Here is a 72,089-nt window from a genome sequence, read left to right as displayed (position 1 = left end):
AAAATATCACTGCAAGGAACCGAGCCTGCCATGAAGCGAACACCCGACCCCCCAGTTATACAAACATAACCTGCATTGTCATTAAACAAACATTGGTGCAGTTTGAAAACATTCAGAATTAAAGTTTTGCTAAGGAAAGTCTGCTCTCAGATGTAAACGGCATTTGAAGAATCGAGTCTCCTTGCCCACTTTATTACCGCACTGTGCTAACCTAATCACATTTGCATATTTATCTTGGCTCGAGTGCATGAAGAAAACAAAACAGGTGGTGAATGTGACATAGTGGTTCCAAAACTGTATGCTTGGTGCACGGCGCCCCTGGCAGGTTTTGCCGGCGCACCGGGGTGCCGCGGCGCACAGATTGGGAACCACTGCCCTAATTCCTTTGTTCCTCTGGGGTAGAGGGGCCTTTGCCCAGTCCAAACCAGTTCCTGAGCACTTTGTTGACATGACTCTGACTTTCTATTCAAGGTGCAGGGCAGAGACATCATCCGCTCCACAGAAGGTGGAGCCAGCATTGTGGTGGCAGAGCACATCCCTATTCAGAGTCCAGGTGTACTCCTCCCACCCATCTGGATGTCAATCTCTCTATTCATCACCAGGCTACCTAGCCCTGCCCCTCTGGGTTTCCCCAGCCCTGTCACTCACACAAATCAGACAGGCAGATACACATCATAGCAGAGGCGGGCTGAAATGGTAAGGCAAGCAAATACCAACTTTCTAAAAGTGTTATTTACAAACACAGAATATTAAAATAAACTTTACTAAAATATGTATTTTATTATTCTGAGTTCAGGCATACTAAACTCGAATTTCTACCATGTTCCCTGGGTCTGTTAGGATCATCGGATGTAACAATTCTAACAGCCCATTCTGGCCTATCGGAACAGGTAGCCTTGCAATAGTGAAAAACGAAAATGGCTGTAATTCACTATTAGGACCTGCCACACACATCAGGGCTTGTCCTACCTTATGCTTACAATGCACCCTGCCCTTGGACCTACCATAGGGGTGACTAATATGATGTTAAGGGAAGGTTTAGGGACTGGTAAGTGGGTTCACTTGCCCAGTCAGCATGACAGTACCAGATTGCACGCAGGTTCTGCAATGGCAGACCTTAGACACATTTTACTAGGCCGCTTCTGTGGGTGGCACAACCAGTGCTGCAAGCCCACCGGCAGCATTTGTATTTAAAAGCCCTGGGCACTCCTGGTGCACTTTACTGGGGTCTGACAGTAAACCAAATAAGCCAATCATGGAATCCAACCAACATATATATTTTAAATAGGGAGCACTTGCACTGTGGCACTGGTTGGCAGAGGCACAGTGCTCTGAGCAGCTAACACCAGCAAAACACATGAGGCACAGCGACAAAAAGTGGAAGGGAGACTCACGCCAAGGTGCCAGGTCTAACACCTTGTATCAGTCCAAACAACCCCTTATGGTGATATGTTAAAGACAACCTTTATTGAAAGCTATCCTAGTGGCAGGTATGGAGAGCAGCCTTCAGGCTAAGTCTTGAAGGAATGTAAAGCAGCTTGTTTTACCAGTCTATAATCTCTCGAATGATCAAATGAAAGGACAACCACACAAGGTATATATTTAAAATATATGTATTTAACATCAAACACACCCCTCTAGTCTCTTTATGAGACTGGAGTTTGAAGTACTTAAGTTACAAGTGAGCAATCATCAGTAAAAGCAGTAAAAGCACAAATACACGTTTGGGCCCTGAGGACATCCAAACCATATACCAAAAAAGTGGTATGAGAACCATGACTGAACTAGACACAAGGCCTAGAGCCTGTAGAATCACTGTGACTCCGAGGAACCTCCCAAGGTAGTGACACAGGGGACCCACGGAGACTGTATACAGTGTGTAAATACAACCGCGGTTCCCGTTATCTTCTATGGGCAATGTGACGGTTGGAAATTTAAAGATTAGGGACACTTAGAATCGAGTCGAGACCAAACCTTTTTGGACTTAAGAAGTTCTAGGGCTAGCACCCATGGGAGCACCGGAGAACTCGAGTTACCTCACCCAGAAGCCGGGTGCATAGGTGTCTTTTGGTGTCGGGTCGGGTCGCGTCGTCGATTGCAATGGAAGCCTGCAAAGAACTACTGCTGCCGTGAAGAGGAGAAGTGTACGAAGAGATCCAAGCCTGGATCTAGGATGTAAGGAACCTGAAAGCAGAGGGGACAGAGTCTGGGTCACTAGCCAGTGACCGAGGGCAGGATGGACCAATGCCCACAGATGTCGGGTGCTTCAGGTGAGTTGATAGGTGTCTTGACTCTTCAGCCACGAGGTCCAGGAGGTGTCGATGAAGTCCACGAGCCGGATTCGAGCTGTCCGATGAAGTTTGTCGAGTGCTGCGGTGTTGGCGTCCAGATTGGACCCAACAAGCCTTGGCAACAGCAAGTCACAGGAATTCAGAGAAAGGACTGCAGTGCAGACCAGCAAGGTCTGAGGGACTCACCCAGTGAGGGTAAGTCAGGGCACAACTGGAGCAACCAGGAAAGCCCAAGTAGAAGAGGAGTTGCCTTCGTGGGGACCTGCTAGCCAATGGGCTAGTGATCGCGAAGGAGCCTTGAGCAGTCACACTTGAAACTGGCCCACGGGTCACTCGTGGAGTGGAGGCCAGCAATCTTTGGTGCAGGAGGTGCCCAAGGAGGGGGCTACTAGGAGCCCAAAGCACAACTTCAAGGAGGACCAGGAAGATAGTGTGTCTGCAAAAGTTAACGGTGTCCAGGGGTCACGGTTCCATGTCACCTACGATAGACACAGGCCTCAGCTTTGCTGTGGTCTCAGGGAAGTCTGGAAATCTACTTCTGGTGATGCAAAGACTTTGGCGTCTGGTGGGAGCTTCAGCGATGCAGACCGGTCACTTGCTTCTTTGGTGCCTGCCAAGCAGGGTAGTCACTCCTTGACCCCAAGGGAGATTTCTTCAGTCTTCTAGTCAGGATAGAACATCAAAGGTCCAAGATATATGTTGCAGAGTTTCGCCCAGAGTAATCCAAAGTCCTAGGGACTTATACTAAGTTTAGGGGATGGACTAACTCTAAGGTCCCACCTATGGGTGGGTTTGGAAAGAGGAGTTGTTACACCTATTTCCTTTTTCCAGTTTCACGCCAGAGCAGTGGCAGGTAGCCCCTGCAACCGGTTTGAACTGGACTATGCACAGGGACACCAAGTGTGACCCCAGTGCAGGACTTCAAAGCACCAGAGAGTGCTCCCGCCCAGCCCCAATACACATCTGCCTGTCTGGGGAGGTGGTTACACCTCCCTTCGATAGGAAACCTATCGTCCAGGCCTCCCCTGCCGGAGTTTCGGTCAGCAGCAGGAGGCCAGCCCCATGTCTGTGGCAGAGACATCCATTTTGTGATGCCAGGGCTCAGGAAAGTCCTACCGGGTTTGACCAGTGTGAACATGTCTCTCCCTCTAGAAGGGTGGAATGCTACCCACGCCGCCAGAACTGGTAGGGGGTTAGTATTCCAAAGCGTTTGACACCAAACACAACATGTTTTGATGCAGCCATTCTAAAGTTAGCATTTACCGAAAGGTTATAATGCACATTAGAGTATATGGTATGGCTGTATCACAGAACAGCCATAAGGAAGGATTTCCGAAAGCTGCAGAGGGGCTCAGCTCATGCTTGGGCACCCTCTTACACAAAACCAAGAACTCTGCCTTCAGGGTTATTAAGGCCTGCCATAGAAGTGACTAGGTTTATATGTGTCTGTATATATATGTGGATATAGGTAGCCTATACCCCTGTAAGGGGTGCAAGCACACCTTTACCCAGGCTGCAGTAGCAGACCTGTGGTGCCATTTTGGAGTGCTTCCCAGGGGTGGCATAATACATGCTTCAGCCCCTGGTAGGCCTCTGAGGTACCTATGCCCTAGGTACATAGTATACCTGTAGGAGAGTAGGATCTGCACTTATGTTGCCCCCACTTTTTTTTCTGATGTATACACTGGTTTCTGGCCTAGTCTGGCTGGGTCCCTGCTAATCAGGGCCCCAGTCTCTCTGTTCTCTCTAAACAACTTGGTGTGCATATTAGATGCACTAGTGATTGGATACTGTGGTACCTTATGAGCCCCTAGTATATGGCACCTTAGGTACCTAGGGCATTGGTACTTCACAGGCCTACCAGGGGCTGCAGCATGTATTATGCCACCACTGGGAAGCATTCTCAATCTGACACCACAGGCCTGCTACTGCAGCCTGTGTGAGGTAGTGTTAGCACTCTTCACTGAGATATAGGTTCCTATATCTCACCATACAAACACATATAAACCACCCCTATGGCAGGCCCTATCAATCCTGAGGGTAGGGTGCTTGGTTTACTATGTGAGGGGGTGCCTCTGCATGAGCAGGACCCCTCTGCAGCTACCAGAGTCTATTCTCTATAGCTGTTTGTGGATGCGGTTAAACCATATACTCTTAAGTGCATTATAACCTCCCGGTAAATGCTAACTTTGGAATGACTTCATCAAAACATGTCGTGTTTGGTGTCAAACAACTTGGAATCATACCCCCACACCAGTAGCTGGTGTGGGAGTATGATCCCACCCTTCTTGAGGGGATGACATGTACCCACTGTACTAAACGACAGAAATCCTATAGAGCCCTGGCATCACAAAATGGATGCCACCAGCACAGACACTGGGCTGCCCTCCTGCTGCTGACTGAAACTCGCAGTGGAGGAGGCCCAACAAAAGGCATCCTGGCACAGGGAGGTGTCACCACCTTCCAGACAGGATTTAGTGTATTGCGGCTGGGTGGGTGCACTCCTAGAGTGCTTTGAAGTCCTGCACTGGGGGAGTAGTGGGCTCCTCTGTGCATATGCCAGCTCAAACCGGTTCAGGGGCTACCTGTCCCTGCTCTGGCGTGAAACTGGACAAAGGGAAGTGGGTGTAACCACCCCCTACCCTGACCCTCCTAGAGGAGTGGTCATAGAGCTAGTCCCTCCCCTATCTTCACTATAAGATAGCAAGCATTGCCAATGCAATTCAGATTACCCTGGATGACGCTCTACAAAGAAGATTCCTGGCCCTTCGACGTTCCACTACCTTTGGAAGACAGAAGAATCTCCCTTGGAGTCAAGGAGTGACTCCCCTGCTTGGCAGGCACCAAAAACCTTAATCAACGGTTGCAAACTTTCCTGCTCCCACCGGAGTTCGAAGTCTCTGCTGCCCTGGAAGTAGATTTCCTGACTTCTCAACGGCCATTGTGAGTCCCCAGCAGAGCTGTCGCGAGTGGACCCCACGAGTGATGAGGAACAGCAATACCCAGGGACCGTGCACTATTGTCGAGTGCTAACCCTAAACAATGTTCTACGAACTTGTGCTTTGGACCATTTCTGGCCCAACCCTCCAGCAGGTTGTGCAGCAAAAATCAGTGGCCTACCCCATCCCGAGTGACCGTGGGCTCCTGTGAAGCATTTCCTGAGGAGGCATCTTTGCGATCACTTGCTCATTGGCTAGTGGGTCCCCTGAAGACTTTCTCATCAACAAAAAGTGCTCCCCTGGTTGCTCTAGGCCTGCCATCACTCACCTTCGCTGGGTGAGTCCCTCAAACCTTGCTGGTCTGCACCATCGACTTTCTTTAGTCTACATGAGACTTGCAGTTACTAAGGCTTGTTGCCTCTAATCCGGTTGCTGACACCGCCATCAGCTACAGACATTGTAGGACACTTCAAATCCAGCTGCTGGTCATCGTCGATCCCTCCTGGACCTCGTGAGTGAAGAGTCAAAACACCATCGATGACCTAAATCGACGCAACATCTGTGGTCATCCATCTTGCTGGCCACCGGTCACTGGCAAATGACTTTGAACACTGTCCCTTCAATTTTCAGGCCTTCAGCATCTTGAATCCACCTTCGAATTCCACCGGACACTTCTTCAGCCGACGCAAGCAGCAAGTCTTCTTTGGTCTCCATTGAAAACAGCGACGCGACCCGACACCAAAAGACACCTATGCACCTGGATTCCCTGGGTGAGGTAACTCATGCACTCCGGTGCCCTAGTGTGTGTTGGCCCTGGAAGTACTTACCTTGTAAGTGGCTTGCTTGTAGTCCTCCTCGAAGTACCCTAGAACTTTAAAAATCAAACCGTGACTTGCACCATTATAATCAATAGGGAACCCGCGGCTGTGTTCACACACTGCACGCGTCTCCCGTGGGCCTGTTACTTACCTGCTAACACTGCAGTAGTGAAGCCCCAGCGATTCCCCAGGCCCTAGGCCTTGTCATTTTGCAAGTCGACATTCTTATACCACTTCCTTAGTATATGGTTTGGTACGCCCCTAGGGCTGCAGCCATATTTGTGCTTAATTTATTGTGAAACGTTGACATTTGAAAGTGTACCTGGTTTCTAATCTCATAAAGAGATTAGTAGAGTGTGTCTAGTAATAAATACATATATATTTAACATACATACCTGTGTGGTGCCCTTTCATTTGGTAATTCAAGAGGTTATAAGGTAAAACAAGCTGCTTTACATTCCTCTGAGACTTAGCCTGAAGGCTGCTCTCCACAGCTACCACTAGGATAGCTTTTTTTAAAAGGTTGTCTTAAACCTATCTACCATAAGAGTCGAATTGGACTGGTGCAAGGTGGCCACTATAACTAGTGACCAGCATATGCCAGGCCAACATCTCACAATACCATATACTAGGGGCTTATAAGGCACTCCAGAATCCAATTAGATATGTACCTAATGTACATGCAAACCTTTTTAGAGCGGAAGCAGCAAGGCTGCGGTCCTGATTAGCAAGGCCACAGCCAGACTAAGGTCGAAAAACAGTGAAACACCAGCAAAAAGTGGGGGTACCCATGTGAAGCAGATCCTACTCTCCTACAATGCCACATTATTTCACTACACAGATCCAATCCACACAACACAATTCCACAACTAACAATTCCAATCCAAACCATATATAACTTGCACATATGCAAATGCATATATTGTAAAACCATATATTGCAAATGCTTGTTTACCTTATAATGGGTCCCAGCAGATCCTGGTTCTGGAGCTGCAATCCTGACCTTCACCTGCCCCTGTCAGCTTTGTGCTGGCTACCTCGTCCCTTCTCAGAGGCTGTTTGCCCTGTGGGGAATGCTCTCTCTGGGGACCCCACCCCCATCCTTTTTCTGGGTCTGGCTCGTGGCTCTGACGGAAGAGAAACAATGGGGCATATTAGCAAGGGCTGGCGAAATAATTATCTCCGCTTTAGCATCAGTTTTCGGGCGATAAGCGGCGATAATTATAACGCAATAACATCAAGGACACACTAGCGCGTGTTTTTTTGATGTAGAGCCTGTTTTTTCACTGCCTCGCATCGCTAATGAGATGCAAAGAAGGCGTGGCTGTGAAAACAACACATGAAAATATCGCGACGGCAGCTTTATTTATTTATTATTATTTTATTTTTTCATTTTATAGGGCGCAACAGCTACCCAAAAAGGGTTTCCCGGCGCCTAGACAGAGCAAGTTAGAGGACAGGAGAAAGGGTATTAGGCTATTGTGAATTATTGTTCAAATAGCCAGGTCTTGACATACTTTCTAAACTTGGCATAATTTTCCTCCCTTCGGATGAAGGGAGGGAGCGTGTTCCAGAAGGATGGTCCCAGATGTGCGAAGGATCTGCCACCTACTCTCGCCCGTTTGAATCTTGGCACACAGAAAAAGGCTGCCGACTGCGACCGAAGGTTACGCTTGGGAGTATAGGGGTGGGCTAGGGCTAAAAGATATTTAGGTGCCGTACTCGCTTTAATTCTAAACATAAAGTTCAGAGCTTTAAAGCGGATTCTGTTTTCAACCCTAAGCCAGTGGAGCTCCCGGCGGTGATTCGAAACTCCAGAGTTTTTAGGGATATTGCACAATAGACGAACTGCTGCATTTTGCACCAATTGTAGTCGGCCGACTACTGATTTGTTTGCGCCCAGATACAAAATGTTGCCGTAGTCAAGCCTCGATGTTATGAGAGCATTGACTACGGTCTTCTGCGTAGGAAGAGGCAGTATCCAGAGGATTTTCCTCAACCATTTGACTATGGTGAGGCATAGACCAGTAACTTTACTGGCCTGTAGATTCATGGACAGGGAGTTGTCCAAAATAAATCCCAGATTACGAGCATGGGTCACCGGGGTAGGAAGAGCTCACATCTGATCAGGCCAATGTGAGGGATTCCACAGATCTTGATGTTTTCCCAGAACCAGAATTTCTGTCTTGTCCCCGTTGAGTTTTAATTGGTTTCTCGTCATCCAATTCAGGATGTTTAGGAGTCCTGCTTTGAGTAGAGAGGGGGAGTTAGGACAGGATTCGAATAGGGAGAAGATGATTTGGGAGTCATCGGCATAGCACATAAGAGTGAGACCAGATTGTTCAACAAGGTCGGCCAGGGGTCTAAGGTATAAATTGAAGAACAGAGGATTAAGAATAGACCCCTGAGGCACTCCATGGGGTGCCAACAGGGTATCCGAAGAGGCTCGTGAAGAGGCAATTTGGAAGGTTCGATTTGCCAGGAAGGACCGGATCCAATCCAGTGCCTTTCCGCGTACACCATTTTTGTACAATTCCCTGGCAAGAGTTTCGTGGGAAATGGTGTCGAAGGCCGCGCTCAGATCTAATAACACGAGCGCGACCGTCTGACCTTGATCAAGGAGCTTACGAATGTGCTCAGTGACTCCAAGCAGGGCGGTTTCTGTAGAGAAGCCAGCCCTGAAACCCGACTGTGAGGGGTGCAGAAGAGAATTTTCTTCAACAAAAGTAGAAAGAACAGAATGCACATGCCTTTCCAAACATTTGGAGAACGCAGGGAGCAGGGATATGGGTCTGTAATTGGCAAGGATTTCCGGGTTTGCAGTAGGTTTTTTAGGTCGAGCCTACAGCAGCGCATGCGCTGTTGCTCGACTTTTGTAAGTGGGATTTAAAAGTGCTTCCCACCGGCATTTGCTGGCCTAATCCTTGCGTTCACGCTCGCGTGAACGTGCAATTACTTTCACTTTGGGCTCTGCTGCGTGCGCACGACTTGCGTGTTTGCCGGCGCGCGCGCGCCTCTCTCTCCCATTGCAGCCGTCTGCAGGAGACAGCCATTCTTACTTGCGGGATGAAAGCCTCGCTAGAATCAGGTTTTGCCAACATTTTACAAAAAGAAAAAAAAAACAGTTCTCTGTGATCGCTGGGCCAATCGCTTTCATCACTTGTTTCATGTGGCATTTTAATTCGAATTTCCAGTTATTGATGACTCTACCCCTCGGACAGGTAGCCAACTTTATTTTTCATCCCTTTTATTTCCTCTGCTTGACGTGTTTCCTTGACAGCAGCAGTGCGAGACTTGGCCTTCGGGGTTCGTCTGTGGTTTGGATTTTGGAAGTTATTAAACCCAACGTTCAATGCTCCTTCGGTTCAGGGTGTCATTTTTTAAACTCGTTCGAAGAGCGGGAATTGTCAAAGAAAATCAAAGAAAATGAATATCTTCGTACTGCACAAAGTTCATGTTTTTTTCGGTTTTCACTCGCCGTACGGTTGAAGTATTTTAACATGAGCGCTTCGTCAATCACAGAGCATGTCAGCTGTAACATGCTTCTCTGAGCCCCAAACAGTTCAAAAGGAGTCTCTGATTGTTGCATGCCTTTGAGTCACCCGTCTTTGACAAAGTCATGTCGAAAGTGGCGATGCCCTCAAAGAATTACACTTTTCTGAAACTTTTGCTTTGACTCTGAAGCTAAAAAAAAGTGTTTCAAAGGGGAAACTTAAATGCACGTAGGTTTCGGGGTTTGTCAAACCTTACCTAAACTCTGAAAATGGGTCTAGTCAGTGCTTGAAATGAAAAATAGAAGTGCAGGCACTCTTGCAGAGTACCTGCTTGTTTCTGTAATGTGCTGGTACTCTCCAATTAAAAGTATTACGATTCGCTTGAGAAGTGCCAGTACTCTCACTCGCAAAATAAACAAGCATTGGCATAGCAAATTGGTCTCACTTTTGGGACCTTATAAGTATTTAGTTATGCAGCACAATATCCTTGGTGCAACAACATCAACTGTTGCATGGCTAAGCACTTATAAGGTCCCAAAGGCGAGACCTATTGGCTATGCCAATGCTTGTTTAAAAGAGGCATGACCATGGCATGTTTCCATAGGGCTGGAACAACGGCAAGGTCAACAGAAGAATTAAGGAGGTTTGTAATAATTTCCAAGGAACTGTCACCAAGTTATTTAATGATTTTGATTGGAATAGGGTCCCTAGGGGAACCGGATTTGATGGTCTTAAGAATCACTTTCAATTTGTCTACTGAGAGAGTAGGCCAGGATTCCAGTATGTTGGCACAAAGGGGAGTTAATTCTGAGTCAGAGGAGGAGGATGGTTCTTTATTGTTAGCATTGATATCTAGGATGATTTTATCAATTTTTTCAGTGAAAAAACATGCTAACGCCTGGCATTGTTGAGTGTTTAGTGGAGGTGCTACAGCTGTAGTGTGAGCACCAGCCAATTCTTTAACTTTGTTGAATAGGGTTTTAGGCATATTAGTGGCTTCCATGATGGTTTTTTAAATGAATGCAGCTCTTGCTTTTGCGCAGGCCGTGTGATAGAGATTTCTGGCTCCATTGTAGCTTTTCTTAGCGTCAGGGGCGTAGTTTTTGCGCCATTTGCGTTCAAGCGCTTTACATTTAGATTTTTCGGTTTTTAGGCTATCATTAAACCATGGAGCCGGATGGCGATGTCTGCTCCCTTTAATGCAAGAGGAAGGCAAGCATTTGTTAGCGGCATCGCTAAGCCACTTTTGTGCTGCGGCCGCTAGGCTGTCCATGTTAGGGCTGTTACTCGGAGGGTTATCTTGCAATGTTGAATTTAACAATTCTAAATTCACTAATTTCCAATTTTTCCTAGATGTGTCTGGGAAATCATATTGCAAATTGAGGGAAGATGGAAGAGTAATGCTGAATTTTATTAGGTGATGGTCTGACCAACATATAGGCATAGTGGCGAGACATTTTAGTTCTCTGATGTTGGAGATTATGGAGTCCAGCAAGTGGCCAGCTATGTGAGTAGGGCTAGAGTTGATCAGGGACAGATTAAGAGCCTTCAAGTCATCAAGTAGGTTAGAGCAGGAGGGGATAGTAGGGTCCTCTAGATGCAAGTTAAAATCGCCCAGCAGAGAAAAATTACTTGAGGTAATATAATGAGGGGTGATAAGATTGGCTAAATTTGATACCCATTGAGAAGGGTTTCCTGGGGGACGATAAATCAAAAGGCCTGACATCGTGAAATTCGGGTTCAAGGAAATTTTAAAAAGGCCCGCTTCACAGTCCGGAATACCTATTGGTTCAAGAGTACATTTAATATCTCTATTAAAAATAATTGCTATTCCGCCACCTAACTGTTTGTACTTGTCTATTCTGGCAATGGCATAGTTGTCAGGGAGGGCGGTAGCAACATCCGGTCCGGCGCTATCGTGCAGCCAAGTCTCAGTTAGAAAGAGGGCACTGGGATTGTTTTCAGCTAATAGGTTAAAGATGTCGTATTTATGTTTCGGTAGTGACAGACAGTTAATATTATAAAACACATAATTTAAAGGCTCGTTTTTGCGCAGTAATTTGCGTTTTCTGTGTCTTCTGGAAGTGTCTGGATGGGGTTGACATATAGAGGTGGTCAGTTTGCAGTTAGCGCAAGAACGTATTCCAGTTTTATGGAGGTTACCTACTGTGCACCTGGGATTGGGAATAGGGCGAAGCGCTTTCAATTCCGACGACGATCTTACCCACCTGGATTGTGCAGGGGGAGCGGAGGCCTCTGCCCCGTGCCCCGTCCTGACACGGACGGGCACGGACGGGCTAGTCTTTGGCGTGTCTTCAGCGTGCCGAGGGAGTGCCCACTGCGCTCGTCCGCTGCGCTTCCGAGAGGTGAGCATGATAATAAGGAAGAGGAGGGGGCGTGGCTACTTGGGAGGGGCGTGGCCCCGAGTCACGTGGGTGGTGACGTTCACAGGGAAATTGATCTTCCCACAAAACAGCGCTCGAGAAAGTGCAGCAAGCTTAACACAGTAAACGTTATAAAAACAACAGAAGACAGTGCAAGTAAGTACAATTTTAAAAAGTTGAGGAACAACACCCCCGGCTTCCGCCTCAGGGGTAACTAGCAGGTCAACACCGGCTGCAGCTCAGCGCGGCGTTTTTAAGCCTCCGGGAGGGGGCGTGGCTACTTGGGAGGGGCGTGGCCCCGAGTCACATGGGTGGTGACGTTCACAGGGAAATTGATCTTCCCACAAAACAGCGCTCGAGAAAGTGCAGCAAGCTTAACACAGTAAACGTTATAAAAACAAAAGAAGACAGTGCAAGTAAGTACAATTTTAAAAAGTTGAGGAACAACACCCCCGGCTTCCGCCTCAGGGGTCACTAGCAGGTTGCGATATTAACAAGGAGGTGCAGCGATAAAAAAAATCGCTCTACCTCGGCCTTAACGTTGGAATTTAACGTCTGTTAAATTGCAGACTAAGGCATACTAATAATGGTAGGTGGATTATGCTGATACGACCACAGGGTCGTATCAGCAATGTTATTGCAGTTTTGCATGGAACATCGCTGGAAAACCAGTGATGTTCCATGGTAAACACCGCTATTGCTGAAATATTATCGCCATAGCGCTATGTATTGTTAATATAACATTATCATGGCGATACTTTTCAGCGATAGCCAATGATAATATTTCTACCGCTATGTGAGGCCAGCGATAATTTTTGCTGGCCCTTGTTAATATGCCCCATTGTAACTTTTTACTTTGTTTCACTTCAGCCCTTGGTCAACTCGGCACGAGGAGCTCAGAGCAGACTGCAGCTACTTAAGAGCAAACCTCTCACAGCTTTCTCCCGAAGAGCTGAGGGGGCCCCCTTTACCTACTGAAGACTGGGGGCCCCCAGCACTGTGGGTGCTGCGGGGGCGTTTGTTACGCCCCTAGTGAGAGGCTGAAATGTCGCTGGGGAGACGCAATTTACCATACATGCCAATAGACCCGAATTAGGCGGGAGGCAACCGATTTTTCAAGCCAAAAATGGCTTTATTTTAGCTGTCTCTTGCCTGAAATTGCAGTTTTTTACAGTAGAAGTCAATGGGGAATTTTCCTTCTCCCGATTTTTTACTTGAAATCTCCCACGTCCCTGTCCTAAAATGTTGGCACGTGTGCAATTCACACACACTTACTTTGCTTTCTGACGGAAATTTTATCTATACTAAGGCACCTCCAGATACCCAGACCTCAGACTGTCCCGATGTATAAGCCGTAGGACAGGACGTCAGAGTAATGGACAGGTCGTCAGAGTCACGGACCGAGAGCCGCCATTTTGTTTTGCTCGAGGCGGGAGTTTAAGCAGATAAATGACGGTAATCCGAAGCTGGACAGTAGCATCCCGTCCCACCTCCAAAATTTTATGGTGTTCCCCTACCTGCAGGTATCTTCCTACCGCATGGCAGAGGTCCCGGACGATGTTCTGTGTCGGAGGTGCTTTGGAGCTTATAAGTAAGCAGCCATCTTAGTATACTCGTAGCTGTTCCTTCCAACTGATATCTGTAAGCTCTGGAAGGATAATAGCGGAGTGTGCTAATTGTCACTCAAAGGATAGGGACTCCAAGGCAACCCTAAAATGCTCAAAACATTCGCCACCAATTTCAGACTCTCAGATCAAGGGTAGCCCAGACTCCGCCTCTACTTTAGAGGCCATTTTACTCAAACTAAATACTGTACATGACATCACCCAAGGCACAAAAACTAACACAGACCTACTTCAGGTAGAAGTGGCGGGAATTCTCAAAGATGTTAGAGAGCGCACAATAAGAGTTTCAAATGCAGAAAGAAGAATAAGCACAGTGGAAGATCTCACAAACTCCCAAGCTAAGCATATTCAGAACCTAGAACGTTCCATTTCCTCCTTAAGAAGAGACCTCACGGAACGGAGGACCACAACAGAAGAAGTAACCTGCGTATATTTGAGTTACCAGAGAACTTCAAAAATTCTGCCCCTTCGGTTGCTGACTTTTTGCTATCCTAGATCTCAGAAGTGCTACAATTATCCATCAAAAATGACTTTGAAATTGAAATAGCCCATAGGTTTCCTACCTTTCGACCTAAAGGAATGTCTAATGCACACCCCCTGATCATTAAACCACTGTACCATCAACCCACGGGGCACATTTTTGCTCACATGAAGAAGATTCGGTTGATTCAGTGGCAGGCTAACAGAATAAGCATCTCGCAGGACTATGCTAGAGACACTATTATCAGTTGTGAAGGTTTTTTTAACCTAAGGAGACATCTTCTAGACATGGGAATCCCTTTTTCCTTTTCAGGTCTGTCGAAATTCCGGATGACTTTCAGGGGCCAAAGCAAGATTTTTGTGGAACCATCAGACCTAGCAACATTCCTAGATAATCAATCCGAATCAGCAATGGACTGTGAGGTGCAGTCTGACATCTCTAGCTCATAACGATGGTTACAATCTGTTGGTTTTGGCCTTGAGAGCATAGGTCTCTCTAAGGAGCATATCCTCTTACTGCATTCTGGAGTTTCAGCTCATAGTTGCCTCTATGTAGTTCCCAGTTTCTGCTATTGTTATTTGTTCAATGTATGACCTTTCTTCCAGGGAAAATATTTTATGTTGAACATCACATACAACTTTAGATCTTGGGTTCTAATTATTGTTATAAGGACCGTCGCAATCGTCTTGCTCCCTGTTTCGCTGATAGCAAGTGTTGTTCTGTATTGGGAAATGCTGTATGTTGTACATCACATATGTATTTAGATCTTTGGTCCTAATTATTGTTACACGGGTTGTCATGTTCCCTATTACTTTGGTTTTCTTCACCTTTTTTCACTCATTGCATGTTTCAACCTCAGCACTACTCCTTAACATGTATGTTCGCATGGGTTACATAACCAGGCCTCGGAGCTCTTTCTGAGATAGATCCCTTACTAAACCTATTCACATAGTTAGGGGGGTAGCTATACTAACCCTAATTCTGAATTTTGTATTACTTATTCCCAAAGATGTTTGAATATCATTGGCAATGCGGGCGAGTACAGATGGTTTCATGCTTTTGTCCCAAATATGTTTGCTGTTTATTGCTTACTATTTATCCTTGTTTTTGCATAGAGATGATCATACTTATACAGTATGTTATATGGAAAATGCCCGGTTCCTCTCAAGGTCGGGCAATTTACTAATAGGCTTATTATTGACTTTTTACTGATTGTCTCTACTGTTGTATTAGATATGATCATGTCTGCATGGAATGGCGCACTCCTTTCTTCAAAATGACTATTTGCGTTTAAGATATAATTAGGTTCTGGGCTATTCGTGGCTACTGGATGTTGCATATAGTGTCCTAACCACATTTATATCTATTAGACCTGGCACCATTGGCGTGGGTCTCCCTTCCATTTTTTGCTGTTGCCTCTGATGTTTTTGCTGGTTTTAGTTGCTTTGGGCACTGTGCCACTGCTATTCAGTGCCACAGTACAAGTGCTCCCTATGTTAAATTGATGTATGGATTACTGACTCCATGATTGGCTTGTTTGGTTTACTTCTCAAACCCTAGTACAGTGCACTGGGTGTGCCCAGGGCTTGTAAATCAAATGCTGCTGGTGGGCTTGCAGCACTGATTGTGCCACCCACCGGAGCAGCTTCTAAAGTGTGTCTCAGGCCTGCCATTGCAGAGCCTGTGTGCAGTCTGATACTGCCTGTTGACTTGTCAAATGCACCCACTTGCCAGTCCCCAAATCTTCCCTTTTCTGCGTATCAGACACCGCTAAAGTAGGCCCAAGGGCAGTGTGCATTGTAGGTTGAAGGTAGGACATAGCCTGGTGTGTGTGACATGTCCTAATAGTGAATTACAGCCATTTTCGTTTCTCCCTATTGCAAGGCTACCAGTTCCCATAGGCCAGAATGGGCAGTTTGATTATAACACCTTATAATCCAAGCTGACCCAGGGAACATGATAGAAATTCGAGTTTAGTATGCCTGAACTCAGAATGATAAAAAACATATTTTAGTAAAGTTGGTTTTAACATTCTGTGTTTGAAAATACCACTTTTAGAAAGTAGGTATTTTCTTGCCTAACCATCCAAGCCTGCCTCTGCTAGGTCGTGTATTCCATGTCTGGTTTATGAGTGACGGGGCTGGGGGGATTCCAGGAGACAGGGTGAGTCAGCACAGGGATGAATAGACCCATCCACATGTAGAGTGGTGGGAGGAGTAACACCTGGGCATGAATAGGACTGTGCCTGCCTTCCACAATGCTGGCTCCACCTCCTGTGGTGTGTCTCAGGACCCTGGCCCACCCTGACAAAGAAGAGAAGAAGCCTTGTAAACAAAGTGCTCCAGGACTGAACAGAACTGGTTTGGACTAGGCACAGACACTCTCTGCCTTCAGAGACAAAGGATTTTGGTGTATAAAGAAGGGGGACCCAGACCCCAGAACTTTAGATCACTTCTGGGAATCAAGACGACCCTTTGCTAAGAAGAAGAACCAGGAAGAGGAGACTACCCCTGTGCTGTATGTTTGGGGGTTGGCCTGCGGTGGTTGCTTCATTGCCAAAGAAAGGAGAAGAGGACTGAGTGTGCTTTTCATCCCCCCTGAATTTCCTTACTGGGAATTGAAGTGCCTGCTGTTGTGCTGGGCCTTCTGAGAGACTACTTGCCACTGGGAGCTGGAAGTGTGACTCAATGACGAGAAGCGTGTCGCCGCCGCAGCAGTTGCCGTTGCATCACCAAGGAAGCGTGCCGCCGCTGCCGCTGTCGCCATCGCATCGCCAAAGCGCGGCGCATCACCGGAGAAGCGTGCCGCCGCCGAAGAGGTCGCCGTCGCATCACCGGAGAAGCGTGTCACAGGGCCTGTCGCGGCTCCAAAGATCATTGAGTCGCCGCACGGCCGTCGGGCATTCACGCATCGCATCAACATTGTCGCACCGTGAGCAAGATGCCATTTGGTGCATCGCACCGGAGAAGAGTTTTGCATCGAGGCACCATCTTGTTGCATCATACCGGAGAGCAGTAAGAAACCGACGCATCACCTCCCCACACATTAAGGAAGTGAGCATCAACTCCCCTGTGCAGCAGTAAGGAACCAACTCAGCCACTCCCCTGAGTGTAAGGAACCGACGCATCACCTTCCCTGTGACCTGCTTGTTTGCATTGCGTTACGGATCCAAGGTACTTTGAGAGTAAAGTGTTGCATTTACAACTTGAGAGAACTGAGTTATTTTCTACTATTTTAGAATCTATTTTTGAGTACAGTAGTCTGGATTTTTGTTGTTTGGTCATGTGATAAGTCTATATAAAAATACCTATTTTATAATAAAACCTGTGTGGTGCTCATTTGTAGTGTTGTCACTGTATTACTGTATGTGTTCACAAATGCTTTACACACTTCCTCTGAGATAAGCCCGCCTGCTCGTGCCAAGTTACCAAGGGGTTGAACAGGGGTTATTTTAGGAGTGTACCCCCTTACCCTGACTAGACGCAGGGACCCTATTTGGTCAAAGGTACCTACCTCTGCCAATTAGAGACCCCCAAATCTAACAATAGTCATCTTGGGTGCCAGTTGCCTACTGCACTTCCATTATTCATACATAGCTTAGTGTTTGGATATCATTCCTGTTGAATGTTTTTCTCATTAAGTGAACATTCATGGTAGGCTCCCGCTATACTCTCTCGTGTGTTTGCCTACAAACTGAGTATGTTAATTCCTTGAGATATGTTGTTTGCCTTTCTCCTGCATGGATATGATCATATCTGTTTGGCATGTTGTCCGATTAAATACATTTGAGATATTCTTCGGTTTGAACCATATTTGGTAAATTGGCTGAGGTATGCAAAGTATGTAACATTCTAACCAAAGTGTAAGATCAGCATTGTGGTTTTGTGTTCATGTTATTTTTCTCTGCTTTTTGATGACTTGTAAGTGATTTAAAGTTTGGATACCACTTTCGTTGAGTGTTATTTGTCTGGAAATCAGACTTATGGACAACTTTCATTATAGTTTATGTTTTCCCTCCTCCCTATGACAACACAAGTTAAACTGGAAGGTGTTTCTGTGCTGATCATGGTTGCCCTTACTGTGCTCCAGCCATGTTTTTTTCCATGCAATTTGTCTTTTATAGACATCCCCTGGTGGGAAGAGGCCCTAATGCCTCTTTGGAATGGCCTAGAATAAGTATGCTTTTACACACCTCTTTTCATCCCCCTAGCCCCCTTCTACTTCCTTTTTGTTTGTTGGGAGATCTATTTTACCACAACTGACCCTTTATCCTTTCCATCTCATACTCAGCCTAATACACTGACCCGCATATCTGTTACTCACATGGTACCCCAATGCCGTACAGGAAAGTTGTTTCTCTAAATTCTGAGGGGCTGAACCACCCAGTCAAAAGAGCCAAGATTTTAGACTGTTGTAAGGAACTATCTGACGGCTTGGTTCTTCTCCATGAAACCAGGATAGGCTTCAAGGAGGCCTTGCTGTTGAGTAGGGTGTGGGTTTCAGATGTAGCATGCGCTGAAGCTTGTCTGAAAAAAATGGGGTTCTTACACACATATGTAGGAATTCAGGTCTAACCATAGTCGCAGCAGAACATGACACTAGTGGTAGATGGCTGCTTACCCAGCTTCCTACTAGAGCTCAGGACCTTTATGTTATGAATGTCTATGATCCCAATACTGATGATCCGAACCTTTGGTGTTCTATTAACAAACAATTAGCTAATATTCCGCAAAGATCTAAAGTAATAGTTGGCGGAGACTTTAATCTTCCTTTGGACCCTGTCTTAGATCGAAACTCAGCATTTAGGTATTGAACCCCTAAAGCGCATAAACAACTACTTAACCTTTGCGCTTCCCGTCACCTGGTGGATGCCTGGACACTCCACAATCCTAAGGGTAGTGATTTCACTTTCTTCTCCTCCCCTCAGTCGAGCTTCTCCCGTATTGACTATCTACTTGTAGACGCCTCTTTGCTTAAAGACACGGCGGACACAATAATCCATCCGACAGTTAATTTCTGACCATGTTACAGTTTCGATGTCCATTTGTACCATTATTGATAAAGGTGGGAGACGATCTTGGCGGCTTAACACAGAGGTCTTACAAAATGAAGAAGATATCGCTGAGCCTAATAAGGAAATACGTCTCTTTCTTAATGAGAGTGAATACTCGGTTAATTCTCCTTTAGTTCTTTAGGATGCGTTCAAATGCGCAATGAGGGGGCAGGTCATTCAGAAAATGTCCAGGAAAAATAGGGAAATCAAGGCTGCTCTTCAGGCTCTTGGAGACGACATCAAGAAGAAAGAGGCCTTGTTCCGACACTCTAATGATAAATCCCTCTTACAGGACATAAAACAGTTAAAACTCTCCTTTAATTCTATTGTCAGTAAAAGAGCCTATCTTGGTGTTCATGCTAAAAAAATCGCGACAGCTCTTTCTCCGCAATAGAGCTAGTAAACTACTGGCTTCCACCCTTAAACATAACAATCTCAGTACCCAAATCTCCCACATCAAAAGCAAAGACGGGTCACAAAAAACCAACAGCCGAGACATTCTTGAGGTCTTTAGAGATTTTTATCAACAGTTATACACCCTTCAATCGACATGTGATAATTTTAAGGGTCTGGAATTCCTTAACTCACTTCTTATGTCTACAATTTCGGATGAAGACAGATTGTTCTTGGACAACCCTATAGAATTAGACGAGATCACCAAAGCAATCAAGGCCATTTGCTCAGGTAAAGCACCTGGACCTGATGGCTTCCCAATTATCTTTTATAAGACTGTCACTTCCTCTATTATTAACCACCTTAAAAATGGCTGCTCCGGCCACTATTGTGGTCATACCAAAAGAGGGCAAGTATCATTTTGATCCCAAAAATTTCCGCCCCATCTCCCTTTTAAATATGGAAGCCATAATCTTAGCGAAAATCCTTGCCAATAGACTGGAGAGCCACATTCCCCAACGTATCCATAATATTCAAACGGGATTTGTTAAGGGACGCCTGGCCAGAGACAACAGCCGTACTTTGCCATATTCTAGAAGAAGCTCAACTGTCTTCGCTGCCAACTGCAGCGATTGCCCTCGACGCGGAAAAGCTGTTTGACTAGCTTTCGACAAGGTGTCTTGGGTCTTTTCTTCATGCAGTACTTGAGTCACACAAACTGGGGGTCTCCTTCATTAAAATGATCTTGGCTCTATATGCAGATCCCATAGCAAACATTAGGGTCAATGGCTCTACCTCCTCTTATTTCCAACTTCACCAAGGAACAAGAATGGGGTGTCCCCTCTCTCCCCTACTCTTTTTGCTGACTATTGACCCTCTACTTAGGTTACTTAATGCAGATCCAAGTATCAAAGGCCTTCAGTTTGGACAACACATTTTTAAAACAGCTACATATGCGGACGATATTCTTATCTTCTCGAAAGATATTGAAGCAGCTATTCTTGCTGTAATTATTATTATTCATGCTTTCCCGAAAGTATCTGCTACACTTTAAATAAGGCCAAAACTGAAGTATTTCCCTTGAATCCTCTCTGTCTTTCTTCCCACCTGGGAGTCTCAGGTCTCACGTGGTAATCTACCATTCTCAAATACCTGGGGATATGGTTTTGTAGAGACGTCACGGACACAATACTTTTTAACGTATCTCACACCATAACCAAGTTCAGTGACCTCTTAAATGGCTGGTCACCCAAATTCATCACCTAGTGGGGCAGACTACAAATACTTAAAATGATGATCATTCCGATAGGTAATTTCCTATCTTCCATGCTTCCTGTGAAACTTTCTCCCTCCTTCTTCCATGAATTGGATAAGATCACCTCAATGTTCCTTTGGAATGATAGGAGAGCTAGGATCTCCTACAAATCACTGCAGACGACTGCACCAGGAGGGGGGTGTCATTTTCCAAACTGGAACCTTTATCATATGGCATTTCTTGCAGCTCAGTGGTCTTCCTGGTTTCTCTCAGAATTACATAACACTCCTCCATGGCTACACATTGAACGTGACCTCTGCTCTCCCTTTGAGGTATCTCTTTTCTCACGATGTCGAAATTTGTCATACCCCACTCTCATCGCATTCTTGCTGATATGGCATATGCTTTACGAGTACTAGACAAACGAGTCCAAGTACCCATTAATACCTCCAGATGGGCCTCCCTGTGGTTCAACTGTAAACTTAATACTAATATTGACCATAAGACTGCACATATGGTGGCCACTAAGGGAATCAGATTAATAAAAGACCTATATGATTCCAACCATGACCCGCTTTGAGGAACTTCGATTTGCGATCACGATCGAATCGACCCGCCATTTTGTGCTCCGCCGCCATTTTGTGTTGCCTTCACTCAGGCAGCATGGCGAACAAAGTCTATTCTGCTTTTTCTGCAGCTTCGTGCCAAAATCAGCCTTCTGCCTCTATTTGCAAAGCTGGTGTTAGGACTGGCCGAATACACTAATCCCTGTCTGGCTTTTCTAATCCCCGTCTCAACTATCTATTGGTTCACACTATTCTCTTCTGACTTTATCTTATCGTCTGGCCTTCACTGTCCTCTGCTAGCATTCTTTCGTTTCACAACTGTCCTCCAAAATACACACACGTATCTCGTCACCTGCGAGTCGGTCACAAACCTGTTAATTAATTAGTTCTTGGGGAGGGGTGACAAACACAGTTGGAGGAGCGGTCTCTTCGAGTTACCTGATACTTTGTTTTCAAACCTTTTCTATTGATTCTGTCCTGTTTTCCAACTTTTCTTATTGGCTCTTTCTTATATGTTCTGGGTGTGTATTTGGTTAATGTATATGTCACCTATGTAGTATAAAAGATTGTGCGCCACAGAGTGAAGTGGCAGTCTCCTGAGAACATACCGTGTGTACTTCTAGGACAACTATACTAGCTGCAGCTAATAAAATCCGATCTTTTACGCCGACAGAGTGTCCCCGTGTCTCTGTGTAGCTGAGCAGGAGAACCTAGGAGATTAAGGCGTACCCTGCGCCGCCAGACCCATAAGGTTCTGGTTCTTCGGCTTCCCTTTTCAACCCTAGCAATGAAACATAATCTCACAAGCCTTGACTTTTACAGTTTTCTTCAAATTAAGGTCAAATTATCTAAACTTGTGTTGTCCAGTAAGTCGGCCATGGTTATGGTACTTAACTTCTGGCAAAGCTCTGGACATATTGCTTCTAAAGTTTACACATTTCTGTCTGATCCCCCTTTATCAGAAGAGTCACTTATTTTCACATAGTGGGCAAAACATTTTGGTAAAGGGGTTTTTGAGCATATTACGACTGACTCATGGCACACAATTGGTAAACTTTACCTGCATAACAAAATTGCTCCATCACTTATTCAGTCAACATTTTTCACAATTAATCTTTTAAACCGGACTCCTGATCGGTTATACAAACTGAAACTAAGAGATAATGACAAGTGCTGGAACTTCAAACTTGGGGACGGCACTCATCAACACATGTTTTTTGGATGCCACCTATTAAGCTCATACTGGACAGAGATACAAATGCAGGTATCAGCTATTCTCAACACTCTCATTTCTCTGACCTCCACTATGGTAAAACTAGGCCCTTGGGCTTCCCCGACTGCACTGGCCTTAGACTCTACAGATATGGCCTTGTTAGACTTGATCTTAACCTTTGCCGTTTGTTATAACCGAGTTGGCGGAGGTATGCACCCTAGTCCAAATAGGGACCACCGTTTCTGACAGGGTAGCTTGACGCAGAGCAGAAAGGTGTAACTTCAGAGGCAAAGTGTAAAGTATTTGTGCAACACAGGACACCAGTGACACAGTAAAGACACCCACAAAGGGACACTACGCCAGTGATTTATAAAAATATGAAATCTTTATCTACGTTTTAGGCGAGATCACAAATACAAATTCCACATTGCATGAGCTCTTCTCTGTAACGTCTCTAAGTGTTCTCTTATGGCGAAACGTTCACTTTAGTAATCTTCTTATGGCCAAGGATCACTTTAGGATGTTCTTACGGCAGAAGTTCACTTTAGGAATGTTCTTATGCCAAAAGTTCCCTTGTAGTTTAATAAATGTGCCTCTCGTAGAAATGACGCTCCCAGCGTAGGGAGTATAGCTGCCCAGACGCTGCTTTTCTTGCTAACATGCCCCCGCTGTAGCACGAAGGGTGCTGTACTTAGGTGCTCGGAAGAAAAGGAATTCAACCCTTTACAATAGCGCGGGCGTGCATCAGTCACCAACAGAACACTGCCTTCAACTATTGCCCACACTGTATTTCACGAGACCACAAAGGACGCAGACCCCAATTGTTGCCGTTCACTCAGTCAGTCAATTCCCTGGTAGTGCGGGGATGTCAGTATAATCAAAGAGAGGGACGGCCTCCGATGCCGCAGCTCCCCTCTGAGCCGGTTCAGGCCGTAGTGGTCTTAAATCAGGATTACCGGCACAACTCCCCCCCATGCTCGCTCTCAACCCGCTCCCAGAAGTGCAGCAAAGCGGGTTGGTGCGTTACCTTGCTCGATCCGGGCTGGCGTCCTGTTGTGGATTCCACAGTCGGCTACGAGGCTTCGTCACAGCCCGGTGCGAGCACGGCTCCTGGCAGGCGAGCCCCCACCATTGCTAGGCGACAGTCCAACATTTCCCTCAGCACGGCTCTTCTTCCTGCCTCGGGCCGCGCTGTGTAATTGACACAGGGCCTCCGGGCCGCCCCCAGAGCGTGCTCACTCTCCCGGGCTGGCAATAGTGAAATTGACGGCAGGACTGGTTGGCTAACAGGCCAGCGGCGGTGAGAATTAACACGAGGCACATGCGGCTCACGGGCCGGCGGCAGTGACTTCACGGGCACACAGCGCCTCAGATTATAAGGAGGTACAGCACCTAGCGCTTCAGTGCCTTCTCAGCGCTACACAGCACGGTCAGGTCCCGGGCAGGGCAATGATTCAGGAGTGGTAAAATACCTTTGCATATCCAGCACTGCATAGGCAGCTTGTAGAGCCAGTATAATGTGGTAGTCTTGAGGAATCAAGGCAGTTCCTCACACACTGGGTCAAAGGGTCAATCTTGGGAGTTGTTATGGCCCCGGTGATCCCAGTGCACAGGGGACCAGTTAGTCTTCTTTGTGGAGACACTCTGGAGATGTTTCGCCAGTCTCCCTGGCATGGCAAGATCAGCAGGCAGTAGGGCAGCTCAGTAAGGTGGGGCAGCAGTTCCTGGGAGCAGTCAGCGTCAGCAGTGTGGCAATCCTACTGGCGCAGCAGTCTTCACTCCAGCAGAGATTCTTACTGGTCCAGTAGTGTAACAGAGATGTGTGGCCAGGACCCTCCCTTGTATACCCTACAGTCTAGTTACTAGAAGGGGGTAGAAGTTTCTGGAAGGGTATGGGGGCAGGGGCTTCTGGAAGAGTCCAGGGAGTTCTGGGATGTTCCCTGCCTTCCCTGACCTGGCTGTCACAGTGACGAAAGGCAGGGCCGTTAAGGCTACAGTGGGCAGCCCATTCAAGGGGAGAAGGGGTGAATCACCACTCCCACCTCCCAACCCAGGCAGCTATCAGTGTGTAGATGGGAGGGGGGAGTCTGCAGTGCCCAGACTAAGTGTAGGCAGGAAAATGTCCACTTTCTAAAAGTGGGATTTCTAAAGTAATAGCGCCCAAACCACATATAAGATTGGAAAGGGTTCCCCGCCCCGATTGCAACAAGACCAAACATGACATACTTATTAGGTCCCTGTCAGAAATTATCCCATAAGGGGGGTCCCCAATGTTAACCTATGGAGGTTTAGGCCTCACTGCGGTAGCAGGGGCCTGTGGCAGGTATACCAATGTCACAATGTTGTAGGGGAGAGCACCTGCGCCTCAGCACTGTTTAGTAGTGGTAAGACGCCCAGAGTCCTAAATCCAACAAAAAGGTACGGTGAAAGTGGGGGGCACAAGGGCAAACATGTAGGGGAAGACCACCCTAAGGCTGACAGGTCCAACATGATTAAAGTCCTACTCACAGACTGGAAGACCTTTCACAATCTATCGTACCACACCTGGTGGGCTTGGGTCTCTTATCTCTGTGGGGCTCATATGTCACTCTTAGGTAAGCATTCCGTACCACTGATCTCTAGTAGGGTTTGACGGTCCCGTGATAATTACATGGAACTAGGCTCTGAGGGTTCACTGACCCTTTCCACTCTTGGTTCCTAGGGAGTCATGCTGGAGGCATGTGACAGACATCCCACCCTATTCCTTGACCCCCCCCCTGGCTTTATATGTATCATAGGCGATACACACACTTGTTAATTCTCAAGTTTTCACTGGTTGTAGGGCTATTTTCGTGCTCTTTGGCCACATTTGTGCTGTTTATAGTGCAGACGCATCTCTCTGCTGTGTTCTGGCTCATCTGTTCCACTTCTTTGACTCTGCCGAACCAATTTGTTCTATGTATTCTCATGCGCATTGTGTGTTACATGGATTTTACCTGTGTCGCATGTATTTCTGAATGTATGCCTCTTTTTTATTTCTAACTAATAAAAACTACTGGAATACAAAAAACAAAACTGTACAGCCTTGGTGTTCATCAACCCCGTCATTTGGCCCTGGCGTCAGACGTCTGCAAAAAATCTGGTTCCCACACTGCTTCTTTTACAAATTAAGCACTGGCGGTGCCACACTCTTTTGCTTGATGTTAGTAGACCTGGCATTACATTGAATCCGAGGGGAGCGTGCACTGGGACTGCGCCATTATGTCCTCTTTGTACAGTTTATCAGACGTTTGCGCCTACATGATGCAATGTCAGCGCTGCACCCGTCTCCTTTAGGCACAAACATCCGTTCCCGTGTAAAGTCTGATCTGCTGCACAGTTGGTGCCCCCTGTATCACGGGAGCACCTTCAGTAAACGTAAGTACGTACATCTGTCATGCGTTTTCAAGTCACTGACGCATTCTGCGAGGGAGCCTGAGTTCCAGATATCTCCACTGGATGGTGCCCTTCACCGTTCAAATGACCGATGTTTGAGACTTAACGTTCGGGATCAGTGCCTTGAGCAAAGTCTAAGTCTCAGGGGTGAAGTCACGGGTACTTTGGGCAGACAGACTCTAGATCGGGTAGATGGGGAATTTGCCTATTGTTGACACACGCCCGCTTTATTTCGAGCACATCTTTCAAACTGCAAACACTCTCCTGTCGTTTTTGGCTGGGACTCCACAAAACATTAATCACTCATAATCGGTTTAACTGTAAAGATTAACTTGGACTAGCATTGTTAGTCAAAGGGGTTACTTTGTAGTGCAACCTTTATTATTACACTGGAGTAAAAAAGCGTGAAACGTGTCTGCTCTTATAAACCCTGCACTGTGACTCTTCTGAAACGAGCTGTTGTGATGAAGATGCAGGAAGATGTGACGAGGGTTTGAAGGGGTCAGGAATGTCTTGTATCAGCCAATGAGCCGCGAGCCTGTTTGCATATAGGAGCTGACCCCTCCCCTGCAAGGGTTTAAGGAGGACTTTGGGGCCCCCACCCAGAGACCTGTAAGAACCTCAGACCAGACAGAGCCCTGCTGACGCTGCACCATGTCCTGGACCCCCCTCCTCCTCGCGCTCAGCGCCCTCTGTGCCTGTAGGTGCTGAATGTGTTTACTTTTAATTAGTCCATAAAGTTTAAAATAAAAGGGTCAGACTGATGTAATCATGTGTCCCCTGTATTTTATTGCAGGTTCCTGGTCTCAACCTGCGCTGACTCAGCCCTCCTCAGTGTCGGTGACCCCGGGACAAACGGCCAGACTGCCCTGTGTCATGAGCAGCGGGTTCAGCATCGGAAGCTACTACATCTTCTGGTACCAACAGAGACCCGGGAGCCCCCCCAGGTACCTGCTGGATTATTACACTAGCACGGACAGAGCCTCGGGGACCCCCGAACGCTTCTCGGCCTCCAAGGACCCCTCCAGTAACACCTGCCACCTGCTCATCACCGGGGCCCTGGGGGAGGACGACGCGGATTATTACTGTCAGTTCTGGCATGAGAGCACAAAAGCGTCACAGTGACTCAGAGCGATGGGGAAGTGAGACAAGAACCTCGGCCACAAATGAAACTAAACTTGAACCGAATCATATCCCTTCCCAGCATCCAGATCGTGTTGTTCTCTTCCCTCAGAGATGTTGTCCAGCACTTACGCCTCCAGGGCAGGAGAGGAAAAGCGAAAGTCTTCCAATACCTTGTGCATGAAGTGCCTGAAGCGCCTGTCGGGAGATTCTCCTGTCGCGATATAGATCAGTGGTCGAAGTGGGGGAAAAAAAGTAGGGGAACTGTGGGCGGAGACTCAGGGGAATAACCCAAGGATTGGATTAGTGGGCGGAGTCGGAGGTGTGGCTAGAAATAGCAAAACATACCAATTTTTGAACATTTGGGATTTCACCGACCAGTTACAGCTTATAACGTTATTTAATTCAAATAATCAATAAACATGTTTATTTGAGCTTTAATATATAAGTTGTTTATATTTAATTCATGTACAATGTGGGAGATGTTTCCAATCACAAAATATTCCAAATACGCTTATAAGTGGAATCATAAGCCTTTTGTCTCCGAGCCATGCAGTTTCTTTCATCTGCACTTCTCCTCCCTTTTTCTAACCATTTCTGAACATAAAATTCAGGTTTAAATTCTATGACCGGTGGCCCCACGATATTTATGAACATTGTAGAAGACAGACGATTGATTGATATTCTGTTCCGCAGTGGTGTGAGCACATCATTCATTACACTAAAGCCCCGTTCACATTCAGCAGTTGAGGTACAAAAGGTGTTTATAATGTGCATTAATGGTTTCAGACTTTCAGGGATGCAATTTTTATTTTGTTTGTACTCTCTGAAACCAAGGATGTACTGCCTGGTATCAAATACATGCAACCTGCTACAAAGGTTTTGTAATTCTCCCTCACCGTATAAGATGTCTACTGGATCTGGCCAATAAACTGGTTGTAGGAGTTTCATTCTATGTACTAACTCTTTGTATTCTATTTCATCATTGTTTGTGGTTGTGCATCTAGAAACATTTGATGCATTAGACATTGTCATCCGTTTTCGCAGGTTATTTGCTAAGCTCCTAAAGAACTGTGCCCTATTGATGCTAACACAGCCTTTGTTCTGTTGCAGTCCTACACCAGCAAACTGCATCCGTTCAGCAGCATCTAATGCAGTTGTAGCAAACAAAAGGCCCAGGTGAATCAGCCATTAATCCAAACACTAAAATCTGCATCTGTATTGAACGATCGGCCTCATATATAGTCATATCACGCCGCTGCAGCCTTCTGGATAGGTCACCCAATTCTGTGAGAGCATCACATAAAATGCCCATATTCACAACAAACACCAGGGAGGTTAATAAACGGTTTAAACCAGCATATTTCCTCTGCTCAATGTCACTCCTCGTTGAGTCTTCGGAAGATTCCATGAAATGTTTACTAAGTGCTTTGTAGTTATTCCAAACAGCTCTCACAGATCTTTCACTTGAGGACACCCAACGTACATCTAGCACCTTTCCAATTGCCAGAAGTCTTACTTCTACCTCCAGAGCACATTCCCCAAGCTCTCTCTGATTTTTCGGAGAGGCATGGTAGGTGGTATATAGTTTATCAAAAAAAACTTTGAGCTGATTAATGCCTGCGACTTCTTTACAAACATCACCCATTGCAAGCTCCAGCTTGTGGTTAGCACAGTGCCATACACTCAACTGTGGATATTTCAGTTTCAGAAGAGTTGCCACACCGGATTTCCTACCTATCATATTGAAAGCACCATCTGTTACAAGCTGAACCAAATTACTTTTTAAATACTCATCAGTAAAACCGTGTCTCTCTAAGCATGCAAGTAAGGTATCTAAGATTAGATCTGCTACTGTGCCTGGCAACTCAACAAGGTCAATTTACTATTTGTGAGCTTAGGGACATATTTATGGGAATGGTGGCGCAGGGCAGCACGGCAAGTTACTTTGCTGCGCTGCCCTGCGTCACAAGGAAAGGGCGGGAATGTGCCGTATATATTCAATATGGTGCATTCCGGTCTTTTCCCCCTGCACTGGCGCCATTTCGACAGCCTAGCTTCAACGCAGGCACACTTGCCCCATGGTGCAAGGGTGCCTCCTTTGCATGCAGGATTGTTTTTGTGCAGGAAGGGGCACCTTCCTGTACAAAAACAATCTTGAGAGGCTTTTTCATCTTTCTATGTGGGCTGCAGAATAAAGCACAGTATGAAAGAGGAAAAAACAAGGAGAAATAAAGATATTTCTCCTAGTTATGCCTCCTCTGGGGCAGCGCAAGATTTTGCTGCATTCCCTCTTCATTACTACCTCCACCTGACCCCGGACTCCGCAACGCACTCCCTTACAGGCTCCCTCTGTGCGAGCCTTCATGGAGAATCCCTCTTCATTACTACCTCCATCTGACCCCAGACTCTGCAACGCACTCCGTTGCAGGCTTGATTATCCACTACTCCTCTCTCCAGTGCACCTTATCTCACAGCGGACCTTGGGCCTCAGCCCCATATCAGGCACCATCGAGCTCCACTTTAATTTTTCCCGGTAAAAACATTAGTAAAATCACCTTCAAACTTAAAACCTTGAATATAGCAGTAAATATAATTAGCACACACTTTAAAGTATGTTCCACAGTAGCCCTTATGACCCGACTGCTAATTAAATAAACAAAAACAGAAAGGCCATGACAGGGCTGGCTTTAGCGCTGATGCGAAAGTCTTTTTTGGCGCCGCACCAATAATCACTGCCATACGCCACAAGTGCTCCTCATGTCCCCATAGCCCCTCCCCCTCATGACCTCCTCCTCGGATTCCCTCACTGCCACCCTCCACCAGTGCCCCTCATTTCTCTGTAGCCCCTCCCCCTCATGACCTTCTCCTCAGAATCCCTCACTACCATCCTCCAGCAGTGCCCCTCATCTCTCCCTAGCTCCCCCCTCCACCCCATGACCTCTTCATCGGATTCCCTCACTGCCACCCTCCAACAGTGTCCCTCATCGCTCCATAGCCACTCCCACTACCTCCTCCTCGGATTCCCTCACTGCCACCCTCCAACAGTGCCCCTCAGCTTTACGTAGCCACTCTCTCATGTGCATTTCATCTGTAGTGTAGCGCTACTCATATCAGTGTAGTGTGTGTCAGTACTTTACACCACGCACACATTATACAGAGACAACGAATCATACAAGTATATAAATCAGCCTACAGGGAATGTCACATAAGCCAATGAGGATTACACGGTGCATGAATCACATGTCATCCATACTGGTGGGCAGTTATTTTAAGTGGGTTTGGTCTGGAGAAGCACAAACTCTGAATTTAAAGAGTACTCCAGTGGTTAGGGGTTGGCTTTACTAATAAAAATGTATATCTGCCCAAAGATACTCATTTTAGCAACATTAGAATAATGAACGACTGGGGAAGTTCTAACTATATCACAAAACAAAAAACGCGAAGTTCTAACTAAACCATTCAGGTTTGCATGCAGCTCTTTGATGACAGTTCATTGGTCACTGTCCTATGTTAGGATTGTAACTTCTGAACTGCAAGTAACACAAGGATCTCTGTCACAATGACAGTAACCCACCGAGCTTCCACATAAAATACAGTTCATCTGCACTTAACTACTAACAGAGAAATGATTGCTCTCCAGCAGGATCATTAATCACCAGCGTCATCTGGGCATTTTTTATTGTCTTATTGTTGTCCTGCATCAGCCGTGATAATGATAAAAAGTGATTAAATGAAGCACACACAAAGTACATGTCCTGCTGGGCCTGTGCAGATTTTAAAAATAAATGCAAATAGTGACACATTCTCCTACCTACTCCATTAGTCAAACTTAGTGTCGCAGCCTGAAGTGATAAGCAGCTGCAGGGGTTGGGAAAGGTGACTCAAAATAAACAAACTTCTTTTCTCCTGTGCTGCAGAGAAAAGGAATATCCACGCAGCAGGACAGTAGGCAAAGGTTACCACGGCCAAAGAAAGGATTTGTCGCCTTTCGCCTTGTGGAGATGAAGGGGTGAAAAAATAAACAAAGCCTCGTTAACATGTAAATGGTCTTTTAAAGACCTGTGAAGTACTCAGGTACGGCTGCGATAATCTCAAAAACTGTAGAACCGGGCCTGAATTAGGGCAGTCCCGGGACGCTTTTTTAAAATCAAGAAGTAGGGGAACGGACTAGCATAATTTTTAAAAGTAGGGGCACGCCGTGCCCTTCCGTTCCCCCCCACTTCTAACACTGATATAGATGCCTGAGTGATGGGCACGCTGACCTCCGAAAAGAAGGAAATCCTTCTGAGCAAAGGATGCGAGGGAGTTTCATGCTTCCAAAAATAAAATAATCAAAACATAAGAGGTGTTTTGTACTACGGAAAAAAGAACAATAGAACTCTCAAAAACGTTTGGAAATATGTCAAGCAATGTTTTATAAAAACTTTTTAAAATATGTCAAAAATATTTTATAATGTAATTGCCAGCAGGTTTACAGATACGACTTAAAAAAATAATACCATATGAGGAGGAGGAGGTGGGGCCTTGGAGTGAGGGTTCAAGCCAACAAGAGCCCCTACTGTTATCAGCCTCACCCCTTCAAGGGCCAATACAAAATTATACGGCCACACTAGGAAATGGAATGAATATTGCATTTTATTTAGTTTATGTTGAATTAAGGCCTGTATAACACACCTGGGGTGATTGTTTGTGTACAGGAAGGGACACCTTACTGCGCATAAACAATCAATAATGGCGCTTTGCTCTTTCTGTGTGTGCTGCAAAATGCAGCAGACATAGAAAGAGCAAAATGTGAGGAGAAATTAATCATTTCTCTTCGTATCTCGATCCTAAAACCAGGTTTTGCCTGGCCTTAGTTTCTGGCGCTTCCCCATCCTTGTAAATTGGAGGCAGCGTAAAAAAGCAATCGGTGTTGCAGCGGAACGCCCACTGTAACATCCATCCCCGCCCCTTTCATGCTAAGTGAAGCATGAAAAGGGTTCTTATTTACATGACCACACTAATCCATGTTAAGTGGCTTAACGCTGCTTTTTAGATAAGGAGAAGGGGAATATCCCACTAGAACGTCACTAAAAGTAAGGTACTGGTGGCGGTAGTCCCTTGTAAAAATGTCTCCATGCAGGGGTGTAACAAACAACCCCGCAGCCCCCACGATGCAGGGGCCCCCAGTCATCAGTACGTGTAGAGAGCTGTGTGTCTTGCTCTAAAGCAGCTGCAGTCTGCAGCCTGCTCTGAGCTCCTCGCGCTGACCCAGGAATGAAGAGAAACAAAGTAACAACTTACATTGTTTCTCTTCGGTCAGCGCCCGCCAGGACCCTGACAAGAGTGGGGTGGGGGGGCCTCAGAGAGAGAGTTCTCCACAGGACACTGCTCCTCTGAGCAGGGACGAGGCAGCACAGTGCTGTGTGGGGGAGGAGAAGGTTTGCAGCTCCAGGAACAGGACCCTGCTAGGACGCATTGGAAGGTACAAAATATGGGGCAGCGCTATCAGTGGTGCAGCCAGTGCAGTGGCACCAGGGTTCTGGAGCAAGGGGGGGCATCTTGCCTGTGTAGACAGCATTTATTTTACTTGTTGGCTCCTCAGATCAGTGTTTTTTCACGTATCTGCCCTGCGACAACCTCTCTATTTCCACTCGCTGGAGAGAAAGAAACTGGAAGGGCAGGTAGGAAAAAATCAGACCGGCCGCAGACAGGCATCAGAGATGATCAGTTGTTTCATTTGTAGATTATTCCTGAGAGGCTGTATCGCGATGGTGATCTGGCTGCTGTCAGGAGTTGTGATGCTATTTTAAGTGAGTGGCGCCGCATCAGCCATCCAATGACAGAGCAGTTCATAATCAAGGCACTTTAGAGGAGGTGCTGAGAAGGCAGGGTAAGCACTTTCGGCAGATGCAATGCTTTCAGTTCGTCACTCACCACCAGGGCCGGCTTCAGCTCTGGTGGTGCCCGGTGCTGCAGTCTTTTTTGGCGCACCTCCTCCAATGACCTCCTATTTGGATTCCCTCACTACCATCTGGCAAAAGTGCCCGTCATCTCTCCATTGCCCCTCTCTCACATTAAAGTGCTGGCAAAGGCTGGTTTTACTAATCCACTCACCTAGCCAAATAAAATACAGATATGTTCTTTGCAGCAGGCATATTAACCCTCTGTGCTACTTTATGGCGAGTCAAAACTGCCACTACACACAACTCTGGTCTTTTTCTCTAGCAAGAACATTAATTACAAAAGTTATCTTGACATTTTTATTGCTACCCGAAATCTGGATGCATCAGGAACTCTGCAGCAGGCATTTTTAAACAGTAAGGAGCTGCTAAGCACAGCACCCCTCACTAGTATAGTGCCCCTCCCCAGGCCAGCACCTTGTGTACCCGTACCAGTCGCCCTGCCCAAAAGCGGGCCCTGCTCACCACTCCTAAGTTCAACTGCTATATGCATATTTTGCCCTAAAAGCTAAAAGAACTTATAAAAATGAACCAATCGTGGAAAGTCGAAATAAACACTTCTAAGGAAGACAAAGTGATTTTCCACGGTTATCGAAGGTGAGTGATTTTGTTCTTGTTCTCGAATCTTAAGACACTAACTAAACTATAGTTTGTTGTCTGTACATACATCCTGGGGTGCAAAGTCTTTTCCATTTTTTGAGGAGATGGAGGGCTCATTAACACAATGGTATAAATGTGCTTCGATTCACAGCAGTCCATTTGGGGACAGCGCTTGTGCTGGAGAAAGGTTCCTTGACCTGAGCTCCGTGGTACACACTGCCGAGGACCCAAGAACACAAAGCTCCGGCCAGAGCATATTTGAACGTAGGGGCAAAAATGCTGCAATTTGTATTTTTCAGACGGCATTATGTTGTTAAACCCTATATGCAGTGTTATATTAGAATGCTGCCTATCCATGAGGTGATGCAGCCCTGGGAGTTATTTAACATATTACTCCAGTATGGGATTCTTACCTTCTTTTAAAGTTTCATTTTAAAGTGCAAAGTCAGACGTCTACACATAAGGGAGTCTGAACTTTGAGAGAGAAATATAAGGGACAGAGTGGAAGATGAAATTAGAACTGAGAGCGCATCCATCAGAGCAAGAAAATGAGAGAAGGGAAACGTGGTTGAGAAGTGTAACAATATGAGGGGAAACAAATGTGAAAAGCCAGAGAAAAAATGAGGTGACAGAAGAAGTAGAGCATAAGTGGGGAAGAATGAGCAAGGGAGGAAAAACAGAACGTAAAACAGAGGAGGAGCAAGATAATGAGAAGGAGATAAATGGAAAGAATGAGAGTAAGTGAGACAGAGAGAGAGAGATAAAGAGAGACGAAGGGTGAGAGAACTAAGAGAAGAAGAAGACTTTGAGAGAGTGAGAAAGTGAGAGAGAAGATACAGTGAGATCAAAAGAGAAGACATGTTTTGTGATCTGTTGTTCATGAATTTGAATCTCAACTAGGCAAAGTCATAGTTTTATCTTTTTGAGGTTGGTAAATTTGTACAGTAATGCCTTTGAGACTCTAGAAATACAGAACAAACACTTTATTAAAAGAGGTGTCTTGAGGTAAAGAGGGTTATCAGAGAGTTCTTCAGACCAAAGGAGAGTGAAAGAAGTTTACAGTGTTTGAGAGTAACAGCGAAAATATAAGACCACAGATATGAGAAACCTTAAAGCACCCCGAGATGTGAATATATAAACAGAGATGAAAAAAGCAATCTTTAAGGAGCACACATGTATGCATGTGAGAAGGAAAACAGGATTAGAGCTATGGAAAATGTATTAATTTGCACTTAGGAAAAAAACATGCTGGCATATCAAAGAATACAAGATCAAAAGGTGAAAGAAAGCCCCAAAAGAAAAAGGATGCAAGGAGCCTGAGAAACCCAGAGACCCACATAAAGAGCGAAAGAGACCCACAAGAGCAAACAAGACACCCTTGAGGACAAGGGTGAAAGGCAGCTAAGCCATGAGAGAGAGAGGTTATGAATTTTGAGTTTTGTAACGATCACTGAATAACAATAAGTTCTATTTCTGTTGAACATCATCAAAATATGTTGTGCAGAGAAAATTAAAGAAGCCAGAGATGGTAGATTGTGTTGTGTGGAGCGGTGTCAGGGGACAGATAAAGAGAGGATGACCACAGAAAGAAAGGTAATGTTAGACAACCTAGGAGAGAATGAAAGAAATCCCTTCAAATAGAACGAGAGATGGGGCGAATATGGATGAAGTAGGGCCTCAGAGAGCAATAGTATGGCCCCTGGGAGGCAGAAAGGGTGAAAAAAACATGCCCAGAGAGTGGTGAAAAAAAGTGTTGACAAAGAGAAAGAAAGAAAGAGCTCTATAAATGTAGGGTAAAAAGAACCCAAATAGGAAAATGGGTGGAAGAGATCGGCAACACACAAAGAGAGTGAACAAGTAAAAGAGTGCCAGTGAAAGACAAAGGGAAAAGGGAGAAGGCTTCTGAAAAGTATTAAGACTTTGCAACATAGAGAGAAATATTGAAGGAGGAGAAATACACTTAAACAATGGATAAAGGAGACACACAGGAAGAAAATTAGATACAGAAAACACTGAGGAAGAGGAGAACAGTATTCCCTTTACATGAGCTGGTTGTCAGTGTTCGGTGCATGTGTGATGTGCTGGATTGTGAGCACAGAGTTTAAAGCTCTCTGATTAGGTGTAAATATTTCACACTGGTCTGATCAGCCACACCCGTATCCCCCAACAGTGCTTCTTTCTCAGACTGCTCAGCGAGATCTAGGTTCATTCATTAAGTCTCATGGGCCACTTCTGCATATTCCATAATTAAAATCCAACTCTGTGTCAGGGTTTAAACTTCCCAAGCTGATAACTCTTAATACATTGATTATTTGACATTTAAGGTTCACATTTACCATCACAATAATCAACATGAATTTACTTTTCTTCAATCTTGGTGCAATTAGAATATCTTTGTTTATAAAATATCTAAGTATTTGGTGGCATAGTCTATTCTGCTTTATATAATGAGGTCTTGGCTTTTTCCCTAAAACGGTTTAATTTGCTTTATTCTCCTTGTAAATAGTGCTTCTTATTGACGTATACCACTTTGAACTTTACTCGTGTTGACGGAATATTATATGAACAATGTTAAAATATGAATATTTTGCAGACCCATTGATCTTTTATGGTTCAGATCTTTTCAATAATTCATCCAGGAACAAATACTCTTACCTAAATCCAAAGGCGAATGAGGTAGAACAGTGGACATAACAGTAGGAGAACAGAAGAAGGAGATAGAAGGCAAAGAAGGGAAGATACCAGGGGGGACTGGGGAAGGTTGGAAGGGAGGGATAAAATATCAGGGGTTGTCACCCTGGGAGCATAGCCTCTCTCGCCAGAATTAGCTCTTTCGCAACGTATTCTGTGTCTGCAAGCTGGGCCTTAATGCGTCGTACCCACTGCGATTAGTCTTTGTCTTGCTGATCAGGCATGTCCACTCGTCCTTTAAGCTGGTGTACTCATAAGTAAAGAGGACTAGTAAGTTCCCAAAAGTCCTGTGCCAGAGATTGAATGCATGGCCCCTCATTTTGTCAAAGTGTATCAACTTGTTCTGCATTGAAGCAGTAAGCTTTCCATCACTGTAAGGTCCCACAGTTTATGCAGCCAGACAAAGTGAGACGACAATGTATCTGTGCCCCATTTGGCTTTGATGACATGTTTAGCCCCACACAAAACCAAAGCCATTATCATTACCTTCCCTTTGTTAGAGGGTAGAGGGTGTGTCGGCATTGGGGAGTCTCAGGAGGACATAGCTAGAGAGACAGGGTATATCTGTTGCAAACATTTCATTGATATCTTTCAGCACGGCCTATCAGCAGTGTTTGAGTTTGGGACAGAGCCAGAGGAGATAAGTCAGTGTGTCTGGGTGGCCGAAGTTGCGTCAACAGGCATTAGGACTGTTGAGTTTCCATTTCACCTTTTTAGCTGGGGTGTAGTACAAATAGTGTGTAATCTTAAGCATTGCTTCTTTTCCCGAGACACAGAATGAGGAGGTGTGCATTTTGTGGAGTATGTCAGTCCATATCTTTTGGATGAAGTGAAATTCCAGCTCAGCTTCTGAGTTGCGGGGCTAGAATAGTTGCACAGTTCCCATGTTTTGAATCGTGTACCCAGACCCGCCTTATCCAGTATTTCCCACAGAAAAAGGCCCGTGCACTCGATCAAATGCCTTGTCTCTGTCAATTGGGAAGAGAAGTGCTGAGACTCACTCTACAGTGAACGTGTGTCTGTCTGTCACTCTCTCAGACACCCTTGAAGAGAAAGTTGCAAAGTGTGAATGGTTATGTTTGTGAATGGTTGTCTTTGTCTTTATCAATTTAGAGAAATTTTGGGAAGACACCTTGGATTGTTTCTGCAGGACAGTAGGTTGGAGAAAGAGGTGAGTCTTAGTTTTGAGCGGATGATCAATAAGTCAGGAGGTGGGCAAACTAGTGAGTCTTGAGTAGCGGCATCAAATGTTGGTAGGTTGGGTGTTGGCAGGAGATCCTCGAGTTGTTCTCTGAACAGTTGCAGGTTGGATGGGATGTGATGTTCTGCAGGAAGTCTGTTTCAAGGGCTGTTGTCAAACATTAAATGGATCAGCCCTCTGCGGAGTATTTTAAAGGGAGGTATTGGGAAGACGGTGTGGGGTTGGAACACAGCTTATTTTTTGGGGTGATTTTGTCCATGATCGATAGTGGTGCTTATCAGTAAATGGCTTTGTGAGGTAGTGTCGTGGAAGTTGAAAAAGAAGCAAGAGCTAGTTGTTACCATCCAGGAAATACAACAATGGACTGTTTAAATACATCTGTCCAAGAATGGTAACAGACAGATGCATTTGTTAAAAACCTTAGCCCTGCCTGTTCTTTACAATTTATTATCAGAGCGTGGACACCAATGAATTAGCAACATTAAAAGGCAACAGGCAGAGATTCCAAGACCAGGTTTACTAATGTCACAGCTGATGGAAAATGGGTATGCTCAGACGTGAGTCCCTTGCTCACTTTGCCACTGGATTCAAGCAAGCCTGGCTGAAGACGGCTGAAATGCCAGAAACCGGTCCTAGGAAGCTTGTTTCCGGTCCAGGGAAGGCATGGCTTGGCAGTTCGGGCTGGACTGTTCCCATGAGGCACAGGGTCAGACTGATTTGCATATGGCCATGTCTGAACTGGGGTGGCAGAGTGGGCTAAAGAACGGTGATGGATTAAACCCAGATCAGTTGACTGGGGGTGAGTGCTTGCAATGTTCAACACTCCGTCCATCATTTCCTTTGGTTTTTGCTTTGTTCGCCATAAGTTGGCAGGGTATGCTCAGACGTGAGTCCCTTGCTCACTTTGCCACTGGATTCAAGCAAGCCTGGCTGAAGACGGCTGAAATGCCAGAAACCGGTCCTAGGAAGCTTGTTTCCGGTCCAGGGAAGGTATGACTTGGCAGTTTGGGCTGGACTGTTCCCATGAGGCACAGGGTCAGACTGATTTGCATATGGCCATGTCTGAACTCGGGTGGCAGAGTGGGCTAAAAAATGGTGATGGATCAAACCCAGATCTGTTGACTGGGTGTGAGTGTTTGATTGGTTCTGATGCTCCGTCCATCACCACCCCCTTTTGTACCGCTTTGTTCGCCATAAGTTGGCGGGGTATGCTCAGACGTGAGTCCCTTGCTCACTTTGCCACTGGATTCAAGCAAGCCTGGCTGAAGACGGCTGAAATGCCAGAAACCGGTCCTAGGAAGCTTGTTTCCGGTCCAGGGAAGGCATGGCTTGGCAGTTCTGGCTGGACTGTTCCCATGAGGCACAGGGTCAGACTGATTTGCATATGGCCATGTCTGAACTGGGGTGGCAGAGTGGGCTAAAGAACGGTGATGGATTAAACCCAGATCAGTTGACTGGGGGTGAGTGCTTGCAATGTTCAACACTCCGTCCATCATTTCCTTTGGTTTTTGATAAACGTAATCTGACCACAAGAAAAGTGTACATCCTATTTAAGCCGAAATGATGCACTGTGTGCATTATACTCTTTTTTTACCTTTTCCTATGTTGGAATATGCCTGGGGGTTTTGGGAGTTGTGTCGATATGGATGTGTCTGTATATGAGGTATAGACCTACTAGGGGCTTTTATTTTGTTTGCATAAGAGTCCACAACCACATTGCTATGCTACTGTACAGAAAACAACAAGAATGCTGTATGTGTGATAGGGGAAGTGAAGGGGTTTGAACAAGGCTATTATACATGGCACAAAGCAAAAAGTACTTGTGGCGGGTCAGAGGTAAGGATGTGTTCCCCGCTCCAGCAAAATCCTTTCCTCCATCAGTGGCCTTTTTGTATGTGTGTGAGTGTGTGCGTGTTTGTGTGTGTGTGCATGCAGATGGAAAGAGAGAGAGAGAGATTCAAACATTTTAATGGAACAAAACTGATTTGCTACAGAAGGTAGTTGGACAATTTAATGTGTGTGGCAAGGTGCAGTGTCTGTTTTTTCAGTGTTGTCACCCAATACATTGAGCAGCTGTAGTGGTGGGCACTACGGGAGCTAGTGCAAATAGCACTGATGAACTAGCACCATTTGGCCACTCTAGAGACACCAGTGAAGACTCTGGAGTAAATACATAAAATCATTGAGGCTAGGGGTTCTGGGAGAGTATGAGGAAGAAGAAGGGCAATACGAGCTCAAGATGAGAGATCCAGGCTCCAGGTCTGTACCAGATTAATGAAAACCATAGTGATTGATAAGAATGCACTGGAAGGCCTACTCAAGGGACGAAGTGAGAAAAAATATGCAGGAAAGAAATCACGAGGTGCAATAAGGACAAGGTCAGCTGGAAAGCTGATAAGGAAGAGAGGGTGGGGTATAAAAGAGGAAAAGAGAAAAGAGAGGTAGGGAATGGAGAGGGTGAGAAAATGGACAAAGGAAATACAAAGCAGATAGCATAAAAAAAGCAGAGAAAGGGAGAGAAATACTGCACAGGAGATAGGAAAAGCATACTGGAATGATTTTGACGATATGGGAGAGAAAAAGTTGGAGAGAAAGTGGCAGAGAATGGAAAGAAAAAAGCTGGGATACGAATGAAGAAAAGATAAGAGGCTCAGAAATAATGGAAACGAAGAGATAGAAAGGAAGAGGGAGGAAGGAGGTGTGAAAGAGAAGGAGCAGTGGATGCACTTTTGGCAAAACTGAACGATGAGTGGGCCCGATGTTGTATATCATGACAGGAGTCTGCATCAGAAAACCCACCTAAAGTAGGGCAAACTTCCCTGGTGTACTGATGGCAGGGACCCTCTAGTGTAAAGACCACCACCTATGATAGACTGCCAGCAAACTAAAGCTAACTATTAACTCCACCATCCAGGTTTCCTTATAACGGTGTTATTGGAAACAGGCGTAACAAAAGCCCTGCAGTGCCTGACGTATGGAGGGTCGCTGGCCTAGGAGCTCTTGACTGGCTCCGTGAATGGGGGGGGGGGCTCCGAGGGCTGGAAGTCTGTAGGGGAAGTGTACTATGGTAATCCTAGTGCCTCTCTCATCTAAAACTAAAATCAAGTTTGGAGCTGACACCATACCCACAAAAAAACCCAGATACAGAAGTCTGAGAGGACAAAAGCAAGGTTCTTTAGCAACTAGACAGTGGATACACCAGAATTGTCGTGGGATCCTGTTCTCTACCTTTCAAGTATTACATCTGGCTCAACAGACCCCTGAATCAAGATATGACACTGTGGTGTCAAGAGGATGGGCACAGCCCCCATCCTTTTTTTTACTTCAAATTGGAAATCCCTGGCCATTCCGGTCAACCTGTCAATAAGTGTGACCTATTGCATAGCTAATTGGATGAATGTCACACCTCATTTTCACCTAATTTTGGCCAACCCTACGCTGGGAGAAGCTGGAGAATGAATGCAAATTAGCTTCTAGGAGCTTAAGGCAGGGAAAATTAAGCTTTCTAAAGTTACTTTTCTTTAATAGTTTAAAACAAATCCAACTTCACAATTGAATTGAACACTTAATAACTATTACAAATATATATTTTTTATTTTTCTAGCTGGTCAAATTCCCGAGATACAGTATTAGTAGTTAATATTGTGTCCCGGTGTGTGTCTGTAGGCCAGTCAGTTTTCTACCAGTGAAACTAGGTTTTGGGTGATAGTCATTGTAAGGACGTGTTAACATTCACTGCCCACATGAAAATGTTCTGTGTATATTTTCTGTACGATTTTGTTCACAGTGCTAAAGCAAATGTGATTGTTAGTGAAGGTAATTGTCAGAGTGTATTTGTCTGCTGAATATACGCAGGCCTTTAAGTGGTCCGGGTCCTATTGGTACATGTTGCTTTCTGTATGTATGCATGGTTAGAATCATTTGATGATGTTTTAAGATATAATCTAAATTGTGTTTGTGCTTTACAATTGGGTATACTGCACTGTGTTAGTAGTTAGTGACTAGATGCTGCTAAAGGGATTATTTATTGCTCATTCTTACGAAATAAAGGTGGAGAGGGGCGTTTGTTTACAAGAGATATTTTATCAATGTGTAAGAGATAAAAAAGAAAAAACAAATGTTTTAATAAATTTTCTGTACGATTTTTTCACACTAGTAAAGTAACTGTTATTATAAGTGAAGAAAATTGTTAGGTTGTGTCTCTGTGCTGAATATACGCAGGCCTTTAAGTGGGCAGGATCTTACCGGTGCTGAACACTAATACCGCTTTTACACAACCGTCATTTTTGTATCCCACTGAAAACCTTGAATATACGTATATTAAAGGAACTGTATAATTAAAGTTCATGAATTACACCTCTGTTTACTCTCCTCATCTCATATTGTTTATTTTGTGCAAGAAAGGAAAAAAATGAGGGGAGAGAAAGAAAGAGAAAGAGAGAGACAGAGTAAGAGAGAGAAAGAAAGACAGAGAGAGAGAGAGAGTGAGAAAGAGAGAGAGAAATACACAGAAAGAGACAGAAATAGAGAGAGAAAGACAGAGGGAAAGACAGAGAGAGAAGGACAGAAAGACAGACAGAAAGAGAGAGAGAAAGACAGAGAGAGAGAAAGAGGAGAGAGAGATACAGAGATTAGGCAGAGAGAGAAAAATAGAGGACAGAGGGAGATGAGACAAAGAAGGAGGCAGGGCTGGCTTAAGCATCTTTACCAGGGCTGCTTTCGGTTCCCAGTCTGGGCATGGCTTGGATGAGGAGTGCTGGGGAGAAGTTCTGTGATATAAGTGGAGAACAACAGGGAAGGGGTTCTGTCCCGAGGCCCTTCCAGGCCCAAGCAGTAGAGTTACAAGATGAAGAGGCCCTTAATCCCCCCCTTGAGAGGAGAGAAAACAAGTATTTTTTTAATGCAATAGGTCTCACATTTACTCAAGTTTGAGCTATTGGCATTGTAAATGACAATGCCTTTTATTTGTGTTTTGGTTTTAAAAAAAATAAATAAAATGCATTGTCATTTACAATGCTAATAGCTTAAACTCTCGCAAATGCAAGACCTATTACATTGCAAATGCTTGTTACTTTTTGTGTAATCAGTCACAGAGACTGCATGTGTTTTCAAGCCATCTTCCTCGTGAACTTCTCTCTTCCCTTGTGCTGCTGCCTGTTCTTTTTTCTCTCCTACCTTCTTGTTGCCCTCGCAGTGTGCTCCTTGTGTTACATCCAAATCTCCCTGACCTCCCTAGTATCTACACTGTTACTTCTGCGTTTCCTTCCTCCCCTTGATGCTTTTGTGTTCTCCTGCCCTCCCCTTGTTGCTTACATGTCCCACCACCCAGAGCTTTAAATAAACAGATACTCTGGATAATTAGTACCTGCACTTCTATATTTTCATTTAAGGCACTGCAGCCGCCCTTCTGTGTGTTTTTTCTGCCCCCTCGCTTCTGTTCCTCCTCTAGCTTTATTTTATTTTTATTTTTTTTAAATGCTATCGCAAGTTTTGTTTTTAGGAACCAATCCAACTCACACAAAAAAATGCCTGCGTCATTTTTTAGGTGCGAGGTCATGCCACTGGAGGCCATCTAAATGTTTTTTATTTTGTTGTTTTACTGTAGCCATGCTGCACAGCGTCGAGTATGGTGTGCAGTGTGGCTAAAACCCATTGGCAAACAAACAGGTCACAAAGGTGAGACCTGTTGGCTGAGCCAGTGCTTGTTTAGCTTCAGTCCTGTCCGTCTTTACAGGCAAGGATCAAACTCTTACCCTGCGGGATCGGAGAACAAGCCTCAGACAGCGCACTCCGGCACCAGCTGCTGTACTGGTGACATTGGCATGGAGGCTGCCATCAGTTCCTCCAGCACAGATTCTGAGTTGTTTAACTCAAAGCTGGTTTCAGAGCAGCAGCCACGCGCCCACTTCCACTTTGCAGGTCCCTGAAGCCAGTGAGGCCTCTTTGGGAACTAGAAGTAAATGCGGCTGGCCGAGGCCCCCACAGGGGGCAACTAGAGTGGTCAGCACCCTAGTGTCACCTGGGCACCCCACACCCCCCGCCCCCATCAGGGGCAGGGACTCGGGGTGGAGTCCCCCCAGCCTGGTCGCGGCACTCTTGGGGCGTCACTTCCTGGGCGCCAGGACTGGAGGGAGGGTATATATGCCTCTCCCCACCATTTTAGCACCCTCTTTTGTGTGCCTGACATGCCGTCTCAACTCGTTGTCTCTCGTCTGGTTTGCTTTGCCCCAGGACAGCTGGAGCGCCGAGGAAGGCTGGCAGTGAGTCGTTCATCCTCGCTCCCACTTCCATACATCCGCCAATGGCGGGTGGCGGTGGTGCCCTGGGCTCCCCTTGGGGGCGCGGGCTCGGGATTGCCGGCTAGCTGGTGAGCTGCGGCATGGCACCCTGGTGGAGTGGGGCATGAGCATTTGGCTGCCTAAAGTCCCTTGTCCCCGGCGCTCCCCAGTTCCCCCACAGGGTCTTGCTGTGTGAGGCGTGGTGGCTGTCCGAGCGAGGGTCCACCTGGGGCTCCAGACTTGCTGGGCCCCAGGATGCGGGGCCCGGGCGGGTGTCGCAGCGCTCAGAGTCATGCGGCGTAGTCTCTGGGTTCCGTCGCCGGGGGCGGTTTGCGCCTCATTATGTCCACATTTTTGCTGGTGATCTCTCAGGTTCGCTAGTTTCTACCATACATATATGGTGATTTGCCCCTGGGGAGGCCTCACGCTGGCCGCGCGTCAGGCAGGATGCAGTGCAGCCAAGTATTTGAAGTGGTCTCTGCTTTGGGCGCTGAGCATGATTCAGGGAAACAAGGGTGGTTATTTCTTGCGGAATGGTGGAGGATGCTGCCCGGGCAACAGCGGCAGCAGTAGTGAGGGAGTAGGAGTGCTCGCTCCCCCGCAGCCAGCCATCAAGTGGTCCTGCTAGGGTGGTGATTCACGGTGTTGGCAAGGCCGGGCACCGAGGTAGTAAACAGGGTGCTGTGGCGTGTTTCTCGGTAACCGTTATGAACAAAGCCTTAGCACGGCCGAGTACAAGAAGAAATCTATACATCGTTGTTGATGCGGGAAAGTGTTTATTCATCATGGTTCCCAACCTGTAGCGTTATCCTGGGTAAAGGTGGGCAGAAATTGCATAATCGTGTTACGCAAATCTGCGTGAAAACGCAAAAAATTATCGCGAACGCGTGGAAATATCACGAAGACGCAGAAGTTTCTGTCCTGCACGTTCGCGATGTTTTTTTTTTTTTTTTTTTAATTTTCAAAAACCTTTATTGGTAAATAGGAGATACACAGGGCAGCTGCCCGAGTTCGCTTAACAAGAACAGGGCTCCGCCATACGGGCGGGTCTCCTCTCCACTACTGACACAGCCATTTAGCCGACATCCCGGGGGACCGGCGGTGTCTACATTACCCACCGTATGCCAAATATATCCTACTGAGCCGGACTGCGGTTATCAGCTGCGCAACTTCTAGCCCATATAGTCGCCTGTAGGTATCTCAAGGAGTGATAGACAGTCAGTCTGAACTGGCAAACCCAGGCACACTCTCATGTAATCCAAACACAACCTAAACCCCCACCCCCCCACCCACCCCGCGCACAATCACTGTCACCTCTCGTCATCCTTCTCCGTCTGTGCGTGTCCACTGTCACATCCATCCCGCTCCGCCAATCGCATCACTCTACCGCCAGCAATCAGCACTCCAGTCCACACCTCCCATTCCCTCTTGTGGCGCCCCCGCCCCGAGAGCCCCCTGGGGCCTACTATGGGCCTTATCTCCTATCCCTCAGGCAAGCGACCTCACCAACTCGCTGGCCAGCGCCACACACCCACACAGTCATCCCAGGTCCAGAACAGCAGCCGGAGCGCACTCCACTGGCACACCTCCGTCAAGCCCCTCCCCCTGCGCGCCAACCCCGTCTGAAGGTACCGGGGCCCCAGCCGTTAAATACGTCCTGTATAACCCCCAGAAATTCTTGGGGCGACTCTTCGGCGGCAGCAATTCACTATATGTCTCAGCCTGTGTGCTGCAATACAGCATATCACTGGCCCACCGTTTCTTGGTGGGGAGGGGCCCCCTCATCCAGCAGATCGCGACGACCCTTCTAGCAATAAGCAACGCCATGTCCACTAAGCGTCGCAACGCCACCGGCAGAGGCCGGGAGTACCCCAGCAGTGCCAGGGCAGGGTTGGGGGTAATCTCGGTGCCCAAGACCCGGCTCAACTCAGTGAACACCTCGGACCAAAACTTGGCTATTCCTGGGCAGTTCCAAGCCATATGCATAAAGTCTGCCACCGGGAAGTGGCAACGTTCGCACTCCGCTGATGCCCTGAGCCCGTACCTATGTAACCGTTCCGGAGTATAGTACACCCTCTGCAGATACTTAAAGTGCACCAACCTGTGCCGGCCGTTGAGTGATATCGTTTTGGTGCTGAAACAGCAATATCTCCACATCTCGTCTGAGAATTCTAATTGCAGGTCCTCCTGCCAGGCTCGTCGCGCCGCGGTATACTCACGCGCCACCTGCCGGTCCCCTATTTTTTTAAGATTCGAGATTAACTTGGGCGGCACCACCGTTTTGATAATGTAGGTGAGTTCCGGGACCTCCAGGGGCTCTACCAGGCCCGGGCCTAGTACCACCGATAAAGCCCTATGAACCCTGTGGAACTGAAAGCGCTGCAGGGGGGTGTGGTCAGATGGAGCCAGCCCAAGCCGCTCCCACGTTTTGGCAACGCCATCTGCGAATAAATCCTACATCCGCGCAATGCCCAGTGTGATTAATGCTTGGACCACTCCCTTCTCCCTCAGCGGGGGGAGCCAAATCGCCCATTCCACCGGTAGCAGGGGGGAGTACAGCAGGGCGCAGTCATGTGCCCTCATCAACGCCTGCCATGCATGGGTCGTGGCTGTGAGGGAGTCCAGTCGCCCCACCGAGCGGTTCGCCGGTTGGAGAGCGACCGCAGGCAAGGGGAGCGGGTCCGCGAACAGACGTTCCAGGGGGACATGGGGGACATCCTCGTCGGCATGTATCCACGCGTGTAGGTGGGCCGCCTGCGCGACCCTATAATATCTCTCCATATCTGGCGCCCCCAGCCCTCCCATTTCGTACGGGAGCGTCAGCACCTTCCATTGTACTCTAGGCTGTCCGCCACCCCAGGCCAGCTTAATTAGAGTTTGGGTCAGCTGCTTAAAAAAGGCCTTGGACAAGACAATGGGGATGTTGGTAAAGAGGAACAAAAACCTCGGTAATACGACCATTTTCATGATGGCTATCCTACCCAGGAGGGATAAGGGCAGTCGGATCCACGACTCCACATCTTCGACCAATTTGGCGTACGCCACTCCATAATTTTCCCTGAGTAGCACCTCAGGGTCTCTATGTAGCCATATCCCCAAGTACCTAACCGCGTCCGTTGTCCATTGCAGGGGATAGTCCATTGGGAACGGAGCCGTAACCGGCGTCAACGGAAACGCCAGCGACTTGCTCCAGTTCACCCTGAGGCCGGACAGCGCCCCGAACCTGACCACCTCCCGTAATATGGACGAGAGATTCTTCTCCGGGTCTCGGACATAAAGCAGCGTATCATCTGCGTATGTGGAAATACCAATTTGGTAGGTGGGAAAGTTAATGCCCTCGTAGCGGTGATACTCCCTGATAGCGCACGCCAAAGGTTCCGCCACCAGGGCGTAAAGAAGGGGGGAAAGGGTGCCTGGTTCCCCTGCTGACCCTGAAGGCCGCTGTGACCCGGTCGCCCAGTCGTAGCCTGGCTGAGGGCTGGTAGTATAATGCTCCAAGCATCTGCAAAAGGGCTCCCCCAACCTTACGTAACACCCGTACCATAAATGGCCACTCCACCGAATCGAACGCTTTTTCCATATCCAGAAAAATGGCCAAGGCCTTGTTTTACGGACGCACGTGTTGCATGGTCCCCAGAACCGTGCGAATATTGTATGTAAGATTCCTGGCAGGTATAAATCCCGCCTGCTCCGGTGCCACGAGTTCCAGCACCAGCAGCGCCAAACGCGTGGCCAGCACCTTAGCATACAACTTTGCATCTACATTGATGAGGGAGAGCGGCCGGTACGATCCACACACGTTGGGGGGCCTCCCTGCTCTACGCGCATGGTGTCCGGCATGCAGCCATCTTGACATATGCCATCGAATAAGGTTATCAGATGTGGGAGGAGCTTATCTATGAATGCTTTACGTTTGCGATGTTTTTTGCGTGATCGCGTTGTAAATGGGCCGCCAACTTGCCCATGCGGTCTCTAATGGGTGCAGCCATCTTGTTTTCACTTGTCACGCCCGCTCGCGATGCTATTTCCTGTTCCGGGTCGCGCAATGCATGCTCGCGCTTGTTCACGTTAGGTATTTCCTGTTCGGGAACGCATATTGCGTGTTCGCGATGCTTTTTGCGTGCTCGGAGGGAAAACAACTTCCATGCCAGAAGCAAGCGCAGTTTGAATACCTTCTTTCAATACCCTATTCCCACGCTCCACTAAGCCATTAGATGTGGGAGAATATAGGGCGACTTTCATGTGTTTAATGTCGGAGTCTTTTAAAAATGTACGCATCCTCTCCGACACGAAATGTGTACCATTATCGGTGATGATCACTATAGGGAATCCCTCTAAGAAAAAAATCTCACTCAAAAACAGGATAGTTGATTCAGTGTCAGGCGATTTCACAAAACTATGGTACATCCACTTTGAAAAATAGTCTACGGCTAAAATAACATACTTCCTATCCTGTTCAAGTACCGAATAAGGGCCTGAAAAATCGAGTCAAATTTTTTCCCATGAAGCATCTGGAAAATCTGTGGGATGTAAAGGGGTTTTGATGGTACGCCAATGTTTGTCTGACAAAAGGCAGACAGGGCAGTTATCAATCGTTCTTTTAACTTGTGCATCTAACGACGGCCACCAGTAATGTTGTTTGATTTTCATTATGGTTTTAGTCACCCCTAGATGTCCCAGGTGTGCCTCGTTAATAATTGTAGGTCAAAGAGAAGTGGGCGGGACAAATTTGGCACCGCGTCGGACAATTTTATTCTCCAATGAAAGTTCATCGGAAACCTCAGCAAACACACGCAACTCCCCTACCAAACACCTGGCATCAGGCCAAAAATGAGTGGATGGTTCAATAGAGACTGCTCTAGGGCTCATAATGAACTGAAAGAAAGCTTAAAAAAAGTCCATAGAGATAAGGTGCGCATTGCACAATGTAGGTCAGCATACAAAAAAGCAATTAAATTAAGGAAACTGGCACTTCAATCACAGACATGGGAAAATCTACAGGAGGCTGCAGACAGAAGAGATCCTAGGGCATTCTGGAAAATAATAAATAACCCTTGTTTTCAGGATGCGGTTGCCCCGGAAATTGGTACAACCATTCTCCCGGAGCAATGGTTTGATCATTTTAAAGTTCTGTATAACCATGCAAATGAGCAACCGAGGGGGGAGGGGGCAATCTGCCCATGGACGACAAATGTTGAATTTACGGTGGATGAACTGGTAGCGGGGATCAAGGGGCTGACGCAAAACAAAGCCCCAGTCCCGGACGGCATTCCTCCGGATCTCTACTTAAGTAAGGTTGATCTTTGGGCACCCATCCTCACAAGAGTAATAAACACAGCGGTCACCACGAGTATGCCAAGATCCTGGTCTGAAGCCATATTAGTTCCAATCTTTAAAAAGGGAAAAAAGGATGACCCTCTGTGTTACCGACCGATTTCTCTAATTGATGTAACGGCGAAAGTTTTGGGGAGAGTTGTCCTAAACCGCCTATTAGACTGGGTTGATGAACACCATATAATTACAGACTTGCAATCCGGATTCAGAACAGGAAGGTCAACTACAGACCAGTGTCTGAACCTTTATTTATTAACAGCTAAATATACTATTGCAAGTAATCAGTCGGTATATATGGGGTTTATGGACCTCTCATCGGCTTTTGACCATGTCAACAGAGATAAGCTTTGGAACCTGATGATTAAATTAGGGGTAGATGAGGGCCTAGTAGTTATCTTGAGAGCACTCCACTGGAACACCTCTGCTAAAGTGCGTTACAATCTGGAGGGTGATACCACAGTTCCCTTCCCTTGCACCAGCGGGGTGCGCCAGGGATGTATCTTGGCCCCGTTCCTGTTCTCACTATACATAAATGGGTTAGAACAGGCACTATGTAAATTTAATGCAGATACCCCCAGAGTAGGTTCACGATCGGTACCGGTGTTGTTATACGCCGATGACGCGGTACTCTTAGCTCGAACGCCCAAAGGCCTCCAGACTTTGTTGGATGGGTTTGTCAGTTTTATGGCCAGTTTAGATCTATCGGCTAACTTATCCAAGTCATACGTACTGTTGGCAGGTTCTAAACCATGTAAAAAGTTTTGTTATAGAATAGGTACACACATAATGGAACAGGTTAAAATCTTTTCCTACCTGGGTGTTTTATTTGATGGGCTTTTAAATTTTAAATTTTTAACTGAAGGGCGAAGTGCATAAGTAGTGGCATCAACAGGGGCCATAATGAATTATGGACGCAGGTTGGGTAGGTGGTCGCCCGAACAGGTCATTCACCTTTATGGTTCAATTTGCTGTCCCAAAGTAACGTATGGGGCTGAAGTTTGGGGCTTTGTAAACACCCAACAAAATCAAATTGAGGAAAACAAATTTTTGAGGAAGGTCTTACAAATCCCACAAAGCACGTCAGCTTATATTACCCATGCTGAACTGGGAAGGGTATATATAGAGGACCTGATTAAAGTTAGACTGCTTATGGCCTGGTTAAGAATTTGGACTAATAGTGAGGCTGGTCTGAGTAGGCAAATAATTAAAGATTGTATGGCCAGAGACAAAGGGATGTGTATTCCATGGTTGAGTTATGTAAAGAGTGCCCTGATGAGGCTAGATAGTAAGAACCTCTTTACTGAACCTACAACAGTTACCCCTGAGGATAAAACCAGTATCAAAAGAATCTTTCTGGCAAAAGAGATTACGCGTAGAGCGGCCTCAGAAGAAAGTAAGCCCACAGTCTGTATCTATAGCACACTAAAGTCAGTAGAAGGCATGGAACCATATCTCGCCTTATTATATAACGCACAAGATAGATTTTTAATCACTCGTTTTAGGCTCAACCTTTTACATCATCTTTTGGCTGATCCGCCTGGCTTTACTGTTACGGTTGAGCAGAAGGGTACCTGCGGCTGCGACAATAGGTCTCCGCAGGATACCCTTCATTTTGTATTGTTTTGCCCTTTTTATTCAGTACCCAGACGCCGCTTTTTAGTAAGGTTCTTAAAACAAATGAAGTTTAGACATGCCAAAGTTGCTCTTTTATACCTACAAAGGGCCGAGAATCCACTGACACTGGCTTGTATTATGAATTTTATTAGAGTTGTAATAAGATTGAGACACACTAGAGGGTTACCTTGAATGCACTGATGTTAAATGTTCTCCCTAAGGTCAATGTAAAATGAAATGTATTGAGATGATGTTTTAACTGTTTATTGCACTTTTATGATATTTTTTAAATATCGAATAAAGGATTTTGAATTGAATTGAATTGAGTGGAGTACTCTAGTACTTTTTGCAATACCAAATCATTTTCGCATGCTGAATTCCAATCGGTTTCAGACAAAACTGAATTATATTCTTGTACCGCATCCACAACCGCCACACATTCAATCTCTTCGGTAACAGAATCCTCTTCATCATCTTTGTGCATCAATAACCTAGACAAACAGTCAGCGCGGAAGTTTTTCCCACCCTGGATGTACTTGACCTCAAAACAAAACTCCTGAAGCTTAGACACCAATCTCATTAACCTTGCAGACATGCTCGGGGAATTCCCTTTGTTAAAAATATAAACGAGAGGTTTATGATCTGTAACCAGCTCGAATTTTTGTCCCCAAATATACATTTGGAATTTATGTACGGCCCACACGCATGCCAGGGCCTCTCTTTCAATGGTGCTATACTGTTGCTCAAATGACTTTAGGGACCGTGAGGCAAATGCCACGGTTTGTACCTGACCCTCTACTCTTTGACTACGGATTTCGCCGAGGCTGTGGATACTGGCATCGACTGTTATACAAGAGAGAGAGTCATCTCTGAAAGCATGTAAAGTTTGGGCTGAAACAACCATCTTTTTAACATCTATAAAAATGTTGTCTAATTCGGCAGACCACTTGAAACTCTGTCCTTTTTTTAGTAACGAGCGTAAAGGCTCGACCGCTTGAGCATAGCAAGGTACAAACCTTGCGTAATATTCAGCTAGTCCTAGAAATTACTGTAATGCATCTATGTTGGAAGGAGGCTTAGCATCTTCAATGGCTCTAATAACGGAAAACTTAGGTTTAATTCCATGTTTTGATATGGTGTGACCTAAATAATCCAATTCTTGCACGGCAAACTTACACTTGTCCGTGCGGACAGTCATGTTTCTAGCCCTCAAAATAGTAAGTACTCTCCCCAAAATGTCATTATGTTCATTCAAAGATTTCGCAAAAATTAAAATATCGTCCAAATAAGCTTGGACCCCACATATATCGTTGAATAAAGTATCCATAAGTTTCTGGAATACACTGCCAGCGGACGCGAGGCCAAACGGTAAGTGTAAAAATGGGTATGCCCTGAACGGGGTAACGAATGTCGTTAACTCTTGAGAGTCTGTCGTCAAAGCGACCTGATGGTAAGCTGATCTTAAATCTATCAACAAAAACCATCTGGCCCCTCCTAGATTCGCTAATAACTCGTGGATCTTCGGCAGTGGGTGCCAATCCACGATTATATTTTTATTTAGAGCGCGTAAGTCGACGCAGAGTCTGATCTCGCCAGATTTTTTTCGCACGACCACGATGGGGGCCACCCACTATGAAGAGTCAGTAGCCTCAATAATCCCTTGGTCACATAGGCTTTGTAAAGTGCATTTCAATTGTTCTTTGACACTCAATGGGACAGAACTTACTTTGTGTGAGACTGGTTGGGCACCAGGTGCTAATCTGATACGATGCTCTATTCCTTTAACCAAACCCACTTTATCACTAAATACAGACTTGAATTCTGAAACAATTTTTCTTACTGATTCATTGTCCGACACAGTTACTGGACACTCAATGTTACATACGGGAAGGTCACCTACTTTAATTGGGTTCTCGTCCCCCGGAACCAAATATAGCCCCATCCGTGCCAAGACTTTCCACCTAATATTATTTTTCCCTTTTCCTGCAACATAAATCTTAGTCTCAGTCTCGCTCCCGAGGCATTGTACAGTACCAGTAAAATACCCAATCATATTGATATCTTTTTCCCCAAATGCTTTAGGATTTACGTCAGATTGTAACAACTTAACTTGTTTGTTCCACAGTTCATAAAAGGTTGTGTCCCTCAAAATCGTAATGGGCGAGCCAGAATCAGCCATTACCTGAAGGGGAATACTGTCGATTATAGCTGGGCACAGTGGACCTTTTATACAATTAGGCTCACTGTCGCAGTCAAGTGTAACAACCACATTACTCAGAGAATTGCTGCATGTATCTATATCACTATCGAAACTGTTCACATTGAGGGACTTTCTAGCATTCCTGCATACCCCCTGAAAATCGCCAATTTTCTAGCAAATAACACAGTGTTTACCAATGGCAGGACAACTCGGAAAATTCCCTATATGGTTTTTAGACCCACATCTGTAACAGAATAACGGTTTCTTTTGGCTAAATTTTACATTTCTACCTTTGACATTTACGGCACAAATGGAGTTATCTTGTTCTATATCTGGAGATGAGACTAGGTTAATGCCGGTTTTCGCTGTTTCTTGCATGACCTTGCTTGAGATAACAGAACGTTCTATACTAAGGGCAAGCTCAGTAACTTCAGATAGAGAAGGATTTTTACAGCCAAGAATCCTTTCCCTAATTTTTCGTGAAACACAATTAAAAACAAATTGGTCTCTAATGTAATTGTCAGTGAGTGGTCCGAAACCACAAGTGGTAGCCAATACCCTTAGTGCCGATATGTATTCCTCGACCTTTTCTTCTTCTCCCTGTTTCCTTTTGTAGAATTTATGATGTTCCAATATAATATTTGGTTCATTGGAAAACTGCTTTTTGAGGCGGGCGATGGCTTCCAAGTAGACGTTACATTCACTGTCGTCGGAAATGGATGCAGGAGGTGGAACAGGTTCATTACTATAAAAAATCCTTGTGCAGCCTGACCCAGGCATCAGAAAAGCAAAGCAAATTTGTGGGCAGGTGTATAATCCACAGCGTCAATGGCTACCAAATGATTTTCGAATAGTCTGTACCATTCGTACCAAATAATTGGTGGACTACCAGGTTTTCTGAGAAAAGGGGGAGGTTGTGTTATCAGTTGCACGTTAGCCATAATGGAACACAAGTAAAATAATAATAAAACAGTAATAAACTGCGAAACAATATCTCTTAACGCTCCAAATAGAGATGTGTGAATTGTAAAATGTAAATTAAATTAAATTGTAGAGTGTATCTCTCAAAACTTGGTAGATGACTGGCTGTAACACAATGGAGAACACAATTAAAATTGCAACAGGCAAAAAAAATAAAACAAAGGACAGAGTATTCAGCTATAGCATGCACGTCACTGGAATAAAGCTTCACCTGCTGTGATGATCTTGTTTTATCAATCACTAGCTTGAACAATTCCAAAGGTGTAGCGTGCGCGTCGCTGAAAGTAAATCAGGCACGCTGACAAAAATCCACTTAGGATATACAATATTAAGCGTGCGCGTCATTGAAAATGCAGGCGCGCAGAAGGAATACCATTTTAAATGAAGTGGATAACAAAGCGTGCGCATCGCTGGTTAATTCGATCTTTGCCCAGGACGCGCTGCATGAATTGCTGTTATTAACAAAAATATCCCAATCCAAGATGGCGTCGCGTCGTGTGATGACGTCGATTCGCCAAGGACGATGGGAGCGCTCGAGACTGTGCACGTCGAGGAGAAGCAGTGAGCGCGGGCCGGCTGGGTGCTCCGTTCAAATGAAACCAAAAACCACGTACCTCCTCATTATCTCACCCATCAGATGATCAGAGACGATCAGAGAAACTCGATCCACCGCACTGTCTAGTGGATCTCCGTACCGGGCGCTGGTGAGAGGGAAACAGGTACGATGATCAAAGTCATAAGATTCCTCTTTTGCGTGGGTATGTGGGTGGAGTCGCTCGTCGCCAAATGAAATGATTAGAAGGAGATGAAATCTTCTTGTAAAACGATCTTCAAGTTTATTGAATAACTCTACCCGACACACGGAGCGTCCTCCCAGGGAAGTGAAAGAACGGCAACTGAACTGCCGTCTTCGAATCACAACCAGGGAACGCTCCACGCATCAGCCCCACATTCAAAGAAACACAGAACACATTCTAACATTCCTTAAGTGTCATCGCGCTAACCGCGCGATGACTAACATAACATTACATTCATCAGCGTCGCGCGCTAACCACGTGACGACTAACATGTCACCTATTACACAAATCGTGCTGATATTCACTCACCTCGAAATGCTTTCCATAGAAAAGTTCTAGAATTATCCAGTCTTTCAAATTTCTGATGCCATTGTCTTGCATCATGACTTGAAAAAAGAACTCTAAAATATATAGATTATTTGTGGTGTTTCTAAACGCCGGGCTCCAGCTTAAAAATGGGTGTGTCGATGAGGATAGAGGCGAGATTTCAAAGAGAAGACAGATGAGATTTGAGACTGAGAATAGCAGTATGAATGTGTGAGTGAATGATCCTGGTCTCTTGGGTGAGGTGAAAACGTAGTACTACAGGGAGGGCTTGAGGGGTAGAAGTCAGCTACCTGACTGGAAAAATACAAGAAAGTTATAGGAAGACCCCTCATAAGCAAATAAAGTAGGTTTGGAAGATTTATTAAATTAATGATATTCCCAAGCTCGAGGGTGAAGGTAAATATAATCACCCTTTGACAAGGAAAAGGGTACAATCACGTAGCGTTTGCTTGAATCTTCACTAATATGTACGTTTATTTAAAGTTATTTATAAGATAAAGGTAAAAAAAAAAATTAGGGCTGGTTGGCAGTCATGAGAAGTGAAGTAAAAAAACACTTTTACATTTTTAATTCTGCCACAACTTTGAACTGTGCATCGGTGTGTATTCTTAGGGATTTTTTTTTTTAAACGTGTATCAGAGCCTTTCATTTAAATATATACTGGTACTTTGTGTTTTTAGGAAAATAGATGTGCACCAGTGCATTAATTTTGTGGCTGGCACCGATTATGTAATTGATAGCGCTTGCAGGGAAATTGATATGTTTGTACAGCAATGATATTCAGTGCTTAATTTGAGCTGCTACCTGCAGGTGGAACTCACCGGCACTCTTTGATGGAAAGCAGCACTTATTTTTAATCATCAATCTTAGACCCAGAAGAGGAAAGAAAATACAGCAAAGGAGAAAGGAGAAGGAAAAGAAAGACAGGAGAACAGTAATAAACAGAGAAAACAGAAATGAAAAAGAACCTGCAAGAGAGATAAAACATGGCAGAGAGAGTGTGATGGTGGAAGAAGGATACATGAGGTGAAGTTAAACTGTGCGGCCTTGATATTCGTCAATCTCATCGATTGGCCATGGCGTGAGACGTTTGGAAAAGTGGCCCCGGCGTTTATTATTTTAAAATTTAAGCATGTTTAGTTTCCCCGTTGTTTTTGGCAGTTTTTCTTTGACCCTTGGATCTACACACAGCTGTGTCACACTCCTTTGTTTGACGTTAGTAGAGCTGGCATTGCCTTGAATCCGAGGGGAGCGTGCACTGGAACTGCTCCATCACCTCCCCGTTGTACAGTTTATCAGAGGTTTGGGCCTACATGATGCAATGGCAATTACTGCTGCACCTGTCTGCTTTTGACTCAAACTTCAGTAAGTGCATCTGGTCATGCGTTCTCAATTCACTGTAGCATTCTGGGAGGGAGGCTGAGTTCCATATATATGTTTGAAAGATTGAGAGGGACCCCTTAACAACCAAGGGAGATAGGGTACTTAACCCAGATAAAAGAAAATGTTCCCTTGATACACCAATTAAGAGAGCATAAAGTATTATGTCAGAAAGGAAGTTCTCTTTGGGAAATACATGTTTTTCTTTATTTTATAAAAACATATTCATCCTTGTAAATCATACAAATTCATTAAACATTTCATAAACATCAAATTATTAAAAACCTCCTAAAATACAATGCAGTTCAATTACAATCACATAAAACTATGTAACACAATTATGACCAGCATAACGTGGAGACAAAACACAAATTGTAAGATTCAAATACTCCTCTTTACGAGTGCACATCAGATTCAATCTTTAAAAATACAGTACATTATACATTTGAAAATCTGTATATACGTAGTCTGTATTTATTCTCTGATTGCGCTATCCACAGCGTCGACGCGTTTCGATGGTTTCAGAATGATAATACCATCTTTATCAAGACCACATAATTCTGTCTCCCACCTCAGTAATTATTTTCCTAGAACAGATAAATATAGTTACTGCTCTCACTTGTATTTATATTTCTCATACATTGACGATCATATTCTCTGAAATTCATGGATTCTATCATTTATTGTATGCATTAGTTGTATTCATTACCTGAAAATAAACAATATCCCATTTTGTCTCCTATATTATAAGGTTAATCCAATTTAATTTAATGGGCTTTGCTACTCACATCAGTGATCTTATTTACAACTCCCTTCTCTTAACATACTTTATATTTCCATTCTATATATAGCGGCATTTGCCTCATTCCTTTGTTCAACTTTTCTTTCTATAGTTATATTTGGTATTTGTACATAATTTTCCTATTTTCCTAGTTGTTGTTTATGACCCCACCTTTTACTTAGAGAATCCGATGCCTATCCTTTCATGCTGTTAATAAAGGCAACCGGATTACTTTTTATAATTGTCATTCCTGATGTTAATACATTCGATTTTCCTGCATCACAAACTTATATGTTTATCGGCAAATTCCAATTACAGGCCTCTTCTCACCTTCGTGATAGGGTATCTATCTGCGCTCCTTATTCCTTTTGTAGTTCAGAGAACCCACATTCCTCTTCTTTCACCCTCTTAGTGATTTCGAGTGACGTGTTATATCTTTTCTAAGTTTAAAGGGGGAAAATAAGAATATTTGTACAGCACTAGTCTTAATCCTGATTGTTAGCTCAATTGCAATCATAAGTTGTTCCCTGCTGTTTAACTCTCATAATTACCTCTTCGTGGTAAATGCGGGCTTGCTGGTTGCAAAGAGCTTCTTTCTATGGTTATGTTTTCCGAATTCCTGCACTGCGGAGTATTTTAAAATCCTCTTCTTACATCAGCGAGTCTAAAAGACATGGGAGAAGGGATGTTGTCTAAATTAGTCCGTACTTCTAACCCCTAATGGTTTCTTCTAACTATCATATCTCCGGATCCTTATTGTCTCACCTGATTTCTCGCTGTATTACAACCGTCCTGTTAGTTTCCGGATCGGAGCCAAATCAATCTTTCCCTATCCGGCTTGCTATTTATCTATTGTGTCCATCTTGCTTATTGGCTTAATCCCACTCACGTGGTACGTGTACGGGTCTTTTCTCTGTAATCCGCAATCGTATTGGTTGGCTAAGTCACAGGGTCAAGATTGTTTGCTCCTTAGTGTTGTCGTTTTTTTAAAAAAAAAGAAAAAACTTTATTAGTGCTACCTACGTGTCCTTGCTGGTGACTATCGTAATTTGATACAGATCAATTTAGGATGGTTGTAATTTTTGTCGGATGTTTATTTATTTAATATCTTTATGTATCTTCTGGGTGCAAGTACATTAAACATATTTCTCCTTGTGGGTACTGTTTAAACCGCAGTTCACCCTCGTGATATCGTTCTTTTTCGTTTTTCCATATCCCAGAAGGTTATAATGAGATTATTGGTGGCATTGTCTCTGCGTGTATGTGTTATACTTAATTCAGATATCTTTTTGAATAAGTATTCCCCCAGATTTGGAATACCTCTTTACAGAAAAGACTATCCTATAATGTCTATTTCCTCTAACATGGCTCTCCACTCCTAGCTATCCTAATCCTATTTGTTCCGGGTCTCTTGTCTGTGCCCACCAGGAACCGATACCTCGTGACTCATTCAGACACGATGAGGATATGCTCTACTATTTAGGATGCATGAACCTCATCCAGTCTTCTCTGGAATTTAAGCCTCTTTCAACAGTATTGAGGTAACACATGAACCATTGTTCTCTCTTTTTTCTCCTGCAATCTGGATTTCCTCCTCTTCCTAACTATAGAAAGAAAAGTTGAACAAAGGAATGAGGCAAATGCCGCTATATATAGAATGGAAATATAAAGTATGTTAAGAGAAGGGTGTTGTAAATAAGATCACGGATGTGAGTAGCAAAGCCCATTAAATTAAATTGGATTAACCTTATAATATAGGAGACAAAATGGGATATTGTTTATTTTCAGGTAATGAATACAACTAATGCATACAATAAATGATAGAATCCATGAATTTCAGAGAATATGATCGTCAATGTATGAGAAATATAAATACAAGTGAGAGCAGTAACTATATTTATCTGTTCTAGGAAAATAATTACTGAGGTGGGAGACAGAATTATGTGGTCTTGATAAAGATGGTATTATCATTCTGAAACCATCGAAACGCGTCGACGCTGTGGATAGCGCAATCAGAGAATAAATACAGACTACGTATATACAGATTTTCAAATGTATAATGTACTGTATTTTTAAAGATTGAATCTGATGTGCACTCGTAAAGAGGAGTATTTGAATCTTACAATTTGTGTTTTGTCTCCACGTTATGCTGGTCATAATTGTGTTACATAGTTTTATGTGATTGTAATTGAACTGCATTGTATTTTAGGAGGTTTTTAATAATTTGATGTTTATGAAATGTTTAATGAATTTGTATGATTTACAAGGATGAATATGTTTTTATAAAATAAAGAAAAACATGTATTTCCCAAAGAGAACTTCCTTTCTGACATAATACTTTATGCTCTCTTAATTGGTGGATCAAGGGAACATTTTATTTTATCTGAGTTCCATATATATCCACTGGGTGGCGCCCTTTACCGTTCAAATAACCGATTTTTGAGACTTAACGTTCCGTATCAGTGTCTTGAGCAAAGTCTCCGGGGTGAAGTCACATGTACTTTGGGGCAGATAGACTCTAGATTGGGTAGGTGGGACAACCGCTTATTTTTTACACCTGTCCGCCTCATTTAGGGCGCATATTTCACACTATAAATACTCCGCTATCGGTTTTGGCTGTGACTCTCCAGAAGAATAATCACTCATAATCAGTTTGAATGTAAAGTTTTATTTGGACAAGCATTGTTATTCAAATGAGTCACCAGGAGATACTTTGTCGTGTAACATTTATTATTATAGCTGATTAGACATGCATGAAACGTCTCTGCTCTTATAACCCCTGCAATGTGACTGTCTCCAAAAGTGAACTCGAGTGATGGAGCCTCTGAGAGATGCAGGAAGATGATACGAGGGTTTGAAGGGGTCAGGAGGGCCATGAAGCAGCCAATGAGCCGCGAGCATATTTGCATAGAGGAGCTGACCCCTCCCCTGCAAGGGTTTAAGGAGGACTTTGCGGGCCCCACCCAGAGATCCGTCTGCACCTCAGACCAGAGCCCTGCTGACGCTGCACCATGTCCTGGACCCCCCTTCTACTCGCGCTCAGCGCCCTCTGTGCCTGTAAGAAGAACTGAATGTGTGTTTTTTCTAATCATTCCAGAATTAGCTTTACATTAAAGATTTCAGTCTCTTTTCCTATAGATATATGCAAAGCCGATGAACATATGCTTTTATGTTTAAGTCTATATATTTTCTTGCAGGTTCCTTTTCTCAGCCGGTGCTGACCCAGCCCTCCTCGCTGTCAGTGACCCCCGGCCAGACGGCCAGACTGCCCTGTGTAATGAGCAGCGGGTTCAGCATCGGCGGCTACTGGATCAACTGGTACCAACAGAGGCCCGGGAGCCCCCCCAGATACCTCCTTTGGTTCTATTCTGACTCAAGCAAGGGCTCCGGGGTCCCCGCTCGGTTCTCGGCCTCCAAGGACCCCTCCAGTAACACCTGCCACCTGCTCATCACCGGGGCCCTGGCGGAGGATGACGCGGATTATTACTGTCATATTTGGAAGAGTAACAATGCTGCACAGTGACACAGGGCAATGGGGAAGTGAGACAAGAACGTAGCAAATGCAAGTTAACGTGAACCGAGTCACATTCCTTTCTCAGCATCCAGCTATTGATTGAAAATGTTAAATCCTTTCTGACCACCTCTCAGAGGTGTTGGCCTCCACTTAGTCCCCAGCACCAGCACTTGCCACCACTGTGCATTTTGCCCTCAATATAACGCGCCCAAGAGCGGAAATGGGAAAGTCTTCCTTGTCCATGAAGTGCCTGACGCTCCTGTCGGGAGATTCTCCTGTCGCGATATAGATGGCTGAGTGACGGGCACACTGACCTCCGAAAATAAGGGAATCCTTCTGAGCAAAGGATGCGAGGGCGTTTAATGCTTCCAAAAATAAAACACAGAAAACATGAGAGGTGCTTTTGTACTAAGGAAAAAAGAACGATAGAACTTTCCAAAACTTTTAAAAATATGTCAAGCAATATTTTATAATGTGATTGATAGCAGGTTTACAGACCATTGCACAAAGTAGTCCCCCAGACCAAAGGCTCGCAGAACCCTAAAGAGATAAGGCCACTCTAGGCTGTCAAAAGCCTTCTCAATGTCGACCGTAAAAATGCATGCTTCCTCCTTGCAGTAGGTGTGCGCCCCCAGTATACGCAGCAGCCTGCGGATATGCATTGCCGTATTTCTGGATGGGGATGAACCCTGCCTGATCCACATGAACAAGCATCGGCATATGGGTCAAGAGCCGACTCGCCAATATATGGTTTAATATTTTATAATCGAAGTGAAGCATGGCGAGGGGCCTTTAGGCCATTCGGTCCTCCGGGGGTTTACCAGGTTTTAAGAGCGGAACAATTACTGCTTCTCTCGTTGAGGCAGGAAGACAACCGTCCTGTTTCGCCTGGTTGTACAGTGCCTCTAGCCGTGGAGCTAACACATCTATGTATGGGAGTCCATCAGTCCCTGGGATCTTATTTCTAGCCATATGTTTGACGGCGCTAAAGACTTACCCCACCTCCACTGCTTTTCCTAGGTCCTCCGACGCCTCTGCGCTCCACAGCCGCCAGGAAATCCGTCCCATCGTCAGACCCTGGGTCAGGTCTACTTTGATATAGGGAAGTATAATACTCCAAAACTGGATATTGATTTCACGTTGACTGTAAAATACCTCACCCCCAGACCCCTCAGCTCCAGGATAACCTTTCCTCTACTTGCCGGATTGGTCAACCAAGCCAACAACGCCCCAGATATATCTTGTTCCGTGTGGGCCTGGGTAATAAATGTCCTATAGTTGAATCAGCGTAGTTTTGCGACGTGTGTAGCCAGGACCTCCCGGGCAGCGAGAAGATTGGCCTGCCTATCCACTCACTTCGGTCTTTCCCTCTTGAGTTCCCGTAGCCTGTTCTTCGCAGATAGCACTTCCCTTAGTAGCACCCTCCGTTCTCCAACGACCTCCCCAATGCAGCATCCCCTAATAAAGGCATCCCCCTCAATAAGTGAACTCGTCGCTGTACCGATATTTACTAAAAAATAGTCATCAATAGCTGAGCCTATCGTGGCCCGAAACACCAGGTCTTCCAGCGTCTCCGGGCGCAAGCGCCATCTAGGTATAGTAGACCTGAGCCGCAGCCAATTTAAGGATAATAACAACGGGTTATGATCAGAGGCCGTTCTAGTCAAATATTCACTGTGCGCGACCCCACCATGCACGTCCGGGGAGCATAGGATCGAGTCCAACCAGACATGTAGTTAGTGCAAAGCGCAATAGTAGGAGTAATCCCTGTCAACTGGGTGATGGGCCCTCCAAGTGTCCGTCAACCCCCAGCGGCGCTGCCAATCACGTCTGAGTGCTGCGAGTCTATGTACTGGAGCATCTGGGAGCAGAGGGAGAGAGCGGTCCAGGTCAATGTCAGTAATACTGTTAAAGTCCCCCCCCCAACAGTACCGACCCTGTCAGCTTGGTCGCCAGCGTCCTCGAGAGGTGCGCAAAGTACACGGACTGTTCCACGTTGGGGGCATTAAGGCTCCCTATCACTATATCCCTGCCATCCAACCATCCTGAGACCACCACATATCTACCGTCTGCGTCCACCAACAGCCTGGAACTCTGAAAAGGAACACCCGCCCGCACCCAAGTCAAAGTGCCTCTGGCATAGGCAGAAAACGTAGTGCAAAACACCTGTCCCCTCCATCTCTTCTGCAATGTGAGCCCCTCCTTCTGCGTCAAATGAGTTTCCTGCAACAGAGCAATCTGCACCCCCGTCCTCACCAGATATGCATGTATTTTGTAGGCCTGGGCGGTAAATTCCGCTCCGCTCACGGAATTTGAGGAATTTGGGTAATCTTGTGTTCCGCGGAGAGCGCGGAATTGTCCAAAATTCCGCGATCCGCTGCTTCACAGAATTTTTTGCTTGTTCGCGCTTTCAAAATGCGTGTTTACAAGATATTTTCCCCCGAGCACGCATACAGTGTTCACGAACAGGAAAAAAGCACCGCGAACGGGCGGAACAAGCAATTACGCGTGTTCGTGGATCTCTGCGTGCTCGCGGAGATTTTTTACCGTTTTGCAGAGTTTTGCATAACAAGACTACGCAAATTCTGCCCACCCATAGTATTTTGTGTCGACCCAGCATCGTATGCATCCCCCTGATATTCCAGGAAATGCATTTAATCCCTATGAGGGATCCCATTGCTCGAACTGAGTTAGCCCGCCTTCTAACCTCCTAACAGCAAAATGCCTGGCCCCAAACAAAACCCCTTCAACAACCAAACTCCCCCAACTCCCCCTCCCCAGGACAGGTGCAAACCAACAAGTCCCCATCCAAACCAGTACGGTGACCTACAAGTCACGAAAAACCAAGTGGAGATGCGTAGGCTGGCCCTGCAGGACCCAGAACCCCCCCGGGTTAACCCCCCCCCACCCCCTTAATAGTTGTCTGTAACCCCAATAGTTGCTCCGGTGCGGGTAGTCTATTGCCAACTCATGGTAGCCTCTCCAATGAACAGCACCAATCTGCACGAAGACCCTCCCCTTCTCAGCTTGGGGTGTAATCTTCAGATAATGCCATCTGCTGTTTGCAGCGTGACAACAGGTAATTCAGTTTTGGAGTCTCCATTCATGCTGCTGGGTTGGGAGCTTTCAGATCTGTCCACACCATGTTCGCTGTCAGTTGAGTTTGGAGTAGCCTCTCCATGGCTAATCTCCGTAACAGCCCGCACAGCTTTGTGTCTCTCCAGTTGGCAGCCTGTTGGCGTAGGAGCCCTCGAGGATCGCAGGAGGTGAGTGTCCCTCTCGACGGCGAAGTACTTGCCACCTGTGTCTGCCGCGTCTCCAGCCAGTCCCAGGCTTCTTGTGTTGGAGTAAAGAAGTGAGTCTCTGTGCCATCCACCACTCTGAGGCGGCCTGGGAATAACATGGCATAAGAAATTTGCAGCTGGCACAGCTTCCGCTTGAAAGTCTGGAAGGAAGCACGTTGTCTCTATACCTACCTGCTGAAATCCGGAAAGATCATCCCCCTGGCATTCCAAATCTTCAAACTCCGCTTCTCCTGGGCCTGCTGTAAGATGTGATCCCTGTCTCGGTAGTGAAGCAGCCACACCACAATCAGTCGAGGAGGGCCTCCAGGTTGGGCTGCCTGGTCGGGACCCTATGGGCTCGCTCGATTGCATAGAAGGAGGAGAGACCTTCCGCTGCCACTTCTGTCTTAATCCAGGTCTCCATAAAATGTACCACATCGTCCCCTTCCTCTCGCTCCAGGATCCCCACGATGTGCAAATTGTTCCGGCGGGAGCGCCCGTCGCTGTCCTCAGCCCTCACTTCCAGCACTTTAACCTTGGCCTCATAATTTTCAGCGAACGCTGTAGTGCTGCGACTGCCTCTGGGACCTCCTCCAAGGTCTTCTCGCTAAGCTTCACACGCTCTTTAAGCTTATGATGGTCGTCCTTCAATAAATTGAGGTCTGCCCCTATAGCGTCCATTTTGTCTCCAGGGCTTCTCTTGAGGAAGTGATGGCCTGTATAATGTCTACCAGAGTGGGATGGCATCCTTCCTCCTCACCGCCCACTCGCCCTCTTCATCTGTGTGGAGTTTCCATGTCCTCCACCTGCAGCAGAGTGAACCCCTTCTTTTTGGAGATCCTCCCCATTGGCAACGAGTACGTAAGTCCTCAGGGGTCACCGTAAGCGTGGGCATTGCTGTTGGTAATGGGGCAGGCTGCGCCGCACTGCTGGGCCTCAGGCTTATAGGTTGGGCTCTCGACTGGGCTCGCAGGCAATCAGTGGCAAATTTAGTTCTCAAGGGCCTGTTCTGTGTACCCCTGCCGCCAACATGATCCACCAACGAGAGGGCTCACCCCACCAGCAGTATCTCAGTCCCCCAGTGCTAATCGCTATGAAGGTCCCATCCGATGCTGTACCTTTTCGCTGTGCTGAAGCTCTCTGCACTCTCCACTGCCAGTCACCAACCAGGCCCAGTAAGCTCCCACCTTCGTGATGTCAGTCGTTGTGCATCATACTACTGTCGTAGGCAGGACCTCTCCGTCTCGGGCTCAGTACAATGCCGGTCAGTTTCAGCAAAGCACCCCAGCACAGCGCTCAGGGACCCCTCCAGCTCCGTTTGATGCTGGTCAGCGTAGGCATGTAGCCAATAAATACCAGTCAAGTTTTCCTTGTGTCAGCCTGGTTACTACAGTAGCGCACGTCAGAGTCCAGATACTGCACGGCTTGATAATTGATTAACACATCGTTTTTTTGAGAGATTGGACCTCCAAAATCATACCCGATTTTAGGAGGTAAGCCTTATGATGAGCATACCGTAGCAATTTCCAATATTGCAACTCTTGATTGAAAGGTCAACAGTTAATGATGATTTTTTAGGTCGAGCCTAGAGCAGCGCATGCGCTGTTTGCTCGACTTTTAGTAAGGGGTAAAAAAAGTGCTACCAGATGCTGCCATGGCCAGCCTAGAGCTTGAGTGCATGTGCGCGGGCGCGTGCTTTGCGTGCCTCTCTCCGTGCTTCAATTCCCTCCCCCTCTCCCACCACAGATGGCGTCACTCTGCTGGTGTCATGACCTTTGTGACACAGCGACATCATCCCCAGGCCACGACTACACTACAAATCCCAAGACGCCCTTCTCGGCCGTCTCGGAGCGCCCGGACTAGCGAGCCTCCTGATTGGGAGGCTATATAGCCCCGCCCATGCCGCGAAACGGGGCTTGACAATCGTTCCAGTTTGAATTCCCTGATCACGCAAGGTGGACGGTGTTCCCCGCCGGAGGTCGGGAGTGCTTCAAGCTTCGCGGAACCCGAGCGCTTGGACCGACTCCCAGAACCTACGTGCCGTGTGAAGGTAAGCCACCAGGCGGAAGGTGTGTCCCCGCCGGAGGTCGGGTGTCTTCTACGGTACTTTGACCAAGCCTCCGCTCTCTGCGAACCAGGGGTTACTCGCTCGGCGGGAACCTCGTCTTGTACTTTCCCTGACTTCACTGGGCTTCACTGGGCTTCCCGTTTTCCTAGGTACTTAGGCCATTACGCGGGTATTTGACCCGCCTTCTCGTGCTCTCCACGGAGCTTCTCCGACCGCAAACCCCATCGGCAGTAGTCTTGGGCTGCGCGTCATCGCTGTGAGGAAACAGCGAGAGAGACAGAGCTTGCCATAAACTACAGGGGAGGGGCTCTTCTACCTAGGTGCCCACCATCACCAGGGGGATTCTCGGAGTACACCTCATCCCTTCAGGTAGGAAGGGGGGGGAATTGTTTTACAAAGCCACGAGCGTGTGAGTTCAGTAGGAAGGACTCTGTGAAGCCTACTCATCATTTATTCTGTCTTTTCAGTTGGTGTAGAACACACGTGCGCCCGGCCTGCCGATACCAGAATACAACACTACCCCACAGGATCCCGTGTTCCTCCCTCCCTTCCCGGGGGGACGTCTGTTTGTAGAGCAGTGTACTCTCTCTGGGGCACGGCGCGCCCTCGGGAAGTAGGGACTCTGCATCAGTCATCGTTCCTGCTGCCTCCTAGCCAGGTTAGTGGCACCGCACCGTGTACTCCTCAACACGGTCACAACAGATTGTCAAGCCCACGTTGTTTAGGCAGCCCGGACGATGGACTCCAATATGGCCATGACCTCCTTACTCGAGGGCCTAGCGGCACTGCAGCAAGAAGTACACACATCACGGTTGGAAAACCAAGAATTAAGAAAGGAGCTGGGAACGCTCCGTAGGGAGGTCGCCTGTATCTCCCGCCAAGAAAAAGGAAAAGGATCCTATATTAAAGACTGGACGCTCCCCCCTCCGCTCTCTGCCACTTCACCAGCATCGGGGGGTGGGGCGCAAGGACTAGGGACCTTTTCAACAACTCCCCAAGACGGCTCCGTCCCCACCGTCCATGTCTTACAAACGCAAAGTATTCCTCTTGCTCCTCCCGAGAGATTCTTCGGGGATCCGAAGAAATTCGAGGTATTTCTGAACCAAAGTAGACTCCACTTCTTATGCAAACCAACCATCTTCCGTGATGACGAGGCAAAAACCTCATTTATGATGTCTTACATGGGAGGGAATGCCGCTAGTTGGACCATTCCTCTGATGGCACGCAACGACCCTGTGCTTCACAACTTTCAAGACTTTTGTACAGAAATGCGAAAGTTGTTCGACCGAAAGTCCCATATGATGTCCCTAGACCGAGAACTCCTGACTCTCCGGCAGGGATCCCAAGACTTGCTGTCGTATATTACGTCCTTCAATCGCCTCGTGGTAGAAACAGAGTGGCCCCCAGAAAAAAGAACAACGGTATTCTTTCAAGGCCTAAGGGGCGAATTAAAGGACGTACTGTCGCAAGTTGTTCAGTTGCCCAACACTTGCGAGGAACTGATTGAACTCACGGTCCAATTGGACCATCGTTTACTAGAACGAAAAAACGAGAAAGGGAGAAACGAGGTACGTTTACCCCCAATACGCACGAAGGCCTTCGTGGATCTCCCTGCAAGACCAACCGATGGAACGGAACCCATGCAACTTGGAGGACTGCGAGGACCGCTAACGCTAGAAGAAAAAGAAAAACGCCGACAGAATAAACTCTGTTTATACTGTGGGAAGAGCGGCCACTTTATTCGAGAGTGCCGAGCAAGAGCCAATGCTTCCGAAAGACCAAACCCGTCCCTGAAACAAGCAGCAGCTCTCCTCCCTGTGTCGGAAAACTAGAGCGCCCAAGACCGCAGGAGACCACTGCCTTGGGTCAAGAGATAGAAAAGGTCTCGGCTTCCCTTGCTAACACCATTCAACCCTCTGTAGCTCATATAAACGTGTGCGTTCTGCTACGGACCGGACCCACCACTACCGTGGAGGTGGCTGCACTCCTGGATTCAGGTGCCACCGGGGAACTTCATCGACCAACACTATGCACGTTCCCTCGGAGTGTCGTACGTCAGAAAAGAGACTCCTGAAATGGTCAAGGCAGTGGATGGGAAACCACTTACCTCAGGACCCGTACGATATCGCACGGTTCCTCTCCCCATGCAGGTGGGCAGGAATCACCACGAAACATTGCATTTCGATCTCATCGATGCCCCTCACTTCCGCCTCATCCTGGGAATGCCATGGCTCACCCTGCACGACCCAGTTATCAGATGGGCTGAAAGATCCGTTTCTCTTACTTCAGAATACTGCAGAGAACATTGCCTCCAGAAATCCGAACCCACTGAGGAAGAAAATAGAACCGCGGCTGGGATGTTGGCAGACGGATGTGAAGAGGCAACTTACTGTTGTGCGACGGTACTGCCGATAACATACCAAGAATATCTCTCCGTCTTTGACAAAGAAAAGGCCACATGTTTGCCCCCACACCGGTCGTATGATTGCCGGATAGACCTGCTTCCCGGAGCCAATATACCATGCAGTAGGGTGTATGCCCTAACCGAGCCGGAAACTCGATACTTGAAGACCTATCTGGATGAGAACCTAGCTTCTGGATTCATCCGGCATTCCTCGTCTCCAGCGCCGTCACCCCTTTTTTTTATATCGAAGAAGGACTGCGACGAATTACGGACTTGCATTGACTACAGAGCCCTAAACAAAATAACAGTAAAGAATCATTACCCTCTGCCCCTCATTCCCGTCCTCTTGGACCAATTGAAAGGAGCACGTCTTTTCACGAAATTAGACCTACGAGGGGCATACCACTTGGTTCGTGTTCAAGCTGGGGATGAGTGGAAGACGGCTTTCAGGACCAAATTCGGGCTGTATGAGTACCAGGTTATGCCGTTTGGACTATGCAACGCCCCCGCCGCTTTCCAGTTCTTCATGGACGAAGTACTGCGGGGGTTGCTAGACACCATCTGCATAGTCTATATAGACGATATCCTCATATACTCTGAAACCCCCCAGGAACATGTGGTACATGTTAAAACCGTACTAGACAGACTCCGATTGCATTCCCTGTACGCTAAATTGGAGAAGTGTCTTTTTCATGTGACCGAAATAGCGTTTCTGGGATATGTTATTAATGCCCAGGGATTTCAGATGGACGCAGGAAAGGTAGAAGCCATCACTCTCTGGAAGGCTCCCAGGAATGTCAAGACAATACAGAGCTTTCTTGGCTTTGCCAATTATTATAGACGCTTCATCAAGGACTTCTCTCGCATTATCCATCCCATCACGCGTCTACTCCGAAAGAACACCTCCTTTGTATGGGATTCCGAAGCAGAACAAGCGTTTCTGGAACTGAAGAACCGTTTCACTCACGCTCCCATCCTGCGGCACCCCGATCCTAGTCTACCGTATCTACTGGAGACAGATACATCTCAATTTGCCTTAGGAGGAATCCTCTCTCAAAGACACCCTGACACGGGCCAAATACATCCGGTGGCCTATTACTCCAAAAAACTGAGCCCCAGCGAGATTAATTACTCGATCACTGACAAAGAACTCCTCGCCATCAAACGAGCCTTTGAAGAATGGCGACACTATCTTCAAGGGGCCAGTCACACCGTCGAAATCTACACCGATCACCGAAACCTGCTGTTCCTGAAGTCTGCGAAAGCACTCACGCCTAGACAACTCCGATGGTCCTTGTTTTTTTCGGATTATGATTTTGTCATAAAATACCGACCGGGAGCCCAAAATGGAAAGGCGGATGCCCTGTCACGTATTCCATATCCACCGGATGACTCACCTGACGGGGTCAGCGATAATCCTCCCATCCTCGCGGGGGAAGCTTTTCAGCCACAGTCTTTAGCCACTACCTTCTCGGAATCCTTTCTGACAGAACTAAAAGAAATCCACACACATCTCGATCAGCAAGGCTGGATCTCCGACCACCCTGAGATTCGAACCGCTCTCCACGGCCTTCTGTACCACGACCAGCGATTATACCTCCCAGAAAAAGCCCACCAGGAACAAATACAAGCCTGGGCCCACGATACCACCGTAGGAGGACACCTAGGAGAGAATAAAACCATTGCATACATAGAGCATTCCTTTTGGTGGCCTACCATGAAAAACGATATCAAGGAATACATCAGAAACTGCTCGATTTGCGCCCAGAGCAAGACCAGCCATACAAAACCGACAGGACTACTTCGTCCTATTCCAATACCCGCTCGTCCATGGCACATGGTGTCGATGGACTTCATCGTGGAGATGCCACCATGTGAAGGCTACACCACCGTTTTAGTGGTAGTCGATCATCTCACCAAAATGGGACACTTTATTCCCCTAAAAAGCTTACCTACATCTGCCGAACTAGCACTCGCCTTTCTCCAACATGTGGTGAAGGCTCATGGACTACCCAGGGTACTCATCACCGACAGGGGCTCCCAATTTACATCCCAGTTTTGGAAGGCCTTATGCACCACCATGGGAGTTGACACAAGACTCTCAACCAGTTATCATCCCCAATTCGACGGTAAGACGGAACGTCTTAACCAGACTCTTGAACAGAATCTGCGCTGCTTTCTCGTGCAAAACGCTATGGATTGGTTCCCGTTACTCTGGATAGCCAAATTTTCTTACAACAACGCAGATCATGCTACCCTTGGATGTTCTCCGTTTTTTTGCCTACATGGGTACCATCCTAACATGCTTCCGTTTGACTGGCCTGCAGAGACGAAGCACCCCACCATTCAGGAACACCACGCTCATCTCCGACAAGTACTGAAAGAAGCGAAACAACAACTAAAAGATGCACAAGCCACGCACAAACTATATGCGGACAAGAAAAGAAACCAAGAACCCAACTATCAGATTGGAGACAGGGTATGGTTAGCAACAAAACACCTACGTCTAAAGGTGGTCAGTAAACTAGGTCCAAAATACATAGGCCCGTATACCATTGAACATGTGATAAATCCTGTAGCCATACGTCTGACTCTTCCCCCTTCCTGGAACATCCACCCCGTATTCCATGTTTCCTTGGTAAAGCCCTGTCCAAAAGAGATGCGCCTACCCGTACATCCCCCTCCTGTAGACATCGAAGGACAAGCGGAATATGAAGTCCGAGAGCTCCTAGACTCCAGAACAGTGAGGGGTAGAGTACAATATCTAGTAGATTGGAAAGGATACGGGGTAGAGGATCGAACCTGGGAACCTCTTTCAAACTTGAACTGCCCCAGACTAATCAAGAAATTCCATACGAAGTATCCAGGAAAACCAGGCCAACCGCCGAGACGGCGGTCCTCAAGGGGGGGTTCTGTCATGACCTTCGTGACACAGCGACATCATCCCCAGGCCACGACTACACTACAAATCCCAAGACGCCCTTCTCGGCTGTCTCGGAGCGCCCGGACTAGCGAGCCTCCTGATTGGGAGGCTATATAGCCCCGCCCATGCCGCGAAACAGGGCTTGACAATCGTTCCAGTTTGAATTCCCTGATCACGCCAGGCGGACGGTGTTCCCCGCCGGAGGTCGGGCGTGCTTCAAGCTTCGCGGAACCCGAGCCCTTGGACCGACTCCCAGAACCTACGTGCCGTGTGAAGCTAAGACACCAGGCGGAAGGTGTGTCCCCGCCGGAGGTCGGGTGTCTTCTACGGGACTTTGACCAAGCCTCCGCTCTCTGCGAACCAGGGGTTACTCGCTCAGCGGGAACCTCGTCTTGTACTTTCCCTGACTTCACTGGGCTTCCCGTTTTCCTAGGTACTTAGGCCATTACGCGGGTATTTGACCCGCCTTCTCGTGCTCTCCACAGAGCTTCTCCGACCGCAAACCCCATCGGCAGTACTCTTGGGCTGCGCGTCATCGCTGTGAGGAAACAGCGAGAGAGACAGCGCTTGCCATAAACTACAGGGGAGGGGCTCTTCTACCTAGGTGCCCCCCATCACCAGGGGGATTTTCGGAGTACACCTCATCCCTTCAGGTAGGAAGGGGGGGCATTGTTTTCCAAAGCCACGAGCGTGTGAGTTCAGCAGGAAGGACTCTGTGA

General features: G+C 46.3%; 1 pseudogene; it reads left to right on the top strand.

Moving 5' to 3' along the window:
• The first annotated feature begins 34,251 nt into the window (after positions 1 to 34,251).
• LOC146783290 (immunoglobulin lambda variable 5-37 pseudogene) lies at positions 34,252 to 60,700 on the top strand (annotated as a pseudogene).
• Positions 60,701 to 72,089: the final 11,389 nt, after the last annotated feature.

This window comes from Triturus cristatus, chromosome 11 (assembly GCF_964204655.1).
Source record: "Triturus cristatus chromosome 11, aTriCri1.1, whole genome shotgun sequence".
Lineage (NCBI taxonomy): Eukaryota > Metazoa > Chordata > Amphibia > Caudata > Salamandridae > Triturus > Triturus cristatus.
The sequence above is the reverse complement of the archived record's forward strand: the minus strand, read 5'-3'. Positions and strand labels throughout refer to the sequence as shown.